At 46.0% G+C, this 71029-nt stretch overlaps 2 protein-coding genes and 1 long non-coding RNA gene across 3 annotated transcripts; 1 reads left to right on the forward strand and 2 right to left on the reverse strand.

Moving 5' to 3' along the window:
- Positions 1-622: 622 nt before the first annotated feature.
- C5H1orf52 (chromosome 5 C1orf52 homolog) lies at positions 623-8221 on the reverse strand. The gene is made up of 3 exons (XM_062191642.1): positions 7901-8221; positions 7120-7318; positions 623-1600 (listed from the first exon to the last, which is right to left on the reverse strand). The coding sequence occupies exons 1-3, from the start codon at positions 8174-8176 to the stop codon at positions 1527-1529; spliced, it is 549 nt and encodes a 182-aa protein (XP_062047626.1). The 5' UTR covers positions 8177-8221; the 3' UTR covers positions 623-1526.
- A 1702-nt stretch (positions 8222-9923) lies between these two features.
- BCL10 (BCL10 immune signaling adaptor) lies at positions 9924-30953 on the reverse strand. Its single transcript, XM_062191643.1, has 3 exons — positions 30639-30953; positions 16288-16576; positions 9924-13681 (listed from the first exon to the last, which is right to left on the reverse strand). Exons 1-3 carry the CDS (start codon positions 30693-30695, stop codon positions 13326-13328), a joined length of 702 nt encoding a protein of 233 aa, XP_062047627.1. The 5' UTR covers positions 30696-30953; the 3' UTR covers positions 9924-13325.
- A 2749-nt stretch (positions 30954-33702) lies between these two features.
- LOC133759908 (uncharacterized) lies at positions 33703-43590 on the forward strand. Its single transcript, XR_009865931.1, has 3 exons — positions 33703-33807; positions 34009-34090; positions 43558-43590. It is a non-coding gene; the product is annotated as an uncharacterized LOC133759908 (long non-coding RNA).
- The last annotated feature ends 27439 nt before the right edge of the window (positions 43591-71029 follow it).

The raw sequence follows: 71029 nt of genomic DNA on the forward strand, positions 1-71029 counted from the left end.
AAAAATCACATACAGATCCAGCCATTATGTAACTTTATCACCCAAAATGCTACAAATAATTGCACTGTACTTTGCTCTGCAGAACTGGAAGCGAAGATCACGTCTTCTCAGCTACCCCCTATTCATTTTGTTGAGTATTACTATATGAGAAGTATTAAGATGTGAGCTGGGGGTGGGCTCTGGTGTAGTCATTAAGATGCTGCTGGGAACATGCCTCACATTGGAGTGCTTGGGTTGGAGTCCCGGCTTCCTGCTCATGTGCACCCTGGGAAGCAGCCGATGATGGCTCAGGTAGCTGACTCCTGTCACTCATGTGGGAGATGTAAACAGAGTTCCTGTCTTTGGCCTGGCCGAGTCCGGGCTGTTGCAGGCATCTGAGATGTGAACTAGCAGATGGGAGCTGTTTGCCTCTCAAATAAATAATTTAAAATGGAGAATAAAAATAGCTCAGTAGAGAAAACATGACCAAGTAGGGCTACATAGAATGACAGCTGTTCAAAAAGTCCACAAAAAAGTGGAATTAAAAGATAACATTGTTTTGGCACCCAAAAAAATTCAAACCCATGCCTGTAAGGAGTCTTCAGAAGTTCATGCAAAGTATATATTATGAAGAAACTATGGATTTCACAATTCTTCTCTTTAGTAAACTTACTTTTTAATGGGGAAATTAACAAAAAATAATATTAGGCATATAGAGTCATACAAATAACCAGGAACACAGGATTTCCACTAACTACAACAGAAGATATAGGGCAGAGATGGTAATTCATGTAGTCTCTATTCAATAACTAAATTTTGATTGGTGGACAGGTGGTTTACTGTGATGGTTTTAGGGTTCAAGTATCCTGAGTTTCAAATTCCAAACTCACTGGTCACTGGCTGTGTAATCTCATACAAGTTACTGAAGATCTCTTTATTATAAAGTATGGATACTAATACCTACTTTATTAGGTTAAGGATCAGATAATACATGCACAAAGCATCTGGCACACAAGAGGCACTCCCTAAATGGTAATACTAATTACAACTTAAAACATGACATGGCAGAGTACTTGTCACAGATGTATATTCAAATGTTAATGTTATACAGTAATAGCAATATTGAATAAGCAATTTTATTTTCATGATCTATTTACACTGTACAAACACTGTTGAAAAGCACCCTACAGGTTCACAGTACAATATATTTACTTTAAAAATATATTCCTTTATAAAAGGTTCATATAGAACATTGGCATGTTAACATGTGACAAAACTCTGAAAGCATGTCACCAAATCTGTGTTAGCAAGAATGCTTCCCAATGTTGTCAGTTTCACAATCACAGGTCAAATGGTGATTTTAAATACATATAAGTTTTAAATAAAAAAAAATGAATTCTACAGTGGAAAGTTCTTGAGGCAATATGTATTAGTTCATTAATATATAGAGATGTTGTGACATTATAATCCACAATATCAACTTAATTGGCCCAAAGACACATTTCAACAAGTTTAGCAGTCCAGAAATTCTTGTCATTTGTTGTTTTCTATTTTTTCTTCTTTGCTGGTTCTCCTGGTTCTACTTTGCGCTTTTTAGAAGTATGCTCATCTTTTTCATCATCTTTAAATGGGAAAGGAAGAATTTTGATAAGTAATTAAAAAAACATAGCAAGCACTCAAGTTTTATTGGCTTTATACCAAAACAATCACCTTTATCAACTGTTTCTTTCAAAGTTTCCCATAAAAACCAAAAAATTAACTTTTAGAACTCTGATTTTAAGTGCAAGGGAAAATTAGCAAATTTTTTTTTCAATTGCAATGATACAAAATTCAAAGCGACCCTGTAGTGCTATGTTTAGGTAGCTTAAAACAAGTGATTTTATTTCCATAAAAATTAGAATTATTCTGAAAAGGCTAATCCCACATATTCTACAGTATATACATTGTGGGTATTTAAATATAACCTATACTTTGCAAGAATGGAGCATACTGCTTTGTTTCTACAGAGAACATCAATCTAACCACGACATAATTCAAGTGGATATCGCTGTTCCTTTCCTTGCACTCTTTCCATCCCCCAAGACAACTTACCTTCCTCATTCATTGCACACCACCCCAGTCTCTATTCTGACGTTACAAAGCACTCACAGGTAGAGGTTTCACCGAACCTTCTCCATTTTCAGTGTGGTTAGCTCCCCCCAACTCTAAGGAGGATCAGAACATTCAAAAGGCAACAGAAAAACAAGCCTTCTTTCCTTTAAATTCCAGAAAAACTGGAGAGAAGAGGAAGGCTAGAGAAGACCTTTTCATTAAAAGTGTCCTTTACAACTTTCAAAAATTATTAGTGTCTACAGTCCCAGAAAATATCCAATTAATAAAAATGTTATCAAGCTGGAAAAGGTGGACCTTTTGGTTCTATTTAACAAATACAACTACATGGTTCAATAAAAACACATACTGGTCACTAAATCCCATATCCTTAAACACACGTAGGGTATTATTTCTAAAAACTCCTTAGTAATTAATATGTAGAAGATGTTATGGTGTGTAAAATAAAAATTTAGTTTGACTATGTTACTGTATTCATTGTTGCTTTTGAATTTGTTTTCTTAACCAACAGGTACTCAAAAGTTCAACAGGTATCATGTAGCAATCTACAAAATATTCTCATGTTTGAAAATGGCCTTCATATTAAAAACTGGAGAACTACTCTTATCAAATTATAAATTATTTGAAGAAAATATATTTAAGATCGTCAGTCTTTAATTCCCTTCAGCTGATTTTATCTAACTCAAAACATCTCATTTGTTGATGTGGGCAATAATTACCAACAGGGGTTCTTCTTCATCTTCAAACACAAAATGGCGACATTACTCTGTATCACAGAGCACTATGTATTTATGTAGGCAGTGCAATGATCACAATTCAGATCACTGACTCACACAAGAATTTATAAACCAAAGTTTTACCATTAATTTATCAGAGAGACACAAAAAGACTAGCTCTATAAACTAACTGACATTGTATATAGCTCAAGCAAGTCAAGGCCTTTTATTTTAAGTTCAAAGCATAGCCTTTGAGGTTATTTTCAGTAATAGAAAAATTGGAAATATTTTCTAAGTCTACCATAAAATCCATTATTAATAAATTTAAACATGATCCTAAGACACTTCTGCTTTTATTCTGCCCCTTACAAGTAAATTTACTAAGTAACAGACAAAACCACAAACTACTAAGGCTGAAAAAATAACTTCCCATCAGCAATTTAAGAAGAGCTAATGCCATCTAGTGTCACAACAAGGTACTGTTCCAAAAACCCAGCAGGAAAACACACAAGAAATCTGGAAATGTTCAGGCACCAACATCACCGAGCTTTCTCATTCTGCACAATATAGTACAGATGCACTGATGTGGAAATGATTTTTCTGCTATGGAACTGAAGTCACACAGCTACGTAAGTTTAGCTTGCCTATATAAGCTACCTTTGTAAATTCTCAAAAAAGTAAAAGTAAACAGATGGAAATCCTTTAATTTTTACACGTTAATAAGGCTACAATTAATCTTTCAGTTTTACTTATTTACATTGTACAACCATTAAACAAGCAGCAAGATCCAGTGATGAGTTTTTAACATTTCCCAGCTTCTCAAGTATCTGGAAGAACTTAGCTGGCGAAAAGGCCAAAGGTCAGAAATGGGAAGGCAAAATAGAAACAAGGTAAATCATAACCCCAAACTTAGATAATTTAACAGTGTAGACTTTCTGATTAACAATATTTTATGAATTTCAAAAGGAGGTTAAAAATGTCATAGAAACTGGAAGGTACTTATTACACAAAGAATCATGTTCATTGACCAGCACTACAGACAACATTAAAGATTTCACAACTATCTTTTCAATATTATGATCCAGCCTTAAAGCAGTTAAGCCTTGGGTTGTTTGGGTTTTTGATAGTGCCTGTTTGCCTTCTGATGGAGAACTACCAAGTGATCAAAAGGAAAGACATTATCTATGCACACAGCACTACTATTTGTTAAATTTGGAATCCTTTCTAAAGTCAAAAGGCAACCTAGGAAAAAGACTATCCATTCTTGCTTGCTTACCCTGGCATATTTACCTGGCACTTTTCTGTATAGTGACAAAGATATGAGCACACTAGCTTATGGCAAGCCACTCTGAATACCAATTCTAGTGCCCTTATTGCCATTCTTTCCATAGAAGGATAGCTATCGCAAATATTCCAGTTTGAACAAATCAAGAAAACAAACTCTAGCTTAATAAGGCACAATTTTCAAGGAAGGCTTGAATTTCAATCCTCACTCTACCTCTTGGCTGTGTAAAGAGGCAAAATCTTTAATCTCAGATCACTTTCTCATTTGTAAAATAATGAATTATACTATTTTTATAATAAGCTGCAAAGAGTAATACATTAGAAAACTTCTGTAAAAAATATCTACTTCAGGGGCCAGCACTGTGGCGCAGCGGGTTAAAACCCTGGCCCGAAGCGCCGGCTTCCCATATGGACACCGGTTCTAGTCCCGGCTGCTCCTCTTCCGATCCAGCTCTCTGCTATGGCCTGGGATAGCAGTAGAACGTGGCCCAAGTGCTTGGGCCCCTGCACCCATGTGGGAGACATGGAAGAAGCTCCTGGCTTCGGATCGGTGCAGCTCCAGCCGTTGGGGTCAACTGGGGAGTGAACCAGCAGATATACCTCTCTCTCTGTCTCTAGCTCTCTCTGTAACTCTTTCAAATAAAATAATAAATCTTTAAAAAAATATATCTACTTCAGAACTTGCAATTTGTATAATTTGTGCCACTGAACAATTCACATACTCATTTCCATATTCTTCCTATCTGGTTTCAAAATGTTGTAAATGTTAAATATTATGATGTTCAAGTATTTCTATTATATAAAATACCATAAAATGATGAGGTATTATAAATGTCCATTTCACTTAAAGTCTCAAAAAAGATGCTATTTACTGATGATTTGCTTTTATTAGTGTCTTCTAAGATAGGTACGGAAGTTAGGGAATGAAATGGAAAAGTGAGGTAGAATCAAAATTGGAATAAAAGCTGTAAGTTATTTATTTATTGGAAAGAGTTACAGAGAGAGCTAGAGAGAGCGCACGTGCACAGGCGTGAGTGAGAGCACTTCCATCTATTGTTTACTCCCCAAATGGTCACAATGGCCAGGGATGGGCAAGCCTGAAGCCAGGAGCCTGGAACTCCATCCTGGTCTCCCTCATGGGTACAGAGGCCACAACTGGCCTCATCTTTTTCTTAAAACATAACTCCCTATAGCTGTATAAAGGGCTAAACAAGCAGCTTTTGTAATGTGGAAGATCAGAAACCTGTTTCACAAAAATGGTCTGTGGATACTTCCTGCCGTGTTCTTGAGCAAGACCCTGTGTATTCAGCCTTAAGTCAGGGATACCTCAAACAGAAGCACTTGCCGTGCTTTCATGAAAGAACGCAAGTTAGCCAGGTGTTGAACAAGAATCTCTGCTATCTCCACCAGTAGTCTAGGTGACTGATGGAAAGCACAAAATTCATCTTAAACATGACAGTCTAAAACATTTAGATCTACAGTTAGCCACTAAACACAATGTACCAGTGACGTTACAAACATAAAAAAGCTCTGGGGGCTGGTTCGAGTCACAGCTGCTCCACTTCTGATCCAGCTCCCTGCTTATATGCCTGGGAAAGCGGCAGGAGATGGCCAAGTCTTTGGACCCCTGATACCCAAGTGGAAGACCCAGAATAAGCTCCTGGCTTCTGGCTTCCAACTGGCTCAGCTCTGGCTGTTGCAGCCATTTGGGGAGCTAACCAGCGGATGGAAGACTTCTCCTACTGTCTCTCCCTCTCTGTGTGTAACTCTGCCTTTCAAGTAAATAAATCTTTTTTTTTTTTTTTTTTTTTTTTGCCAGGCAGAGTGGACAGTGAGAGAGAGAGAGACAGAGAGAAAGGTCTTCCTTTGCCGTTGGTTCACCCTCCAATGGCCGCCACGGCTGGCGCGCTGCGCTGAACCGAAGGCAGGAGCCAGGTGTTTATCCTGGTCTCCCATGGGGTGCAGGGCCCAAGCACGTGGGCCACAGCAGAGACTGGCCTGGAAGAGGGGCAACTGGGACAGAAGCCGGCGCCCTGACCGGGACTAGAACCCGGTGTGCCGGCGCCGCAAGGCCGAGGATTAGCCTATTGAGCCACGGTGCCGGCCTCAAGTAAACAAACCTTAAAAAACAAAACAAACAAACAAAAAAAACAACTGCATCCTGTTGTTAGCAGAGACTTTTGGGAAAAGGAATCACATCCATGTGGCAAGTGCAACCAACAGCAGCAGCATACATAAGGTACAGAGGAGCAAGTGATATCTAAGAGGTCTTCCTCTTTGAGGTGGATTTCAAAGGGTGAGTGAGTTTATCAGACAGAGGAGGAGGAAAGAACATTCCAGACTGAGGTGGCACACTTAGTGGAAAGCAGGGAAACAAAAGGGCAGCATCTACTCAGTGCTGAATTTCAAGACCTCAAAGTGCTAGCAAGGGCGCAGCCCACCAGGCAGGTGAACAGGTTTAAGCGGGGAGTTACGCAGCCAGATGTGACTTTCAGAAAGATGTAACTGAGGATGTGTGGGAAGGATGCATTTAAGGGGCTAAGAGTGTGGAGGCAAAGGTTACCGTGAGGGTCCAAGGAAGAGATGAGATTATGAACAAAGACAAAGCAGCCCTGTCGTTACTCTCCTATCACTGGGCCGTAATGCCCAGTTAAATTCACTTTTGCCACACTAATTTTGGCTGTAAAGCACAACTGCTTTCCTACGAAATAAAGCCTTGGGCACCATGCAGTCACGATCCTAAGCATCCAGGAACGAATTTCGTGCTGTCCATCTAGACTACCGGCGGAGATAGCAGATTCTACTTCAACACCGGGGTAACTTAGTTCTTTCATGAAAACAGGGCGAACACTACTGTTTGAGATATCTCTGACTTAAGGCTAAATACACAGGATCTTTCTCAAAAACACAGCAGGAAGTACCCACAGACCATCACAGCTGGCTGGCCAACTGGCTAAACGGAAACGTGGCTCAGGGGCGATCTCATCCCAGGGATCCAAAGATGCTGAGCACGGAGCCTGCCCCTCCTTACCGGACTCCAGCGTCTCCTCCCCTTCCGGTAGAAGCCTGGCTTTCTTAGCATTCTGTGGGGCATCATCGCCATTGTCCTCGTATATGTTAGACCACTTTATAGCCATGTCCAGCTCTGGAGGCGGGGCTTTCTTCTCCACGGTGTAGTTCTCCGGCGGGGGCACATAGTTTGACTTCCAGATTTTGAACTCCTTTGGAGGCTGTTAAGGAAGCACAGGAAGACGCCCTGTGACGAACCGAGGTCCCTATGATCCACACAGGCACATGCACCTGCCTGCCCTTCGCTTATCGTCCAGGCTGGCTGTTTTTTTTTTTTTTTTTAAAGGTTTTAAGCAACATTTTTCCATCAAAATCACAAATACGGTTACGTGAAAAGCCAAAGGGTTCCCTATACGAATAAAGCTCATAACTTTTAGTTACCAAAGAAGAATCCAGTCTCAGGGACACTACGCCAAGGCTGACCCCTCCAGGAGGCTGCAGCAGACACTGTCTTGGAGGCAGCACCGCAGGCACTTCGGCGTCAAAGGGAAGGGGTCTCGGGGAGAAGCTGCAGCGGGGGGGCGGGGAGTCACCACCGTTAGTCCTCGCCGCGCGGGGTCGGGGCACCGAGCGCGGAGGTGGGGGGTCTCCTCGCGGGGGGGCGGGGCTGCGGGGCAGGGGCCCGGGCTCCCCGGGGCTGGAGCGGCATCCCGCGGGGGGCTGACTGCGAGCGGGGGGCGGAGAGCGGTGCTCGGGGGTCGGGGCGAGGGGGCGGAGGCCGGGACACGGGGCGGGCACCTCACCTCCTCCGGCGCCTTCACGACGTGCCTCTCCCAGTCTATCTGCTTGTTGAGCGGGTTGTAGAGAAAGGCCGGGCGAGTCACGCTCCGGAACAGCTCGTCGGGTCCCGGCAGCCGCTTCTCCGCCTTGTTCCCGCAGCCGCCCGCCGACTTGGCCGCATCCGAGGCCCTGCGACCCGTCTCCTCCGGCTCGCTGTTATCCTCCTCGCCCGAGGAGCCCGAACTGCTGCTCCCATAAGCTGCGAAATAGCTCAGAGGGTCCTTCTCCTCCGCTGCCATGACGGCTGCGCGCAACCACTCAGGACCTCACCGGAAGCCGGAAGCGGCTCCAGGTCCCGCCCCACTATTGGCCCCGCCCTAAGCCTGGCAGATGGACTGTGTGCGCCCCCTGGCGGCGGCGCTGCGCTACTGCTCCCTGGCAGAGGGGCTCAGGCAGGACGCAGGTTGAACAAGTTCCCAAGGGAGGGTTGCTTTGGCTCCTTTCAGGGTGAGCCCAGAGAGATGAAGTCCTGAGCCAGTGTCTCCAACTAGTCTGCATTCAGTTAAGTAGAAGAACTAACAGTTTGTCTTTTGACTTGCACTCCACTTTAGCTCCTACCCCGGGAGATCAAAATTTCTTAGTGGTTCCACTGCATCTCGTCTAACAAATACCAATGACTCAGTGTGCTTCATTGGACTCCCCAGTCAAAAACCGAATCCTTTCCTGCTTCACCTAAGTCTTTTTTTTTTTTTAAAGATGTATTTATTTATTTGAAAGTCAGAGTTACACAGAGAGAGGAGAGGCAGAGAGACAGAGAGGTCTTCCATCTGTTTCACTCCCCAATTGGCCACAATGGCCAGAGCTGTGCTGATCCGAAGCCAGGAGCCAGGAGCTTCCTCTGGGTCTCCCACTCAGGTGCAGGGGCCCAAGGACTTGGGCCATCTTCTACTGTTTTTCCAGGCCATAGCAGAGAGCTGGATTGGAAGTGGAGCAGCCAGGTCTCGAACCAGCGCCCATATGGGATGCCAGTGCTTCAGGCCAGGGCATTAACCAGCTGCGCCACAGCGCCGGCCCCCTCCCCCCAAGTCTTTGACGAAACTCCTCCCGGTGGCATCCCATTTCACTTGGGGGGGGGGAGGCTCCTAAATTTTCCTTGGTCAGCCTCTTCTTGCTAGCCTGGCTCTCTTGGCAACCTATTACACTAACTCCCACAGATACTTACTGAGGCTTTGTGGAGCGTGTTACACAGTTGCAAGTCAGCCTAACCTCTTCTGCAACATTAGCTACCTAATGCTGTGCTTTCCAATGCGGGGTTTCCACCTCTACTCCTTCTCCCCAAGCTCTAGACACCATCTGCTGGTCTCTCCAACACCCACTTACATGAATAGCAACTTGTCTGTCTGAATTCCTTGTCTACCTTTGTGTTCCCTCTCTCAGTAGGGAAGTGGTATAACCACCAGCCTAGCCACCTGACTCCTCTGGGGAACCAAGAGGGGGAATGACACCCAAATGAAGGTGCTATCAGTGTCCATGTCTGGACGCTACTTAGAGATACCTGCTGAGACATGGTCCTGTGCCCCAGCCTGTCTCAGGTGCAGGCCCTGTGTGGTGCAGCTGGCCAAGCCTTCTCCCTCCAGATTCAGCACTGCTTAGGCTGCCAGTGTGCAGGAGAGACCTGGGAAGCCATGGGCACTGTGGCCCAGCGGAGGCGACACGAGGCTGAAAGGCCCTGGATACCTAGAAATCAGATGTGACCCTGTGCCTAGCCAAGTGGGTCAGCACTTCCATTGGGTCTGTGGCCTGGGGCTCTGTCATCCAGACTGGCTTTACAAAACTGAATAGCTACATTCAAGGCAAAATAAATAGGAGAAGGAGTTGGCAATAAAGATGACAGCACCGGTGACAAGCTACTGGAGCCTGATTCAGGTCTTTTACTGAGTCTACCATCACTATTTTCCTGTATGGCCAGGCCTTCCAGTCGGACACCTTCATTGAAAGCTAATCTATAAATACAGGAACTATGAGATTATGATCTTTGAGTAAATTCTATTACAAATTTTTAATGCTCAAGAATGTCTTTTATTTTCATTTGAATGGCAGAGAGACAGAGAGAAACTTCCATCTGCTAGTTCACTCCCCAAATGTCTGCAACAGCTGGGGCTGCACCAGGATGAAGCTGGCAAACAGAAACTCCATCCAGATCTACCAAGTGGGTGGCACGGACCAAGTACTTGAGTCATCACCTGCTGCCTCCAAGGGCATTCATTCGAAAGAAGCTGGTGACAAGCAGAGGCAGGACTCAACTAGGCACTCCAACACAGGATGCGTGTGTACCAAGCTGCAGCTGACCTGCTGTGCCACAATGCCCACCCAACTAGTTATCTGGAAAGGAGAGAGAGAGAGAGAGAGAGAGAGAGAGAGAGAGAGAGAGACCGACCCATCTATTGACTCACTCCCCAAATGCTCTCAACAGCCAGGAACCAGTAACTTAGTCTGGGTCTCTTTAGTGATAGGAAACCAACTACTCTGAATCATCACCGGCTGCCTCCAGGGTGCACATTAGTAGGGAGCTGCAATTGAGAATAGAGTAGAAAACTGAACCCAGGAATTCTAATATGGGATGTTGGTATCCCAAATGGCGTCTTAACCAATATCAAATGCCTACCTTTGTCACTATTTTTTTAAAATAAAGATTTATTTATTTATTGGAAAGGCAGAGTTACAGAGACAGAGAGGGAGATCTTCCATTTGTTGGTTCACTCCCCAAATGGCTGCAATGGCAGGAGCTGGGCCAATCTGAAGCCAGGAATCAGGAGTTTCTTCCGGGTCTCCCATGCGGGTGCAGGGGCCCAAGGACTTAGGCCATTCTCCACTGCTTTCCCAGGTACATTAGCAGGGAGCTGGATAGGAAGTGGGGCAGCTAGAACTTGAACCAGGACTCACATGGGATGCCGGCATTGCATGAGGCAGCTTGACCTGCTACATGACAGTACTGGCCCCTTCACTATTTCTTATGCTGCAGGCAAAACTGATCCTCCTTAAATGTTAGAAAATGCTTATACTATAAAAAATTAGTCAAGTCTTTAAAAAAAATTTTAAAGCCAGTATGCCAAATTTCTTCACAATTGATAAATTAATTTCTCACAATTTTGTTATGTTTTCTATAAAAGTTGGTGCGCATAAAAAAGGTATATAATATTTCCTATTGAAAATCTAAAAAATCCAAACATAGCACTGAAATTTAAAAACTTTTCTTTTTAAAAGGTTTATTTATTTAAAAGGCAGAATGATAGGGAGGGAGAGAAAAATCTTCCAAGTACTGGTTCACTCCCCAAATTCCCACAACAGCCAGGTCTGGGCCAGGCTGAAGTTGTTAATCAGGAACTCCATCCAGATCTCCCCCATGGGTGGCAGGGACTCAAAATACTTGAGCCATCACCGGCTGCTTCCTGGCCACCAGGGAGCTGGATTGGAAGTGGGGAAGGCAGGACTTGATTGGGCATTCTGATATGGGATGCAAGTGTCCCAAGTGGCAATTTAACCTGCCCTAACTTTGTTAATAGCAAATTTGCATCTGATATTTTTCAATTAATGGACATCAGGAAGGAGTTATAATAAAAATTTTCAAAACCATAAAATCAGTCAAATTTTGTTAGACAGACACATCTAGCAAATGGCCCACTTTTTCCAAATAGTATTAAAAAAGCAGAGTTTTGGGGGCCGGCACCTTGGCATAGTGGGTAAAGTTGCTGCCTGCAGTGCTAGCATCCCATATGGGCCCTGGTTCAGGTCCCAGCTGTTCCACTTCTGATTCAGCTCTCTGCTATGGCCTGGGAAAGAAGTGGAAGATGGCCCAAGTCCTTGGGCCCCTGCACTCATGTGGGAGAGACTTGGAGGAAGCTCCAGGCTACTGGCTTTAGATTGCTCAGCTCTGGCTGTTGGAACCATTTGGAGAGTGAATCAGTGGATGGAAAACCTCTCTCTGCCTCTCTGTAACTCTGCCTTTCAAATTAAAAAAAAAAAAAAAAAAAAAAAGGAAGAGTTGCCATACACATACACAGACACACACACACCAAGCCAATTTGTTCTGCGTATTTCAATTGCACAGTGGTCCTCATTAAAAGAGAAATTATCTTTTATTATTTTATTTATTTTAAAACAGAAGCTTTTTTTTTAAGTTTTATTTATTTGAAAAGCAAAGTGATAGAGACAGAGATAGGCATCCTCAACTACTGGTTCACTTCCCAGATGTCCAGAACAGCCAGGACTGGACCAAGATGAAGACAGGAGGCAGGATCTCCATCTGGGTTTCCCATATGAGTGGCATGGACCCAAGCACTTGAACCATCACCCGCTGCCTTCCAGTGTGCTTATTAGCAGGAAGCTAGATCAGAAGTGCAGCTGGGACTCAAACCCAGGCACTCAGGTATGGGTTGCAGAGGTCTTTACCACTGTGTCAAATGCCCAACCTGAAAGCATCTTTTAAGTATCTCATTAAATTACATGGGGCTTATGCCAAGATATTTTCTGCAAGAATGAAAATGATAAAGGAGGCTGGCACCAAGGCTCAATAGGCTAATCCTCCACCTGCGGAGCGGGCACACTGGGTTCTAATCCTGGTTGGGGTGCTGGATTCTGTCCCGGTTGCCCCTCTTCCAATCCAGCTCTCTGCTGTGGCCAGGGAGTGCAGTGGAGGATGGCCCAAGTGCTTGGGCCCTGAACCCCATGGGAGACCAGGAGAAGCACCTGGCTCCTGGCTTCGGATCAGCGTGGTGCGCTGGCCGCAGCGGCCATTAGTGGGTGAACCAATGGTAAAGGAAGACCCTTCTCTCTGTGAACATCTTAAGAAAGTAGTATTAATTAGTAAGGCTAATATGAAATGAATTTAGGTAAACCGCTGAGGCTTTTGGTGGCTGAAACTTCACCACAAGTAATATAAGGAGACCTTGTACATGCGTGTAAGACCAACTGAGTGGAAAAGAGATTCTTTTCAGTATATTGGCGGTTTTTCCCTCAGTGATTGGCTTCATTTCCAGACAGGAACTGCTTAATGCTGAAAATTTACTGCTCAATGGTTAGAAAGGACCATTAGAAAAATCCTAGCAAAAAAATGCAAAGAAAAATTTGCAGCCTAAGAATCTATCTTCAAATAGAGAAATGGTCATTAAAATTAGGTTTAAACATGAAAAATCTGCAAACACTAAAGCACCTAAAAGGGAAAAGTACAGAAAATACTGAAAAGTACATGATCAACATGATTGACATTTAGCTATCCTGAAAGTATACTTCTTTTGCTCTAAAATATTCTATTTACAAAGTATGCTTAAAATTGCATTTTTGAAAGACACATATCAAATGTAAATAAATCACTGTAGAAGTTTTATAAAAAGATTCCTATCCTTTAAAACATTTTTTGTTGTTACTGAACAAACGAAAGGCAGTATGCTGTCATTGCCGTGAAAGAGCACGTGACCGTAAGGGAAGAAACATCTCGCTGGAGTTCCCGCAAGTTCCTTGTTCCTCTAATTGCAGCTCTGGTGGCAAAGGAGGAGCTCCAGGGTCCCCAGGTCTGGGAAGTGTGGTTGAAGAGAAGATGGTATTTTCAGTTCTGCCTACTTCTAGAATAGGCAAATTCAGAGAAGAATCAGTAGAAAAAAAGGGAGCCGTGCTGGATTCTCCTTCCGGATGGTACATGGCGGTGGACGCTCTCCGTTTCTCGGAGAAAGTACTCTCATCTGAATTGGATCTAGATAAGTTGTTCGTGGCTCCACCAGGGAAAGGCTCACAGCTGCTACATTTGAGTCCTATAATTAAATCATTCAAGTGTAAATAAGAAAGTCTCAAGAACGGGCATCTACCCCCACCTTTATAACTTTTTAAAGATTACCAGCCAGCTGCCACACAGTCAAATTTTCAACAGCAACTTATATATTCTGTCTTAATCCATTTCAGATCTAACAGTCATGAAGTGAACTATTATTTACATTTTCCCTAAAAGGAAATAGTCTTAAGGGAGCTAAAAGACATGAAATTCACATTTCATGTGTACTTACATACTCAACCACTGAAGGACCCATAAAAAATAAAGCAGCCTCCCCAAATTTTCCATAAAATAATAAGGTATCCATACCCCTCTGTTATGCTAAGCAAATAATCAGCCTAACTGTCCACAAAGCACAGAAACTTCTGAGTTGACAAATTTAGGTAAAACATGTAAAACCCATAAAGTACACTTACATGTATCTTTTACTACTTCACAACATTCACTATCTATTTTTTGTTTATTTTCATCTACTTGAAAGGCAGAGTGAGAAAGAGACAGAGAGAGAGACAGAGATAGGGAGACAGAATTCTTCTATTTGCTGGTTCATTGTCCAGATGCCTACAATAGTCAGACTTGAGCTAGGCCAAAGCCAGGAGCCTGGAATTCCATCCAGGTCCCCCACATGGGTGGCAGGGGCCCAAGCACTTGAGCCATCATTTGCTGCCTCCCAGGATGCATTAGCAAGAAGCTGGATTGGAAGCAGAGTAGCTAGGACATAAACCAGCACTGTGATATAGGATGCGTGTGTCCCAAGTGGTGGCTTAGTACGCTGTCCACGCCTGCCTTGCATTCATTATTTCTATCCCACACTACATAAATTATCTTTCTTGTATATAGCTCACAAGGGGTACCCTCCAATGTGTCCTATCCAGCAAGGACTTAGGTTAAGAGTTCCCTAAGGGCAGAACCCTAAATTGCTTATTTCTGTATCCCCAGTGCCAAGAATGCTGGAGCAAAGCTACATTACACATACATGTGCCCTAGAGAGAAACAGAAAGAGGAAGTGGGAGGGTGGGGATTTATATTGTGCAAGCGATTCTATTTAAACAGCATCCCAATGAGGGAGTGTGTGCTGTGGGTGAGGGTGACATGGGAGAGATGAATACGTTATTCCCGTAATTATCTCAGTTCCCATGCCTCTCCCTTCTTGCCAGGCTGAGTATGTTTCTAGTGGTTAAAGTCAGGTATATTTTATACAACACGATCCCTATAAACACGTGCCAACTACACTTGTGAACAATTGGAAGACAGAGCTGGACTTAACAAAATACTCTAGTTATATACAATGTTCTTTATGTGTAATATATAGTGTTCCCAGAGATCTTGAAAAGGTTAATTTTACATTCTGCTGACTTTTCAAAATAAAAACCCTTGTGGATCTTGGGATTTCATTATAGTAAATTTTTCATAAATGCTATTATTATATGAATACAAATACAGAATACTGGGTGATATTCTACTTTTGCAATGCAATGACACTAATCAAGTAAAAAATGCAGATCAGATATTAATTCTGAAGCTTAAACGTTTTGTGTTTTTAAAAAAATTTTTTCTTTTATTTGAAGGGCAGGGAGACAGAGAGATCTCCATCTGTTTGTTCACTCTCCAAAGACCTGCAACAGCCACACTGGACTGGGCTGAAGCCAGGATCCCAGAACTCAATGGAAGCAATGTCCCACACAGGAAGCAGGGACCCCGGGTACACATTAGCAGGAAGCTGGAATCAGAAGTGTAGCTGGCACAAAAACCAGGCATCCAACGTGGAATGCAGGTGTCCCAAGCAGCATCTTAAACTGCTGCAGTAAATGCCTATCCATGAAGCTTAAACTTTTAAAAGCAAAATACCACTTCTAATTTTTTTGCTTTGCTTTTTTTTTTCCCCCTAAAGATTTGCTTATTTTAAGGCAGAGTTAAGAGAGGAAGATCTTTCATCTGCTGGTTTATTCCCCAAATGGCCAGAAGGAAGCCAGGAGCCTGGAACTCCACCTAGAGTCTCCCACATGAGTGATGGGGGCCCAAGCACTTGGGTTATTCTCCACTGCAAAATTAGCAGGGAGCCAGATTTGAAGTGGAGCAGCCGGGACGCAAATCCAGCACCCCCATGGGATGCCAGTGTTGCAGGTGACAGCTTAACCCTTTGTACCAAAATGCAGGACCCTGCTTTTGCATTTTAGCAAAGCATTATTGTGGCCAGTGCTGTTGCACAGCAGGTTAAAGCCACGAGCTGCCCTGATGCACTGGCATCGCATAATGGGCACTGGTTCAAGTCGTGGCTGCTCCACTTCCAATCCAGCTCCCAGATAATGTGCCGGGGAAAGCAGTGGTCGATGGCAAGTCTTTGGGCCCCTGCACCTCACCGGGAGACCTGGAAGAAGATCCTGGCTTCGGCCTGATCCAGCCCTGGTCATTGCAGTCATCTGAGGAGTGAACCAGCAGATGGAACCTCTCTCTTGTTCTGTCTTTCCCTTCTCTCTCTCTCTAACTCTGCTTTTCAAATAAAGAGATTAAAAAAAAAAAAAAAAACCCCAAAACTCCACAAAGCATTATTACACTTGAGTTAATCCTGAGAAACTTAACATATCTTACCTTTCAGATGTTCTAGTTTGATATTTCTAAGTTTCAGCACTTCATCTGTGATCTTCTGTATCAGAAAGTTCTGTGTTTTTTCTCGTCGAATAGATTCAACGAGGGTGTCTAGTCCTTTGGGGTTTTCTTGTAAGTAGTCTAACAGTTTTCCAGCCCTCTTTCTACTTGATGTTCGACAAGAAATTTCTTCAGTGTCTTCTCTGCTGAGTATTTTTTTAGCACGTAGATGATCAAAATGTCTCTCAGCTATGATTTTCTCACACAGGTATACACGCAAATTTTCTAGAGCCTAAAAAGACATAATACAGGCTTCAGTGTTGTTTTCCCAAACCTAAGGAAATCACACAGGTGACTGATTGTTAGGAATCTTTTCTGATGGAAAGTGCTGTTCTGAAGTCGGGAGGCTCAGGCCCTCTGAAACACAAGCTAATTAAGCTGAAGGTTCAAGGTTATCCATGCAGGTCCCTGACATTCCTCCCTGGTTCAGCCCTGCTCTTTTATATACATGTAAGGCTTTTATTTAATAAATATAAATTTCGTAAGTACAACTTTTGGATTATAGTGGTTCTTCCCCCTTTACCTGCCCTCCCATCCCCACTCCCATCCCACCTCCTATTCCCTCTCCCATCCCATTCTTCATAAATATTCATTTTTAATTATCTTTATATACAGAAGATCAACTCTATACTAAGTAGATTTCAACAGTTTGCACCCACACAGACACACAAAGTATAAAGTACTGTTTGAAGACCAGTTTTACTGTTAATTCTCATAGTATAACACACTGAGGACAGATGTCCTACATGGGAAGCAAGTACACAGTGACTCCTGTTAACAATTGACACTCTTATTTATGATGTTAGTGATCACCCGAGGCTCTTGTCCTGAGTTGCCAGGGCTATGGAAGCCTCTTGAATCCACAAACTCGACATGACTTAGACAAGGCCATAATCAAAGTGGAAGTTTTCTCCTCCCTTCAGAGAAAGGTCCCTCCTTTCTTGATGGTCCCTTCTTTTTTTTTTTTTTTTTTCTTTTTTTTTCTTTTTTTTTGACAGACAGAGTGGATAGTGAGAGAGAGAGACAGAGAGAAAGGTCTTCCTTTTTGCTGTTGGTTCACCCTCCAATGGCCGCTGCGGCTGGCGTATCGCGCTGATCCGAAGCCAGGAGCCAGGTGCTTCTCCTGGTCTCCCATGCGGGTGCAGGGCCCAAGGACTTGGGCCATCCTCCACTGCCTTCCCAGGCCATAGCAGAGAGCTGGCCTGGAAGAGGGGCAACCGGGATAGGATCCGGCGCCCCAACCAGGACTAGAACCCAGTGTGCCAGAGCTGCAAGGTGGAGGATTAGCCTGTTAAGCCACGGCGCTGGCCATTGATGGTCCCTTCTTTCCACTGGGATCTCACTCACAGAGATCTTTCATGTAGGTCATTTTTTGCCACAGTGTCTTGGCTTTCCATGCCTGAAATGCTCTGATGGGCTTTTTAGCTAGATCCAAATGCCTTAAGGGCTGATTCTGAGGCCAGAGTGCTGTTTAGGGCATTTGTTATTCTATGAGTCTGCTGTGCGTCCTGATTCTCATGTTGGATCATTCTCTCCTTTTTAATTCTATTATTAGCAGACACTTGGTCTTATTTATGTGATCCCTTTGACATTAATTCTATCTTTATGATCAGTTATGAACTTAAACCGATCACTTTAACTAGTAAGATGGCATTGGTAACCTGCCAACTTCATTGGATTTGGAGTCCCATGTCAACCCTACTTTTGATTTTACCTTCGCAACTAAAAACCAAGACCATGTTACCGAGAAGAGGGGCCTGGGTCCTTGGCAGTAAGCAGGCCTGCTGATGGCTACCTTCAGGGGTTAAAGACGAGAGCAAAGAGGACTGTACACTGTAATTACCATTTATCAAAGAATTCAGAATTATGACCTGGGAGGATGTTCTCACAATTTATAACTTTCTCATGTTTGTACTTAATTATTCCAGTTTCCTATAGGAAAATTATTAACAACAAAACAAAAACAAAAATCTTAATTAAAAGAATCAAAACTGCATCTGTCTTTGGGGTCTGTAGGAGAGGCTAACCTCTAAGTCAGTGAGTCTGTCTTAGTGGAAGGGAGATGGAAGGGTGTATGGAGATAGAAACCTAGAGAAGTAACAGGTTTTGGAAAAACTGAAGAGTTCAAGAATACCACAGAAACCAAGTCTATGTATGGGAAGAGCCTAAGGGAGCTTAATTAGCAGAAAATACACGTTGGTCTCAATAAATTACATTAACAACTGATGTCAGCAATCCTGTTTTAGCACCTCCCTTTACTAGGCCTGTGATCTTGGGTAAGTTACTTCACGCCTCTGTGCCTGTTTCTTCATCTGATATGCAGAACACATAAATTAATATATGCAAAGTGCTTTGAAAAGTGTGGTATTTGGTAAGTATCAATATATGTCAGAGACTACGACCACGATAATTCATCTGACTCACATTTATGATGATTTCAGAGGCACCACAGTGTGTGGTGGCAAGAAGCTGGGCTAGATGAAGGGTTCCTGCAGTTCTTGGTTCACTGAGCTCCCACATTCATCTACTCACACACAGACATTTTATAATCTCAATTCCTAATATGCCAAGTGCTGAGCACTGACTATATCTAGATGACAAGATATGAATCCTGGATGCAAAGAGCCTTGGTCAAGTTGGCAAATGTGTATTACACAAAACCAGTAATTTTAAGACAATATGATACGGCCCAGGAAAAAAATAATTATAGTCAACTGGGGAAACACAGATTAAGCAACTCCATCACCAAGAACTGGGAAATTTACAGAGGCATGGAGGTGCACAGAATTCTGGGGTAGCATACACACGGCTACTGAGAAGGGAGGTAAGAAATGAAGTAGGGAAGGAAAACTAGCATGGATCATGGAAGATTTAAAAAACTTTTGTTTTAAACATGTTGTTATTTGGGGAAAAGAGGGGAGAGGGAAGGAGGTGGGGGGGGGGGGGGAGAAAGAGGGAGATGGACAGACACTGAGAGCTCCCAGTGGTCCTCTCTCTCAGATTCTTGCAATGGCCAGGGCAGGAACCAGGAGCCAGGACCTCAATACAGATCTCCCATGTGAGCTGCAGGAATCTAGTAACTTGAACTATCACTGCTGCCCGGCATTTGCATTAGTAGAAAGCTGGATTCAAGATCTGGAGCTGGGAACTGAACTCAGGTACTTTGCTATGGAAGGTGGGTGTCTTAACAGCTGAGCTAAATGCTTATTCATGAAAGACTTTTTTATAACAAACAGAGGAACATACATTCCCCACAGGCAAAAGAAAAGTTTTCAAAGATGTAGAAATAAGCAGCAGTAAGAAAACTGTTGCAGAAAACTGGAGGTAGCCAAAACTGAGGTCAAAGGAGACCAATTGAAGATTGCCTCAATTATCTTACATAAGAGACACTGAATGTATGAATTCATCTTTTCCATTTTACCACTTATACACTGATGTTTCTCAAATTTATGCCTGTGATCAAGACTTCTTCCACTTATACATCCCAAAGATACTCAAAATTCAACATGTTCTAAATTTATTGTACCCTTATCCTTTTCCTTTGATATTGTCAACTCACTTGGGAGTACCACTATCCATCCAACCATGCAATAAATCTAGAATTTATCTTCGATCCTTTTTCTTTCACTCACTTGCCACATCTGATCAACCATTCTCTAAGACCCACCAATCCACTTCATATATTGTGTCCCTGTGCTTCATCTCTATTATCATTGCCCTAGTTTAGGTCCTTATTTTTTTAAGGATTTATTTATTTATTTGAAAGGCAGAGTTAAACAGAGAGGCCTTCCATCTGCTGGTTCACTCCCCAAATGGCCACAATGGCCAGAGCTGGGCTGATCCAAACACAGGAGCTTTTTCCAGGTCTGCCACATAGATGCAGTGGCCCAAGGTCTTGGGCCATCTTCTACTGCTTTCCCAGGCTATAGGAGAGAATAGGATTGGAAGTGGAGCAGCTGGGTCTCGAACTGTTGCCCATATGGGATGCAGGAGCTGCAGGCCAGGGTTTTAATCTGCTGTGTCACAGCACTGACCTCCTAACTAGACTTATTTCCTTCTTCCTCCTCAAATTTCTCCTCCACACATCCTTTAGATCTTGTAATTTTTCTTCTCCTTTTAAAAAAATAACTTTTTTTTTTTTTTAAATTATTTATTTGGATGTCAGAATTAGAGAGAGGAAGAGACAAATAACCTTTATTTGCTGGTTCACTTCCCAGATGGCTGCAATGGCTGGGGCCAAGCCAGGCCAAAGCCAGGAGTCAGGAGCCAGGACCTTCATCCAGGTGTCCCACATGGGTGCCGGGGCCAAACACTTGGGCTATTTTCTGGTGCTTTCCCCAGGCCATTAGAAGGAAGCTGGATCAGAAGTGGAGCAGCTGGGACTCCAACTGGCGCCCACATGGGATGCAGGCGGCAGCTTTACCCACCATGCTACAACACTGGCCCCAAAATTTAATTCTTTATATAAGAAGCAGATAGAGAGCTTCCATCTGCTTATTCACTCTCACAAGCCCTCAATGGCTGAGACTTGGCATGGCCAAAGTCAGGATCCAGGAATTCAATCCACATCTCTCATGTGGGTGATAAGAACCCAATTACTTGAGCCATCTCCAATGCCTCTCAGAGTTCGCATTAGCAGGAATTTGGGTCAGGAGTAGGAGTGTAGTATTGAACTCGGGTTCTGGGATGCAGATACCTTACTTTTGTTTTTTTAAAGATTTATTTATTTGAAGGGCAGAGCAAGAGAGTGAGAGTGAAGTGGGGAGAGAGAGAGAGAGAGATCTCTGTTACATCCACTGGTTCACTTCTCAAATGCCCACATCTGGGTTCAGGCCAGACTGTAGCCAGGAGCCTGGAACTCCATCTAGGTCTTCCAAGTGGGGAGCAGGAACCTAAGTCCTTATACCATCACCTGTTGCTTTCCCAAGCACATTCACAGGAAGCTGGGTTGGAAGCAGAACAGCCAGGATTCCATCAGGCACTCTGATATGGGATGTAAGCATCCCAAGGAGCAGCTTAATCCACAGTGTCACAACATCTGTCCCTTAACTTGAATCTTTTTCATTTGTTTGTTATTTTTAAATATTTTATTTGAGAGGTAGAGTTACAGACAGAGAGAGAGAGAGAGTCAGAGAGAGAGGTCTTCCATCTACTTGGTTCACTCCCCAAATGGCCACAATGGCCAGAGAAGGGCTGATCTGAAGCCAGGAACCAGGAGCTTCTTCTGGGTCTCTCATGTGGGTGCAGGGGCCCAAGGACTTAGGCTATTCTCCGCTGCTTTCCCAGGTGCATTAGCAGGGAGCTGGATAGGAAGTGGAGCAGCCAGGACTCAAATCAGTGCCCACATGGGATGCCAGCACTTCAAGGCAAGGGCTTTATCCTGCTATGCCACAGCTCTGGCCCCCTAACTTGACTCTCGATCACTAACACCCACTCTTAGATCTTCCAGTTTTTCAAGAGTAAATGGAAATCTGGAGTGTCACATAAATTTGACTAAGACTGAATTGGTATCAAGTTTGTAAAAATTTAGAACACTGTGTTCTGCCCCCCCCCCCCCCCCCACACACACTTCAAGGATAAAGCACTTCAACCATGGCAGACCAATGGAGAACATGGTTCTGGAGTTAGGCCAAGCAGAGGTTAGATCTTGAATCTGCTACCTACTCCTGTGGCAGATGGGGCAAACTACTTAATCACATTAAGCTTCAGGTTCCTCATTCGAAAAATAATGATAAAAGCTTAACTTGCAGGACATCTAGGAGGAATAAATGAGGCAGTAAATGAAATTACTAAAAAAAATCCTTGGAAAAATGGAATGAAAAGATATTAAAAGATTTTAGTGCAAAAATTCTGAAATTCATGCAGTTTTTTCATAATACATATTTTCATGAACTTGTTAAAGATACTTTATATGCATGGGTTTCAAAATTGTTTTGCACTAAAATAAATATATTTTTTAAAAAAAGATTTATTTATTTGAAAGGCAGAGTTAGAGAAGAAAAGACAGAGAATGAGATCTTCCATTTGCTGGTTTACTCCCCAAATGGCTACAACGACCAGGGCTGGGCCAGGTCAAAGCCAGGAGACAGGAACTTCTTCTGGGTCTCCCACATGGGTACAAGAGCCTAAGTACCTGGGCCATTCTCTGCTGCTTTCCCAGGAGCTGGGAGCTGGATTGGAAGTGGAACAGCAGGGACTTGAACTGGCAACTGTATGGGATGCTGGTGCTGCAGGCCGTGGCTTAACCCGCTATGCCACAGAGACAGGCCCAAAATAAATATCTTCTAAGTCCATTTTCCATTAACCTTTTGAAGTGTGCTTGTATCTGAAAGCTTGGCACAGTCTCTGATATACAGTAAATGCTCAATAAATAATAGCTATTTGCCTATGGCAGCCAAGGTTCTTGATAATACGGCTCTTGTCTACTTCTCCAGCTTAATCTATCACTGCCTCTATCCTAAAACTGCTGTCACTCTATTTCTTCATGTTGTGAACTTTGTCTCATTCCCCACCCCTCCAATCCTCAGCCCCTCGTCATCCTTAAGAGTCAGGTCAGTGGTCATCTCCTTTGAAGAGCTTTACCTAAACTCGCTAGGATGAGTTAGGTACTCCTTTCCCTGTCCTTAGAGCATCCTGTGCAAGTATTTCATCTTTCTATATACCAGGACTCCACTGTTTTGTTTTGTTTTACCACAGTTCCCAGTTCATTCCCAGAAACCACCAGGGACAATACCACAACAGCTGGTTTGAGGCCAAACATCTGCCCAGCCCCAAACTATCATCTTTTTTTTTTTTTTTTAAGAATTATTGTATTTATTTGAAAGAGTTACAGAGAGAGGTCGAGACAGAGAGAGAGGTCTTCCATCCGATGGTTCACTCCCCAGATGGCTGTAATGGCCAGAAGTGCACCGATCTGGAGCCAGGAGCCAGAAGCTTCCTCCGGGTCTCCCACATGGTATAGGGGCCCAAGCTCTTGGGCCATCTTCCACTGCCTTCCCAGGCCACAGCAGAGAGCTGGATCGGAAGAGGAGCAGCCAGGACTCGAACCAGTGCCCATATGGGATGCCGGAGCTACAGGCCAGGTCTTTAACCCGCTGTGCCACAGCGCTGGCCCCCCCAAACTATTATCTTAACGAACTTTTCTACAGTAAGCGAATCCTTTTCCACTGTACTTCTGAAGCTAGGAAGCTATTCCTAATAAGAGTGCAGGTTTAGTGAAAGTCTTACACTTTCTACTTGCAGACTAATTTTATTTTTATGCTAAAGTCACTTGGTCATGAGAGCTGGTTTTCCATTCTTCTATTTGAACTACTTGATTAGACCGATCTGTTTGTAAATTTGCACAATTTCAGCACCTCCTTGAAATCCTCACAGAGAGGATGTCTGTGCACACTCCCCAAACTATTTTATCTCAGAAGAAAGAGCCAAACTGCTACTGCTTCACCAGCTGGGTACCCTGAGGCTCACGCTCCACTGAAGACCCAGCAATGCGCTTGACAGCAGAGCCTGCAGCCACAGCAGCCACAGCAGCTGCCATCTGGGCCATCAGGCCTGGCGGCCAGGGCAGCAGCAAGTTAGCCAACTGCAGATGGTGGGGCTGCTGCCGGCCTGTGGGCAGCTGGCCGGACAGCCCATGCAGGAGGTGTGGCTTCAGCTTTCCCGAATGCTTCCAATGCTAGCACTGGGAGCTCCTAGCGACTGAAGAGCACTGAGGACTTCTTTACTGCCAGTCTGATCTTTTTGGTTCTCTTAACTTCTCAGTGAAAGGCACAGTAGACAACTGCCTCCTTGAAACATTCCTTCCTCTCATTTCTGTGGCTGTAACTTCTCAACTTTTTTTTTTAAAGATTTATTTATTTGAAAGGTAGAGTTGGGGGGGGGGGGTGTCTTCTATCAGCCATTTTACTCCTCAGGTGGCCTCAATGGTTGGAGCTGGGCCTTTCTGAAGCCAGAGCCAGAAGCTTCTTTTGGGTCTCTGATGTGAGTACAGGGGCCCAAGCGTTTGAGCCGTCTTCTACTGCTTTCCCTAGTACATTAGCAGGGAGCTGCATTGGAAGTAGAGCAGCCGTGGCCGGCGCCGCGGCTCACTAGGCTAATCCTCCGCCTTGCGGCGCCGGCACACCGGGTTCTAGTCCCGGTCGGAGCACCGATCCTGTCCCAGTTGCCCCTCTTGCCAGGGAGTGCAGTGGAGGATGGCCCAAGTGCTTGGGCCCTGCAACCCATGGGAGACCAGGAAAAGTACCTGGCTCCTGCCATTGCCGCAGCGCGCTACCGCGGCGGCCATTAGAGGGTGAACCAACGGCAAAAGGAAGACCTTTCTCTCTGTCTCTCTCTCACTGTCCACTCTGCCTGTCAAAAAAAAAAAAAAAAAAGGAAGTAGAGCAGCCGTAACTCAAATCAGTGCCTATAAGGGATGCTGGCGCTGCAGACACTGGTTTACCCCACCATGCTACAGCGCAGTCTCCTACTATGTCTTTTTTTTTTTTGGGTGAAAGAGTTACAGAGAGAGGTAGAGACAGAGAGAGAGGTCTTCTATCTGCTGGTTCACTCCCCAGATGGCCGCAATGGCCAGAACTGCGCTGATCCAAAGCCTGGAGCCAGGAGTTTCCTCCTGGTCTCCCACATAGGTGCAGGGGCCCAAGGACTTGGGCCATCTTCTACTGCTTTCCCAGGCCACAGCAGAGAGCTGGATTGGAAGAGGAGCAGCCAGGACTAGAATCAGCGCTCATATGGGATGCCGGCGCTTCAGGCCAGGGCTTTAACCCACTGCGCCAGAGTGCTGGCCCCTATTTTTTTTTAATTATGTCTATTTTTCAAAGTGATTGAGGGGGCCAGTGCCATGGTGTAGTAGATAAAGCTGCCGCCTGTGGTGCCAACATCCCATACGGGTGCCAGTTTGAGTCCCGGCTGCTCTACTTTCATTCCAGCTCTTTGCTAATATGCTTGGGAAAGCAGCGAAGATGGCCCAAATGCTTGGGCCCCTGCACCCACATGGAAGACCCACATGAAGCACCTGGCTCTGGCTTGGCCCAGCCCTGGCGGTAGTAGCCAAATGGGGGAATGAAGCAGCAGATGAAATATCTCTGTTGCTGTCTCTCCCTCTCTCTCTGTAATTCTGACTTTCAAATAGATAAATATAAATATATCTTTAAAAATAAACACAGTAGTTCTTTTTTTATGGCATTACAAAGGAAGCTATTTTTTTTTTTTTAATTCCAAATCCCCCTTCCTTAGTCTCTAAAGCAGCAGGCACAACTTGACTGCTCCCAGGAACCCTTTTCCATTGGATCCTGTCTGAGTAGTTCTGCTACCTGGATTTCTTCACCTTCACTGCCGGAATCACATGTCCTATTGCCGGTCCAATCCTGGCACTGAGGGACCACCTCCTCCAGTGTATTCTCAGGGCGGGCGGGGAGGACAGAGTAACTCTCAGGACACTGCTGGTGCTTCTCATGAATCATGCAAGGAAACTGGCTTGATGTGGATACAGAACTAGAGTGTGTGGAAGAAGCTGGTTCTCCAGCCTGAACTGAGTTGCTGCTGGGCTGTCCCTGCAGAAAGAATCCTTCCTTTTTATCTAGACTTTTCCACAGCCAGTGAGTGACTCCAGAATGCAGACCATTTCTGGGTGTCAAGGATGTCGCCACTTCCAGGGAGTCCTGGCATCCTGAAGGCTCCTGCAGTCAGGGCAGATAACAGGGAGGTGGAGGCTGAGCCACCTGGGCCTGTCTCAACCGTGAGGGCCAGGGTGGTGGCCTCATTCATTCTTTAAAACTCTCCTTTCTAGAGGATTTTAAAACTCCTGTCTCTTCGAGCTCTCAACTTCCAAGGCCAATTCATTTGATCCAACACTTGCATGTCTAGCTCTGAGCTTCCTTCTGAACTTCAGGCTTGGTAGATCTAACTGCTGGTTTGAGATTTCCACTTACCAATCTGATCCCTTTCTCCAGCTCAACTCCCAAATCCATCATCAGATCCCATCGTTGCTTTTCAAAACTGCCTCTGCAATTCTGCTCCATGCTAACCACCACGATCTTCCCTCTGTACAAAATTCCAAGTCTCCCTACTGCTTTCCCTGCTTTCTCTCTTGCTATTCTCAACCCACAGAATAGACAGGAGGGATCTTTAAAAGTAGAACATAATTCTTCAATAAATCCCCATTAGGGAAAAAACACCCTTCATGAAGTGGCTCTCTCTACTTTCTGACCTTAACTCAGGCTAACCTGTTTTCCAATTTCCCCAAGTCACAAAGGTCTTGCCTATTTTATGGTACATGGCAAATTCTATTCTGTCTAGAATGTTCTTCCTCAGTTCTGTCATATTCTTCAGGAATCAGTTTAAATGTAACCTCCCCTGACCATCCTATCTCAAGAAGATTTCCTATTATTGCCTCAGCATATGTTTATCCCTGTCATAGCACTTATATTTATAATTAAACATTTATGTGTTTCCAAGTCTAATGACCTACATGTTTGCCTACCTGGCAAGAACCAGGCAAGCTTTTTTTTTTTTTTTTTTTAAAGATTTTATTTGTATTTATTTCAAAGGTAGAGTGACAGAGAGAGAGATAGATCTTCCATCTGCTGGTTCAGTCCCCAAATAGCCACAACAACCAGGACTGGGCCAGGCTGAAGCTAGGAGCCTGAACTACATCCAGGTCTTCCAGGGGCCCAAGTACTTCAGCCATCTGCTATTGCCTTCTCAAGTCATTAGTAGGGAGCCAGACTGGAAGCAGAACAGCCAGGACTCAGAGATGCATTCTGATATGGGATGCTGGTGTTGCAGGTGTTATACAGTTTAACCCACTGTACCATAACACCAGTCCCCAGAACCAGCCATGTTTTTGTTTTTTTGTTTTTTTTTAATTTTTGACAGGCAGAGTGGACAGTGAGAGAGAGAGACAGAGAGAAAGGTCTTCCTTTGCCGTTGGTTCACCCTCTAATGGCCGCCGCGGTAGCGCGCTGCGGCCGGCGCACCGCGCTGTTCCGATGGCAGGAGCCAGGTGCTTCTCCTGGTCTCCCATGGGGTGCAGGGCCCAAACACTTGGGCCATCCTCCACTGCACTCCCTGGCCACAGCAGAGAGCTGGCCTGGAAGAGGGGCAACCGGGACAGGATCGGTGCCCCGACCGGGACTAGAACCCGGTGTGCCGGCGCCGCAAGGCGGAGGATTAGCCTGTTGAGCCACGGCGCCGGCCTAGAACCAGCCATGTTTTGTTCAACACTCTGTATACACTATCCTCGCCACAGGGCCAACTATTTGGGGTGAATGCAAAATTCACTACACTCATTTTGTGAGTTAAAAGGATTATTTTAGGGGCAGAATCTGGTCCAGTGGTTAAGATACCAGTTAAGGTGCCCCCGTCCCTTATCAGAGTGACCGGGTTTGAGTCCCACCTCTGGCTCCTGGTTTCAGCTTCCTGCTGATGTAGAACGCAGACCCTGCAAGGCAGCAGCTGATGGCTCAAGAAGTTGGATTCCTGATACCACCAGGAGACCTGGACTGAGACCCAGTAGAGTGAACCAGCAGATGGTAGCTCTCTGTCTCTCTGATAAATACATTTTTAAGATCTATATCATTTTATATTTGTCTCCCTACCCCTAAGAAATCAAGCTCTTTTAAAATTAGGATTGTGTCTTAGTTTTAATTTTTGAACTGTTGGAAACAACTACAGCATCAGTCTTACAGTAGTATGCATTTTTCATTTATTAAACTGAATTAAAAGCAATCAAAAAGATGAGGTAAACAACCAGATGGAGAAGCAAAGGAAAAGGAAAGTGTGAGGGGGAGTGCCAGGAGGATGGGTGTTGGTGCACCTGTCCCACCTTATTTGAGGCAGTTATGACACTCCCACAGTTGCTGGTAACTGGGCTGACTACCAAGCAACTAAAGAGGGGGTACTGCATAGAGCAGACCATGTTGAAAATGTCATGGGAAAAAAAATCTACAAACCAAACCAAACACATGGTTTTTTTTTCACAAACCTCCTGAAACCCATTTAAGTTTTCCTCCAGGTTATACATTTACTTCTTTTTAAAGAAATGTTTATTAATTTTTATTTTTTTTTAAAGGCAGAGAGAGAGAGATAGAGAGAGATACCAATCTTCCATCCACTGGCTCACTCTTAAATACCAACAATAGCTCAGGCAAAAGCCAGAGCCAGGAACTCCACCAGGGTCTCCCAATTGTGTGGCAGGGATCCAAGTACTTGATTCATTATCTGCTTCCTCCCAAGTACATTAGCAGGAAGTCGGGACTCCATCCCAGACACTGTGATATGGGCTGCAGGTATCTGAGGTGATAGCTTACCCTGCTGTGCCACAACCCCTACTCCAAGGATACATATTTCTGATACAGGGATAAATTGAAATCACAGAAATGGATAACATCAATGAACCATCAGAGAAAAATAAAGGCCCAGAAGCCACTCTCCCATCTGTATGTGTGTACAGGTCTTACTTCCTCTCATTTGTAATCACACTGGCTTTATCATTTGTGAAGGGAGAATGGCTATTATCTCCTTTACAGGAAGTCATAAAGCTTAAGTAGGAACACTGTAAATCGTGTAACATCATAAATTGTGGAACATAATAGGCCTATCTCTTGAAATGCATGGTTTTAGTGGCAATCGTTTTGAATGAGACAATGCTTGTTTACTTTATATAGGTTGAACATTCCTAATCTGAATCTCTGAAATCTGAAATCCTCCAATATCTGCATTGCTGTGACACAAGTGGAAAATTCCATCCCTGACCTCATGTAATACTGGGGCAGCCAAAACAAAGGCATATAAAAAATAAGGTACAAAATTACCTTCGGGTTATGTGGATAAGATGGATACCAGAGAGGGGGGAGAGAGAAAGATTTTCCATTGCTTGATTCACTCCCCAAATGGCCACAACATCTGGGACTGGACTAGGCATAAGTCAGTAGCCAGCAGCTCCTTACAGGTCTCCTATGGGGTGTCAGGTGCCCATGTAGTTGGGCCACCTTCCACGGCCTTCCCAGGTCATTAGCAGAGATCTGGATTGGACAAAGAGCAGCAAGGACTCGACTTGGTGCTCCAATATGGGATGCTGGTACTGCAGGTCGCGGCTTAACCCACAACACCACAATGCCAGCCCCCATAAATGATTTTCAAGTTTCAACCTGAGTCCCTATCCCCAAGATTTCTCATTATGGATATGCAAATCCTGAAATCTGAAACAATTCTGGTCCTAATGATTTCAGATAAGGGGTACTCAACCTGTGGTAGTCCTCAACGTCCCAGTCCTATCTCAACTAGGAACCTATAGCAGGGGTCTGTAAGGACAGCACTCTACACACGCCAAGTGCTCTGGGGGGGGTCTCTGGTGAGGAAACTGAGGCACTGGTCCCAGCAGTACCATTCCCTTCTGCCAGGGAGTCCTACCAACTGCCAACTGTCAGCTCACAGTAATACACCCTCCGGGGAGGGCAGCGGACTGGAGGCAGACGAACATTTTAGAATTGTGTCCTGTCCACGAGTGATTCTGCAGAAGCCCTGTGGTGTGAGTTTGTTTTTAATTCGAATTAACATAAACTACCTTCGCAGTAGGGCTCACCCAGGCCTCACCTGGCAAAGGAAAACCAAACAAGTAATACCTCAACAAGGCCACTTTTTACAAATAAATATTAAGGTCTGCGCGGCTCTGCATCCTCCAGGCAGAAGCTCCTGGATATTTTCAACGCTGATTTGTAAAGGAACGGAGCGACGTGGGTTCACGCCTCTCCCCGTATTTAAATATGTGGGCGTTTGCTTACTAGGGGAATTCCAGGCTGTGCTTTCAGCTGTTGAGCTTCCCCCAGACCCCGCTGCAGAAGTTTCACCCGCTGGATCCTCCGACTGGTCCAGCTTGTGCTCTAGGTGAGATAGCGGCCCGGGCTGAGCCTGACCCGGGCTGAGCCCGAGCCGCCGATCTCTTAAGAACGCAGCTCCACGAGCCCGCGAGGCCGAGGGGATCACGCGGGGATGGGTGAGCAGCGGGCAAGAAGCGGGCTGCCGAGAAACGCCCCGCGGGACAAGATGTCAGGATCTCAAGCTCTGCGCGTGGCGATTTTGAACACACGGATGAACAGGTCCCCGGAGGCGGGGGTCACTTCCCCCGAGGCGCCGCGGCCGCCCTCCCCTGCCTGGACCTTCCGTTCCTCCGCCCTGGAGGTTCCTCCTAGTCCCCCGACACTGGGTTTCCGCTTTCCTCGCCGGCGGGACTGCGGCCCGCCCCCACCCCCCGGCCCAGAGCTTTCCGCGGCGCCCGGGCAACAGAGGCTACTCACGTCCTTCTTCACTTCGGTCAGGTCCTCCTCAGTGAGGGACGGCGCGGTGGGCTCCATGGCGGAGGCGCGACCCCGCGCTGCTTCCGGGTCTGAGAGCTCGGACGGCACCGCCCCGCCCCAACTGGGGACCGGTCTCGGGATATTGGGGGAGAAAGGAAGAGGGGCAGATTATGGGGGGGCGACTCGGCTACCCCTTGAAGAGCAGAGGGGATCGGGGTTCAAAGCCTAGCGCTTCCGGCTCCGTCTCCGGGCCCGACGGCGCTGCAGAAACCAGGCGCGACGACGCGGAGCTGGGAGTTCGGCCCGCCAGCCCTCGGGAAGGCGGTCCGTCGATAGGGCCCGCCCCGCTGTGCGGCGGCCAATGGGTGCCAGCCCCAGGCCACTACTGCCCCGCCCCCGGCTGGAGCCTTTCCTGGGTGGGGCCACCGTGGCTGACATCACCTCAAGCCACGCCTCCGGAGGTCGTCTGAGAGCAGCCGCGGGTGGACAGCTCCAAAAGGAATCGTTTCCGTGGGCGGGCCCGGGCCTTCACGGGTGCTCGCCTCGGTGACTCTCGGCTTCTCACTGCCGTCGGTTCCTCCCCTGTTCCCAGACAGTGCTCTACAATTTCCGGTTGCTGTGTTTGCCCATTCAAGGTTTTCAAGTATTCTTGGCCACGAACACACACCTACATTGAAGAAAGTTTGGAGAGAGAAAAGGAAACCACCCGCAACCCTACCGCTTTAATACCTGGTTTAATGTTTGCGTACATCTTGGTCACTGTTCATTGTACGCATGTTATTCGCGTTTATTGATCTGGTAAGGGACCTTCACTCACAGGGCTGCTGGGAGTAGATGGCACACAGCGTACAATGTATTATTTATTTTCTTTTATTATTCAAACATTTGTTGAGTCCTCATTGATATTTTTAGGCAGTGTAAGAGTTCTCTATTTTATGGGAGGAGGCTGATGACCAGCGAAAAATAACAAGAGAACCAAGGACACATTTGGGAAAGCCAATATTTAAGGGAAGGGACAGGAAAGAACAATGTTGCAAAAGCCAGGTCATTGAGGTTTGTTTTTTTTTTTTTATTTTTGACAGGCAGAGTGGACAGTGAGAGACAGAGACAGAGAGAAAGGTCTTCCTTTTTGCCGTTGGTTCACCCTCCAATGGCCGCCGCGGTAGCGCGCTGCGGCCGGCGCACCGCGCTGATCCGATGGCAGGAGCCAGGTGTTTATCCTGGTCTCCCATGGGGTGCAGGGCCCAAGGGCTTGGGCCATCCTCCACTGCACTCCCTGGCCACAGCAGAGAGCTGGCCTGGAAGAGGGGCAACCGGGACAGGATCGGTGCCCCGACCGGGACTAGAACCCGGTGTGCCGGCGCCGCTAGGCGGAGGATTAGCCTATTGAGCCGCGGCGCCGGCCGGTCATTGAGGTTTTGATAATAATACAGGACTCTGGTTTTCACATTAACCTTTTGTCATATAATGAGAATGTTTTTTTCCATGGTGATGCATAATGCAAGTAGTTTTTTCTGATTGCTTTATCTTCCATCATCTTGGTATAACTCAATTGACTTAACAATACATTCTTTCATTTAACAAACACTTATTGAATGTTGCTATGGTTTGGATGTGATTGCTGCCCCAAAGGTTCATGTGTGGGAAGCTTGAGCAGCCCCTGTGTGGTGATGTCAAGAGGTGGTGGGACCTGTAAGAGGTAGGGCTGCAGGCACATCCACACCCACATACCATATCAGAGGGCCTGGGTTCCTATCTCCAGCTCTGCTTCCTGGTCCAGCTTTTTGTTAATGTTCATGCTGGATGCTGCAGGTGATGGCTCAAGTACTTACTTGGGTCCCTGTCACTGACATGGGAGACCTGGACTGAGTTCCTTGCCCTGAGTAGCCCAGCCTTGGATGTTGAAGGCCTTTGGGGAGTGAACCAACAGATAGAAGATATTTCTCTGTCTCTGTCTCTATCTGCCTTGCAAATAAATGAAAATTATTTTTTTAAAAGGTGGTTGGGAGTTGTCATTGTTATAGCAGGTGAAGATATTGCCTGTGACACCAGTATCCCATATGGGTGCCAGTTTGTATCCTTGCTGCTCCACTTCAGATCCTCCTCCCTGCTGGTGGACTGGGAAAAGCAGCAGAGGATGGCCCAAGTCCTTGAGCCCCTGCCAGCATGTGGGAGACCTGGAAGATGCTCCTGGCTCTGGGCTTTGGCATGGCCCAGACCTGTCTATGGTATAGCCATTTGGAGAGTGAACCAGCAGATGATTCTGTCTTCTTCTCTCTTTAGAACTTTGACTTTCAAAAGGAGTTATAAGATAAAACTAAAATAATAAAAAAGCTGATGACTAGTGAGTAAGGTGCTAAGCCTCCGATATTAATACAGTGATGGAAAATGGACTAATACAAATGACTGCAATGTGTCAGACACCGTTCTAGGTGTCGGGGAAAGAATTGTGAGCCAAACAGGAGTCCCTTTCTGTGGGGAATTTCTGTTCAACGGTATGCTTGTTGGGGGCGGGGGCAGTAGGCATGTGACACATTTTATCCAAGTTATTTCATCTATTAGAAGATGATGAATGCTAAGAGGAGAAGATCAAACCAGGGAGATGAAGCTGTACGGAGTGGTAACCCGTGCTGCAGGGTGGTCAGTAAAGACCTCACTGAGAGAGGGATTTGATTGAGTGCTTAAAGGAAGGGAGTGAGCGGGAGGAGAAGGGGGAGCAGCCGACCACAAGCAGCTGATGCCCTGGGGAAGGAGATGAACCATTGTGTGCCAATGTACAGATTAACCCGGTTTGCTCTGAGTCATTTGGGTTTGCTCTGAGTCAGACGGGAAGCCACTGGAGGGTTCTGAGCAGCAGAGTGGCGTGATCCGATTTATGATTTGAGAAGGAGCACTTTCACTGTTGTGCCAAGAAAGGTGGCAGAGCGGAGACCACTGAGAGAGCGGTCGCTGCAATCCAGGCCCCAGGAGGTGGTGGTTCAGACCAGGGGGCCAGCAGTAAGGGTGCTGAGGACATTTTGGAGAGAAGCAGAGAAGCAATATTGCTTTGTTTTAAAAGGATCCCTCTGGCTGTTAACAAGAAGCCTGTAGGGGAGGCAGAGAGACCAGCTGGAGGCTATCAGCCCTGCCGGCAGAGATCAGGATGCTGTGACCAGGGCAGGAAGCAGTGGTGAGTACTCCTCATTGTCACCTCAACTTGTTCCCAAGTTTTCATTGTTATAGGAAAATTGTCACAAAATTTTTCATCTCTGCGTTACCCACCCTTAGTCCTTTCGCATTATCATTTCCTTTGTGTAATTTCCCAGGAGTGGGAGTACGAAGCGCAAGTCAATGAGTACCGTGTGGTTGGTTCCTTTGTGTGTACTTCCAGGTTCTCTTCAAAGCGGTTGCACTGGGAATGAGCCGTCTCAGCTCTGCTGCAGAACGAGAGGACTCAGCTGCCACCGAAGCAGGTGATGTGGATGCTGCCAGTCTGGTGCACCTGTTTCAATGCTGCCATTTTGAGTTTGCTGCCGTGCTGTTCTTTAAAAATGAAACATTCTAAAGCCACCAAGCTATAAGGGAGACTATCACAAACACCCTGTGCTCACTATTAGGGTTGAACAGATATTGAAAAATTATCACCTTGGCTTCTGTCCCAATTTTTGATTATCAAACGCTGGTAGCAGACATCTCTGATTCTCATGCCTTTCATGTCCCTTGCCGTCTGTCTCTTTCCCTGCCCTTGACATCATTGCATTTCTAACACCTTCAGTCTTCTTCCATTCTCTGTATTCATTCCCTAATTTGTGTAGTCAACTAAAAAGGCAAGTGTCTGCTCTACGTCAGGGGTAGGACTTGTGGAATGAGGATCAGGGAGTGGCCGAGACTAAGTAAGGATCTTGGGAATTTTTTACACATGACTGGTTAATATTTTGATTTTTAATCGAATTATCAATGTTCCCAAGGCCTTTCGCATGGATCAAGGCAGGCACATCTGAATGCTGTGTGCATAATCGCAGAGCCATGCCGTGGCCAGCCTGCTTTTCCAAGCCTTCTTGCTTTCTTCTTGCATCTTGCATCCTGTTTCATTCATTGGTAAACTTGTTTTCCTTTCTCTGCAAAATCACAGAGTCAGCCTGTCATGAAGGTTGTGCATATTTTCAAACAAACAGCTGTGCCAATTCTTCTCTTCCTTGTGATAATTCTTCCTCTTACCTCTTTCTTGACTTTTCACCAAATGCTGCCTACTATGAAATATGAAGATATTTCAAAAAAATTTATGGAAAAATGGAACTCAAAGCTAAATTTATTCTAGTGCAAAAATTTGAAGTCTATCCATAAGGTTTTTTTTTTTTTTTAAAGATTTATGTATTTACTTGAAAGGTAGGGTTACAGAGAGGTAGAGGGAGAGAGAGGTCTTCCGTCTGCTGGTTCACTCCCCAGTTGGCCACAACGGCCAGAGCTGCACTGATCCAAAGCCAGGAGCCAGGAGCTTCTTCCAGATCTCCCATGTGAGTGCAGAGGCCCAAAGACTTGGGCCATCTTCTCCTGCTTTCCCAGGCCATAGCAGAGAGCTGGATCGGAAGTGAAGCAACTGGAACTTGAACTGGCACCCATATGGGATTCTGGCACTGTAGGCGGTGGCTTTACCCACTATGCCACAGAAGTGGCCCAGGTTTTTCCATTATGCATATTTTCCATGAATTTTTAAAGTATCCTTGCACAAGGTATCTGATAAATGTTCTGATAAATGCACAAGGCATCCAATAAATAAGGTTGCTTATCATAGTGCTTAGGAATGAGCATTCTCAGGGGCTGGCATTATGGTATAGTGGGTTAGGCTCCCAGCTGTGACACCAGCATCCCATATGGGTTCCAGTTTGAGTCCTGAATGCTCCACTTCCCATCCAGCTCTCTACTAATGTGCCTGGGTAGGCAGCAGAAGATGGCCCAAGTGCTTGGGCCCCTGCCCTCCTACTTGGGAGACCTGGCTCCAGTTGGTGCAGCCATTTGGGGAGTGAATCAGAGGATGGAAGTTCTCTCTGTCTCTTCTCTCTCTCTAACTCTTCCTTTCAAATAAATAAAATAGAATAAAAGAATGAGCACACTAGGCATCTGACAGACCTAGGCTGTTGTCAATTTCTTATGGCTGCCTTCACGAATTGCCACAAATGAGATGACTTGAAACAACAAATATACTTTCTAATAATTCTGGAGACTAGAAATCCTAAATGGGCAGAACCATCCATTTCTGAAAGTTGTAGAGGAGGATTTTCTTTGGCTTTTCCTAGCTTTTCATGGCTGCCGGGAGTCCTGGGCATGTGGCTATGAACACCAGTCCCCATCTCCATCCTCACTTAGCCTTCTCCCCATGTTTGCTCCCATGTTTTTGTGTCCAAATTTTGTTCTTCTTATAAAGACACCAGGCATTGGATTTAAGGCCCTCCCCAAACCCCTATTATCTCATATAACTTGATTGTGTTTGTTAAGACATTCTTTTCAAATTAGGCCATATTCTGGGCCTTGGGCCTCTAGTGGATGTGAATTTTGGGGAGGTGCTATCCAATACAACTAGATTTTGGATTTGCTAATTATTAGCTTGTGATCTTAGAACAATTAATAAGCAATCAATTGGGGTATGCATTGGTGTATCAGCTTAAGTCACTGCTTGGGATGTCCACATCCCATATTGAAGTGTCTGATTTGAGTCCTGGCAACTCCACTGCCAATCCAGCTTCCTGCTAATATGCATAATATGTATCTTGGGAGGCAGCAGACGAAGCTCAGGTAATTGAGTTCTTGCCGCCCGTGTGAGAGACCCAGTTGGAGTTCCAGGCTCCTGGTTATGGCCTAGTCTAGTCCTGGCTGTTGCTGGGAACTAAACCAGCAGATCTTAGAGCAGGTCTGATAAATCCTGTAGTTGGTTCTATGTCAATGTTTGAATAAAGAGAATTTAAAACATAAGAATTTTTTTATGACAGTAGGATCAAAGAATTACATGCATTTTTGCTAAGTAGTCATTTTACACTGAATTATAAATGTTTCTACAGTGGATTTTTTAAAAATAGAATGCTTCATCTTAAATTGGAAAACTAATAATATTTGACTTTAAAATTTTTATACTAAGGCACTTATTGCAGTTATTTTTGAAAAAGAAACTTGATGAAAGTCTCTGAAAAAAAAAAAAAAAAGTAAACCAGCAGTTGGAAGATATTTTTCTTTGCCTCTCTGCCTTTCAAATAAAAGGAAAATTAAACAATAAAAAATGTAAAAAGCTTTCAATAAAGATAGCTATTATAGGAATGTGGAAGGAGGGTAGAAGAAACCATTTCTAACTGATAAGATAATATACAAGGAGGATTTAATCCAGGTAGGAGGATTTCAATAGGTGGAGCTTTAATTGCTGCTTAATGATTTATTCCAAACTTCCTGCCAGATACCAGATGCTGTGTTGAGCAAGAAATTCTATTCCAAGTGATGCTAAATGATAAATTTGCTATAAATAGTTGGAAGAAAAATGTAGCCCGTTCTGAGACAGGCATTCCTGAGTTTATTGGCAACAAAACATGTGGTGAAATTCAGGTATTTCAACACTTTGTGAAGAGTCTAGTAAATCCTATCTCCAGGAGTGGCTCCCAGATTTAGGAGAGAGGGATCAGGAGGGGGCAGGGCAGTGGGTATGGGCCTGGGCAAAAGCTCTAAGAACATTTGCAAGTGCACCCCAAAACTAGGACATTGCTGACGCTGGTGCGGGAGACTGTGAGGAGGGGTCCCTCCCTCTGCATGCCCTTAGAGAACTTTTCTTTTGGGGGGCTGCAGACAAGTGCCCAGGGTTGGAAGGTTTGAAGGTAATATGCCCGTGTGCCAGGAAGAGGCTGCTGGAGGAGGGGCTAGATATCCCAGTCTAACAACTGCCTAGGAAGAACATCTATTTCTTTTTTTTTTTTTTAAGATTTATTTATTTGCAAGTTAGAGTTACACAGAGAGAGGAGAGGCAGAGAGAGAGAGAGAGGGAGAGAGGTCTTCCATCCACTGGTTCACTCCCCAGATGGCCGCAATGGCTGGAACTGTACCGATCTGAAGCCAGGAACCAGGAGCTTCCTCCGGGTCTCCCATGCAGGTGCAGGGGCCCAAGGACTTGGACCATCTTCTACTGCCTTTCCAGGCCACAGCACAGAGCTGGATTGGAAGTGGAGCAGCTGGGTCTCAAACCACCGCCCATGTGGGTTGCCAGCGCTTCAGGCCAGGGCGTTAACCTGCTGCACCACAGCGCCGGCCCCAGAACATCTATTTCACACACAGTCTGAGCCAAGTGCTTTCTGTCTGCTGTGGCAATTGAATTCTCAAATAGTCCTTTGAAGTGGGCTTTATTATCTTCACTTTATAGACGGCAAAGCTAAAGCTTAGGCAACATGATTTGCCCAAAGCCAATCTTCTACCAAGTGGCAGAATCACTATTCCATTGCAACCCCACCTGATAACCAGGCCAGTGTTCTTAATTATTAGCTGTAGACTGACCTTGCTGCTTCAGAATTTAAAGATTCTGAGAATTAGGATACTGGAACATTCCCTGGGGAAGGGCTGAAGGTTTTGTGCATTTAACTCTTCTCTGTGCAAGAGGTAGGAAAAAGAAAAGCCAGGAAATTTATCCTGGGGTTTTCCCACTCTTTATATGGGAAAATGAGCACTCCAGAATAGGCAAGCAAGAGACCCCCTCAGGCTCTTGATGGACACTGAACTGTAGCCTAATAAGAGCACTCTGCGGCCAACTGAGGCAGAGGAGGCCAGCCACGGGCCCGCTGCACAGGGCCTAGGCCTGCACTTGGTGGAGCAGGACTCCGAGAGATGGCATCCACATGATGACATGATAAAGCGGAAGCCAATGTTCAGGAATGTAGGGAGGGCCTCACAGTCTATGGTGAGTTTTCCCAGGGGTGCTCTCCTCAGGCGAGTGAAGAGTGAAGGGTGGTGGCTAGCAGCCTGCACCTGAGTGGAGCTCTTCATGGGTCTATCATGTTCAGAAAGAACCTTGCAAATGAGAGTGCCGGTTCCTGCTGAGTCCCCCTGGGCAACAGTGAGGGTGTCTGGAAACCGGAAGGGTAACCAATGCGAGTCTCAGAAAGAGGAAGAGGTGTTCTTGCTAACTGTGGGCCAGGCAGAATTCCAGGAAGGAGTAGTTAAAGGAGCAGCTGCTGAGTGCCCAGAGAGGGAAAGCGTGGTAAGCCAGACTTTCTGTGTGGCTTCCCTCAAAATCAGTCATTTCCCTTCCTCCGGAGCCAAGCTCAGACTCAGTGGTTCTCAGTCTGGGCTATATCTGAGGATGACTTGGGAGCAGATGTCCCACTTCTCTGGAAGTCTCAGCAGTGGTGATTTTTAAAAAAATTAAACTGTAGTGATTGTTTAGCAGAATTATGTCTTTTATTAAGATAGAATACACATATCATATACTTTATACATTTAAAGTGTTTAATTCAAGGATAAGTGTTTGGCATAGCAGTTAAAATGCCAGTTAAGACACTAGCATCCAATATTGGAATGCCTGGGTTCAAGTCCTGGCTCAATCCCAAATGCAGCTTCCTCCTTACGCAGCCCTTGGGAGACAGCAAGGGATGGGTCAAGTAATTGAGTCCCTGCTATCCACGTGAGATACTCAGATTTAGTTCCAGGCTCCCAGCTGTCAGTTTTGGATTGGCCTAGTCATTTGGGGATTAAATCAGTGGATGAGAGAACCCAGTTTCTCTCTGCATTTCAAATAAGTAAAACTTTAAAGTATACAATTTGGGCCTAGCATTGTGGCTCAGCAGGTTAAGCTGCCACCTATGATGCTGGCATCCCATATGAGCACCCATTCGAGTCCACCAGCTGCTCTACTTCCAATCCATCTCCCTGCTAATGCACTTGGGGAAGCATTGGAAGATGGCCCAAGTGCCTGGGGTCCCTGCACCCCCATGGGATACTCAAATGGAGCTCCAGGCTCCTGGCTTTGATCTGGCCCATCCCAGGCTGTTGCAACCATTTGGGAGATGAACCAACAGATGAAAGCTGTCCCTCTCTGTCTGTCTCTCTGTAACTTTGCCTTTCAAATAAATACTAAAAAAATTAAAGTATACACTTAAATGGATTTTATTGTATTCATAGAGTTGTACAGCCATCACTGCAGTACCTTTTCATCACCACCACAATCTTCACCTTTCCATCCTGAGGCATCTGTTAGTCTCCTTTCTGTCTCTGTGGAGCTGTGTAAACCCCACATTCACCATAAATGGAATGATACAATCTGTGGCCCTTGTGCCTAGATTCTTTCACTTAGCATACTTTTTTTTTTAAATTTACTTATTTATCTGAAAGGCAGACTTAGAGGGAGAGAGGTCTTCCATCTGCTGGTTCACTCCCCAAATGGCTGCAATGGCTGGAGCTGGGCCAGTCTGAAGCCAGGAGCTAGGACAGGAGCTTCTTCCAGGTCTCCCAAACAGGTGCAGGGGCCATTTTCTACTGCTTTCCTAGGCCATAGCAGAGAGCTGGATCAGAAGTGGAGCAGCCGGGACACAAGCCAGCGCCCATATGGGATGAGATGCCAGCACTGCAGGTGGCATCTTCACCCAGTATGCCACAGCACTGGCCCCAGAATGTCATTCTTAACCCCTTTGCATCAGCATGCTTTTTCCATTACCTGTGTGGTTCCTCTCAATGATCATTCTTACTTCTAGGACACACCAGGAAACAGCTAAGGGAGAATTCAGTGTTGTGTAACTCCCCTGACCTTAGTTTTAATCCACTTGAAGCAACCCATCCTTGCCCCGTTTCCCATCCTGACCTCCCTCTTTGTGGTTTCTCTGGTTTTCAGCCTTACTTTTACCTGGGCTTGAGTCACTCCTTTACACTTGATGTTCAGGTTCAGGAAAGTTGTTCTACCATGTACTCCTGGTTCCTCATCTGCCCAGCAAAAAAACTAAGAAGTAAAGATGGGGTATTGGGAAACACAACATTTAAAGAAAAAGAAATAACAACCTCTTATCTCTGAGACTAATTGATGAAAAGGATGCAGAGTGCTTAGTGTCTTGCATAAACCATGCAGGCAATAGGTGTTAACACTGACCACTGTCTCGCTCTTCTTGAGACTTGCTCTTGTTAGGAACTTAGCCTTCAGATCTCGTGCTTTTCTGCACCATCTGCTTGATGATGACCTCAAGTCCCCAAAGCCACAATGCAGCTTCTTCCTTCAGCCCCGCTGCCTGGAAGAAACCCAGCCTCAGGGTGTCTCCCAAGGAGCCAGTCTCTTCTGGGCTGTGCACACAGCCCCTTGTCCTACCCGTAGGGCAGAAATGAAAGTCACTATGGTGAAGGAATAGGAGTTGATTCTGTGCTTCTAATTGGGCAGATGTACACCTCGATCGCTTTTCTCCATGTCAGGCTGCTGAATGTAGGGATTAATTTGTAGCACCTCAGTTTCCAGGCTATGGGTGCCCTTCATGTGAGGTAACCTGCTTGATGTCAGCTCTGCAATCCCAGAACCAACCACTTGGGATTATCTGGGTTGCTGTTCAATTCAGTTGAGCTCTATCAAACACCCATAGTTTCTTAGTGGCTTTGCTGTTTATTTCAACTTCTGGTAAAAAGTGTGTCAATTCTCTTGTAATAGGGATAGCATTTTGCTCTTGTTTCAAGAAAAAAAAAAAACAGCTTCATTGCACTTTTTCCAGGTATGATTCTATTAACAAGTGAGCCAGTCTCTCTGTATATACTACCAGTTAGGATGCCTAGTTTATAAAAAAGGTAGAGATAGCATTTGATTTGTAGGGGGCGAGCCCCCAAGGGGCAATATGGGGGCCCAGATGGAGGATAGTCAGACTGGAGTGGCAAGAGGCAGAGCAGACTGAAGGCTGAGTGGTCCTCCAGGCAGAACTCATCATGTGGGGATGCCAGTGAGAGAGAGGGAGAGAGAGAGAAAGAGAGGTTGGCTTTGAGGGAATCAATGGAACCTGCCAGTCCTCGATGTTAAGCAGTTCTCCGACTGTATCCGATGGGAGAGCCAATCACGTTTGGCATTCGGTGATGTTTAGGCATTTACAGACTCTTTGGGGACACTCACATGAAAATCTCACGTCGTCCCACAGCTTTCTGTCCGTCATCCTCTAGCCTCTGAGTCACACTTCCCTGCTGACAAAAGGTAAGGCCTTTCCTTGCTGCCCCTCAAGGGAAGTTTGGTCTTGTCTTAGTGTGTTTTCTGGTGCTATAACAGATACCATGGACTGGGTAATTCATGGAGAACGCTCACAGTTCTGTAAGCTGGGGAAGCCCAGCAGCACGATGCTAACACCTGCTCGGTCTCTGGCAAGGCTCTTGTTGCATCAAACCATGATGGAGGGCATCTCAGGGCGAGGCAGAGGAGTGTGCCACGTAGAGCTCCTTTCTGTAACAAAGCCACTCCCATTATGACCATTCATCTATCAATCCCTTTATGAGGGCAGAGCCTTATGACCCAGTACCTCCCAGAGGTCCCTAATTTCAATACTGATGCACTGGGGACTACGTTCCAACACTTGAAACTTGGGGGATACATTCAGACCATAGCAGGTCTCCATCTACTAACATTGCCAATCATTTCCTTAGGCCTCCGGTTTATGTCAGCTCCTGCTATAATGTACACTCCATAAGGGCAGAGGCCATTGTCGTCTTTTCTGATACATTCAAGTTATTTACAATAATGTTTGGTTATAGTAAGTACTAAGCAAACATTTGTTGAAATATGATGAACAAAGCAAAGGTTGTGTATCATGGACTACTGAGGAAAAATCAAGCAGGAAGAGAACTGAGTGAAGACTCCTGGTTTTGGTGTGGAAAGTCATTTGTGACCTAGGGTAGAGCATTTTCAGTAGAGTGTGTTGTGCAAGGCAAAATGAAGCATAGTGGTTGTTATTTGAAATTTGCTTTTTGGAAAAGGTAATGAAGGCCTCTGGTTTGGGGAGGCCAGGAAACCGGGTTGCAATGTTAGACTAGTTTGCTCTGTATGTTGTCTGTTATGTCTCATGGAGTTTGAAAATATGGGGAGTCTTCAAAGAGTTCATGGTAAATGTGTATTTTAAAAAAGTGAATTTCCAATTTTTATATCAAAGCCAACTAATCATTTAAAATATTCATTATTTGAGAAAGATGGATAGCAAGAGTGAAAGGGAGAGAGAGAGAGAAAGTGAGAGAGAGAGAGAGAGAGAGAGCACTCTCATCACTCTACAAATACCTGCAATGACCAAGACAGGGCCAAGTGCCAAAGTTGGGAGCTGGGAACTCAATCAGGTCTCCCATGTGGGTGGGAGGGACCCAAGTACCTAAGCCATTACACCTGCTGTCGAGAGTCTGCATGAGCAGGAAGCTGGAGTCAGGAGCAGCGCCAAGCCTCAATCCTGGGCACTGTGATATGGGATGTGAGTGTCTTATCCTGTATAATAACCACAAGGCCAAATGCCTGCCCCAACTTATCTTTCAATTCCATTTTTCCACAGACTTTTTGAGGTGCCCTCATATTAGCCTTTATTTGATGAGATGATGGCTTGAGAAAATATGTACTTGAAAATGTTCAGCTAGGTTCTCAGGGACTGTTCCATTTTGCATAAGAGAATTGGAGACAGAATATAAGAATATAAATATGCAGGAAGGAAGTTTCTGTTTTCATTAGAGAAAGAGTGACAGGGTATTTTGTTAATGTAGTTAGACATTTGGTGTCAGGCTTCATCCAGGGACATCTTAGTGTTCACCGACATGACGCTGCTTTCTCCTGTTTGCTGCACACCCCTCCTGTGTCGTGTGGGTTCAGCATTATTTGACATCACTGGAAGTCACCCTCTGACACCATAGAAAGGACCTCTTCTAGAGGAGTTCATGAACAATGCCAGAGTTGAACTGCATCCCCGCTGAACGTTATTCTTCTTTATCGTTCTCTCAGGCATCCGTGGAAGGTGTTGCTATCCTGACAGAGACAGTGGATTGAAACTTAATTCACCTGAAATTCAAGTGTTCTGACTTTATCACCCCATGCCTATAAAAATTGAAATTTCCTTTTAAATGTAAAATTGTGGTGGCTGGGAGCCTCTCTCCCTGGTTTGGTCACTGGAAGCTGTCTTCCGGCCTGATGGCCTGGGAGCCATTTTGTGTGGAAGCAAGGTGGGTCCCTGGTGGTCTTTTGCCTCAGTCCCTTTTCACCTGGCCACCTGAGGTGACCCTCATGAGATTGTACAGGGGACAGCTATCTATGTGGGTGCTGCCACTACTACTGCTACCATCACTTTGGCCTCAGGAGAGGGGACACTGTTCTCCCCTTTGCTATTTGCACTCAAGAATGGACAGATCTTTCCTCCAGGTGATCACAGTACACCATACACCTTGCTCTAACTTTCAGCAAGTATTTACTCCATGAAAAATTAACAGAAGGAAAGTTCAACATGGACAGTAACTTAAGAACTAAGAGAGGATGTAGCAACCTTAGAGCTTACAGGCTTGGGGCCATGATGTCTTAGGCTGAGTTTCCAGAAGCTGACTTGGAGACAAGCATTTGAGAGCAAGTGGTTCGTTTGGTGGATGATCTCGGGAAGCATTGGTAGGGAACTGGAGAAGTCAGTCTGGGAAGGGAAGGAATCTAGGTAGGGTGCATCACTCAGAAGATTATCACTGAGGACGTTGGGGCTCTATCCAATTAGGAACCTTTGAGAGATGGAATAGAATGTCTTGGACCAATGTGGTGATCGCCAGACACGTGGCCATTGAACATTTTTTTTTTTTTTATTGTTGGTTATCTTTTTTTTTTTTTTTTTTTTTTTTATTTATTTTTGACAGGCAGAGTGGACAGTAGAGAGAGAGACAGAGAGAAAGGTCTTCCTTTGCCGTTGGTTCACCCTCCAATGGCCGCCGCGGTAGTGCGCTGCGGCCGGCGCACCGCGCTGTTCCGATGGCAGGAGCCAGGTGCTTCTCCTGGTCTCCCATGGGGTGCAGAGCCCAAACACTTGGGCCATCCTCCACTGCACTCCCTGGCCACAGCAGAGAGCTGGCCTGGAAGAGGGGCAACCGGGATAGGATCGGTGCCCCGACCGGGACTAGAACCCGGTGTGCCGGCGCCGCAAGGCGGAGGATTAGCCTGTTGAGCCACAGCGCCGGCCGGCCATTGAACATTTAAAATGCAGATAATCAGAACTGAGTTGTGCTCCAAATGTATAATGCACATTGGATTTCTCACAGTACCAAAAAATGTAAAAGATTTCTTTGATTTTTAATATTGATTCTATGTTTACATTCTTTGAGATACATGGGTTAAATAAAAATATGTTAAAATTAATTTTACCTATTTAATTTTATCTCTTTTTTAAAAAGAATTATTTTATTTATTTGAAAGACAGAGTTACAGAGAGAGGTAGAGCCAGAGAGAGAGAGAGGTCTTCCATTCCGCTGGTTCACTCCCCAAATGACTACAACAGCTAGAGCTGAGCTGATCTGAAGCCAGGAGCCAGGAGCTTCTTCCGGGTCTCCCATGCAGGTACAAGGGCCTAAAGCCCTTCTACGGTTTTCCCAGGCTGTAGCAGAAAACTGGATCAGAAGAGGAACAGCCTCTTCTGTGCCCATATGGGATGCCGGTGCTGCAGGCTGGGGTTTTAACCTACTGCGCCATAGCACCGGCCCCTAATTTTATCTTTTTAAATGTGGCTGCTAGGAATGTAAAATTACATATGTGACTCAGGTCATATTTCTGTTGGACAATACTGGTGTAGGACAAGCTGCAAATTTTCCCATCAGAGTGTGTTTCCCAAAATCTGGGTCTCTTGGTCAAGTTTGTAGCAGGATATTTGTAGTTCAGCCTGGATTGCACAGAACTACACCAAGTTTAGCTATTTTTTCTGCTTTCTTCTCCACGTGAAGGCCACACAGCTCACCTACAGCCCTGCAAAAAACCATGTGAACAAGAACACATAACCCCACAGTAACAAACCTTACCCTGTAAGTGGGGCAGGATAGTTTATTTTATTTTAAGTCAAGTTTAACCATGTATTGACTGATAGAGAACTGCTACACTTTTTTTTTTAAAGACTTATTTATTTATTTGAAAGTCAGAGTTACACAGAGAGAAGGAGAGGCAGAGAGAGAGAAAGAGAGAGAGAGAGAGAGAGAGAGAGGTCTTCCATCTTTTGGTTCACTCCCCAGTTGGCCACAATGGCCGGAGCTATGTGGATCTGAAGCCAGGAGCCAGGAGCTTCTTCTGGGTCTCCCATGTGGGTGCAGGGGCCCAAGGACTTGGGCCATCTTCTACTGCTTTCCCAGGCCCTACCAGAGAGCTGGATCGGAAATGGAGCAGCTGGGACTCGAACTGGTGCCCATATGGGATGCTGGCACTGCAGGCGGTGGCTTTACCCACTACGCCACAGCGCTGGCCCCTGCCACACTTTCTTTATCACTGCCATCATGCTTTTCTTGAATTTAATTTGGCAAAGCAAACAGACCCCAAAAAGAGTTATTAAGGTACTTAAAATTTAAAGAAATAGGAAAAAGTGCTTACAATTAGAAAACAAAACTTGTCTCTCAGCAGTGGGTATTTGGTGTAGTGGTTAAGACAGCACAGGGGATGCCTGCTTTTCATGCTGGAGTGCCTTGGCTCCAGTCCCAGATCCACTCCTGATTCCAGCTTCTTGCTAATGTATACTCTGGTTGGCAGCAGGTGATGGCTTAAGTGGTTGGGTCCTTGCCACTCATGCGGGAGACCCAGTTTGCATACCTGGTTTTGGCATTATCCAGTCCCTGCTCTTGTGGGCATTTGGGAAGTGAACCAGAGAATGGGTGATGTCTGTCTCTCTCTGCCTTTCAAATAAATAAGATAAATAAATCAAAACCAACAATCTGGTTCTCAATCTAGAGAAAATTTTTCTTTGTACATTTTTTTCAGTGTATATAAAATGCTTATTATTATTTCTGGAAGAAAGAAGGCAAAATGTATAGTGTATATGCATGAGTTATCTTTGGAAATAACATTGATTGGTTCCACCAAGGGGAAACAGGGCTAACAGAGGAGGGAATATGGAAAGGGAATCTTTACTATGTACCTTTTTATACCTGTTGAATTTTGTACTTTGTCAATGTTTTACCTATTTAACTCTTCTTAGTAAGAAAAATAATATAAGTACAGAAATATTAAATGGTAGGTTAAGATCCCAAGTAATATATTTTAAGCTTAAGATGTGTTATGGAGGGGCTGGCGCTGTGGCCACCTGCAGCAACGGCATCCCATATGGGCATCAGTTCTAGTCCTGGCTGCTCCTTTTCAGACCCAGCTCTCTGCTATGGCCTGGGAAAGCAATAGAAAACGGCCCACCTATTTAGGCCCCTGCACCCGGGTGGGGGACCTGGAAGAAGCTTCTGGCTTCTAGCTCTGGCCATTGTGGCTATTTGAGGAGTGAACCAGTGGATGGAAGACTTCTGTGTTCCTCCCTCTCACTGTTTGTATCTCCACCTCTCAAATAATTAAATAAAATCTCACACATACAAAAAAAAAAAAAGATATGGCACTATTTGGCAGTAGAACCAGTATATTAAGGGGAATAAGATTTCATCCAAATATTAAAGGATACCTGACCAACAAGTAAGACATTCTAAGGTGGAGATGGACAGCTCTGGATCACACATGGATTTTAGCACAGTTAGTCTTGTACATTTAATTCCTGCATTAAATTAGTAGGAACAAGTCATACAATCTCTAAATACCAACCAACATGGTGTAGCAACATGGTGTAGTCATGTGCTGTCGCCTTTGAAAACGTCAGATGAAAGTTCAGGTTCTCTGAACTTGGTAGTTTTTGGTTTCTTAATGCACATAATGGGATTACCTCCACCTACCTACAGACTTGTCTCAAGGATTAGCAATCGTTTTATGATGTCTAGAGACCTAGTCCACTATATCAATTCTTAAGCCATATCACATTTGACTTTATTTAAATTTTAAAATTTTATTTGTTATACAAGTTTCATGTATTTCATATATACAGATTTAGGAACATAGTGACACTTCCCTCCCCCCACATTCGTCCTGCTCACACTCCAACCCCTCCTCCTCCTCCCTCTCACACTCCCACTCTTAATTTTTACAAAGATCTATTTTTAGTTTACTTAATGATTATGTAGTTAACCTGCACTAAGTAAAAAGAGTTAAACAAATAGTATGAAGAGAAAAAAAGACACTGTTCCTCAGTGGAAGAGATAAGGACTGTAAACAGTTTTCGGATTGCAAAATGTCTATTTCACTCCAATGCATAACATTTCAGGTACTTTATTCGTTATATTAGATCACAGAAAATATATGATATCTGTCTTTTTGGGCTGGCTTATTTCACTAAGTATAATGGTTTCCAGTTGTGTCCATCTTGTTGTAAAAGACAGAATTTTTTTTTTTTTTTTTTTTTTTTTTTTTTTTTACAGCTGAGCAGTACTCCATAGTGTAAATATAGCATAATTTCTTTATCTAGTCAATAGTTGGTAGACAGCTGAGTTGATTCCATATCTTAGCTACTGTGAATTGTGCTGCAATGAACATGGGAGTACAGATAACCTTTTCATATACTGATTTCTTTTGGTTTGCGTAAATTCCCAGGAGTGGGATGGCTGGATCATGTAGTAGGTCTATATTCAGATTTCTGGAGTATCTCCATACTGTCTTCCACAGTGGCTGCATCAGTTTATATCCCCACCGACAGTGGACCAGGGTACCTTTTTCTGTATTTTAAAATGCAGTTTTGTTTTCCATTTAGAAACTGTGGAAAACATCTATTTATAATGTCTTTGGATGGATACCCCATTTTGCAGTGTGTGGGCTTCCAGATTATTTTGAGCAGCACATGTTTAGACATATACCATGGTGTATATTTCCTATAAATCATTGTCTGACAGAAGCTTCTATTCAGGTTACTGACATCAAGAATTAGGGGCAGGCATTAGGCACAGTGCTTAGGACACTGCCGGGGACGCTTGCAGCCAATATTAGAGTGCCCAGGTTCATGTTTCTGCTGTGCTTTCAATCCCAGTTTCCTGCTAATGGAAACTCTGGGCAGTAACAGAGGATGACTCAAGTGCTTGGATCCCTGCCACCCACATGGGAGACCAGGATTGGGTTCCACGTTCCTGGCTTTGGCCTGGCTCAGCCCCAGATGTTGGAGGCATTTTGGCAGTGAATCAGTGGATATAAAATGTGTCTTTATGTGTCTGTCTGCCTCACTCTCTTTCAAGTAAAATTAAAATAAATGAATATCAAATAAACAGTAATTTAAAAAAAATGGTAGAGGGACAAGAATTCTTGCCTGGCTAGTTTCTACCATGCACCCTTTTAACACCATCTCATCCAAAATAATGGATACTTTACTTAAATTAAATATTATATTTAACTTACTTGTTGGCTGAAGTACTCAGCTAAAACTTTGGCAAAATTATAGATGAATTCATAAGTAGCCATCTCTTTTTCAGTTTCTTTAACTTCATATTGAAGAGATCTGCATATTGCCAATATTTCAGCTTAAAAAACTTCTATTTGATGAAAGAGCCTTTTTCCTTGGATCAAGAGAGAGACAGCTTTCATACTTCTGTTTTCAGAAGTATATACTTCTTTAAAAATGTATTGACTTATTTAAGAAGCAAAGAGACAGAAAGAAATGGAGAGCACTCCTTAAATGCCCACAATGGCTGGGGCTGGGCTAGGGCAAAGCTGGGAGCAGGGAACACAATCCTGGCCTCTCATGTAAACGGCAGGAACCCAACTACTTGACCTAGCAGCTGCTGCCCTCCAGATACTGCATTAGCAGGAAGCTGGAGTCAGGAGACAGAGCCAAAATGTGATTCTAGGCCCTCCAGAGAGGGATGTGGGGTTCTTAACCAGCGTCTTCACTGCTGTACTAGATGCTACCTCCCAGAAATGGACGCTTATTGGTCTCTACCTGTCGATAGTACTTAGAATGTCGGGTCTGCCCTGTTGATTCACCATGAAGGAAAATTGTATTACATGTTTCCTGGTCAGTATTTTTCTAAGCATCATTCAAAATTTAAGGCAAGGACTGGTTGTAGCTAGAGCCTGCGCTTCTTGTGTGTGTGTGTGGGGTGGGGGGCGGGCAGGGGCAGGGTTAGGTAGCAACGATCCCGATGACACCTCTTCCTAGAGTCCCATGCCTCTTTCTCTTTCTCTCTCTCTTTTTTTAAACTTATTTGACAGAGTTAGACAGTGAGAGAGAGAGAGAGACACAGAAAGAGAGGTCTTCCATCCACTGGTTCACTCCCCAGATGGCCACAATGGCTGGAACTGTGCTGATCTGAAGCCAGGAGCCAGGAGCTTTTCCCGGGTCTCCCACACAGGTGCAGGGCCCAAGGACATGGACCATCCTCCACTGCCCTCCCGGGCCACAGAAGAGAGCTGGACTGGAAGAGGAGCAGCCGGGACTAGAACTGGCGCCCATATGGGTTGCTGGCGCCGAAGGCAGAGGATTAGCCAAGTGAGCCACGGCAATGGCCCATGCCTTTCTTGAAGAAGTGTGTTCCCGCGCTAGCTGTGTGGTACAGCTTCCTTGGGACAGCAGTTTTGCTTTTTATCAGGATATTGTAATTGCATCTGTTCTCACAATCCCTCCCCCACCCCCACACACCACTTTCAGCTTTGTGCTCTCTGCTTCTCTTCAGTTGCACCCTGAGGATCTTCCTCCCAGACCAGAACACTCTGTATGAGTCATCCGCTGCTGTAGGGGAAGGATGTCACTCTTGAAGCAGAGACTACAAGACAAATGTGTAGTGTTCAAGTTCAAAAGTCCCAGGGGCAGGTGTAAGACAGAAAGAGCCAGAAGCATGAACTACATAATTGCACAGAGAGCTCTGCCCTGCAGAGGAAAGATTCCATGGGCTGGAGTTACCAAAGGGGCAAGACCCCAAGGATAGGAAGAGAGGCAGCTGTTCTCCGTTGGTACGGAGACCACAACTCATCAGCTCCCCATGCCTGTTCACCTCCACATGTCACTGAGCACCTAGATTGGATGTCCTGCTTGCCTGTGGTGAGCAGCACTTGTTGGCTGTAGTCACAATGATGTTTAGCCAGGCCCAAAGACATCCACCTGTGCCATAGGACTATGTTCAGCCGTCTGTACTACTCATGATATGTGGGAAGCCCCCTTCCCACATGTGGTCACCTAAGGGCCTTCATTATACTACTCATGCACGATGGGGCCAGACAGAGCTGGCGCCAGTCCTCTCTTCAAGCCAGGCGAGCGGTGGACACATACTTTTTTAAAAAAATTTATTTATTTATTTGAAAGAGTTACACAGAGAGAAGAGGGAGAGAGAGAGAGAGAGAGAGAGAGAGAGAGAGAGGTCTTCCATCCACTGGTTCACTCCCCAATTGGCCACAACAGCCAGAGCTGCGCGGATCCGAAGCCAGGAGCGAGGAGCTTCTTCCTGGTCTCCCATGTGGGTGTAGGGGCCCAAGGACTTGGGCCATCTTCTACTGCTTTCCCAGGCCACAGCAGAGAGCTGGATCAGAAGTGGAGCAGCCGGGTCTCAAACTGGTGCATGTGAGGGATGCCGGCGCTTCAGGCCAGGGCGTTAACCCGCGGTGCCACAGAACCGGCCCCAGGATGCTTACCTTTGTTTTACTTCTTAGGTTAGAATATTTCTCCAAAGGAAAACTCATTTCTGAAAATGCGTCTGTCCACGGTGATGACAGCTTCTTACCTGATGGGAGCACAGCGTCTCTCCTGGAAGCCCCCTTGTTTTGTGCCTCCCTCCCTGCCAGTGCATTGACTATGCCTTCTGTAGAGGAGTAGTTTGTTTAAAGAGAAATTCAATTGGAAAGTACCAAGTGTTCAACAGAACTTGGGGGTGATCTCATTTAGTATCATCTTGTAACATACACTTGTGGGCTAAAAAAGCCAGAAAACCGATTGAGTGAGTCAGAAGTAGTCAAGAGGAGAGCGCCGGGGAAGGCTGTGTGAGCTGCCCTCACCAATGCCCCCGAGAGGTGTGTCGGAGGTGCGCTCAGAATGCCCTGTCTCTGGCTTTGTTGAGGTCATATGGGTGGATTCCGGCCGTTGTTTTCTCAGGCCCTGAAATTGATGAAAGAGGAAGGTGGAAGGCTGCCCACAGGATTTCTGTAGCGTTTGGCTTCCTCGGGCCAATCGAGGCTTAAACATTTCTCTGTCATTGACCCTTGATCTCAGCACTGGCTTCGCGAACACTGGAAACAAGTGTTTAATGGCCTCAGTGACCCAGCCAGCATTTCAAAGGGCAGCCTCTTACATTTTACCCAGTGTTAGGTGACGGTTAATGACTGAGAAGACGAATGGAAAACATGTGGACGTTGGAAAGGAAACCACAATACACTGCTCCTCTGATATGGAGCCTGGGGCGTGCCATCTGTTGATTGGGGTAAAAATGGTCTGCGGAGGCCAACCCCTAGCCCTTCTCTGAACCCTGCTGCAGCTGTCTCTCCCATTCAGTGGCTCTGCTCACCTCAGGGCTGATTGGACAGAGTGTGTACATGACCCAACAAGACTCATCCAACTCTGCCCCCTGGGATTGGGAAATGGGTCGCCTGGCCTCTTGAGCAGCCGTGTTTGGCTCCTGTGCATAGATCCTCTCTGTGCAGTGAGGGAAGGCAGCAGAGGCGCAGGGAGGACCACAAGGCCACGGGCGCTGTAGCGTTGCAGCCCCTTGCCCCTGGCTTTCCAGATCTGGCTCCAGGAACTCCAAAGATCTCATGATGTTCACAGGGGCCATAACCTGTCTAAGGGAAATGCTTCTCCCTGCTAAAGTGCCTGTGGTATCTGCAAATCGTATTCCCCATTGTCCCAGCAGAAGCCCAGCCCGTCCTTCCCCAAACAGCTTGAGATCTCCGTTCCTCACGATGTTCTTTGCACCTGAAGGATACATAGTTTGAGGCATTTTTCACTTCCCTCACCTCTTCTCTCCCTGTGGATGTCTTCTGGGCCCTGCAGTCCACATTAAAGTGCCAGGTGGAGATATCAGCAAAAGACTTCCTTTCCCATGACTCCATGTTTTTAAAATTCTTAATTCATTTTTGTTTTAGTTGAAAGGCACACACACACAATGACAGATAGGGAAAGAGAGAGAGAGAGAGAGAGAGAGAGAGAGAGAGAGAGAATCTTCCATCTGCTGATTTATTCCCCAAATACCCACAACAGCTGGGGCTGAACCAGGCCAAAATCAGGAACCAGGTACTCCATCCAAGTCTCCCACTTGAGGTATCACCTTCTGCCTCCCAAAGTGTGCCAGGACCTGGACCCAGGTACTCAGATATGGGATATGGGTCTGCCTACCACTACTTTTTTTTTTTTTTTAAGATTGATTGATTTATTTGATAGGCAGAGTTACAGACAGAGAGAAGGAGAGACAGAGAAAGAGAGAGAGAGAGAGAGAGGACTTCTACTCGCTGGTTCACTCCCTAAATGGCTACAATGGCTGGAGCTGGGCTGATCCGAACCAGGAACTTCGTCTGGATCTCTCAAGTGGGTGCAGAGGCCCATGGACTTGAGCCATCTTCTACTGCTTTCCCAGGCCATATCGGAGAGCTGGTTTAGTGGAGCAGCTGAGATTAGAACTGGCACCCATATGGGATGTCAGTGCCACTGGCGGATGCTTAACCCATTATGCCACAACACTGGCCCCACCACTACATTTGTAAAGTGCTGATTAAATAGAACAAAAAGGAAAGGGGAGACTGCCATCCTCTCTCTTTTTCTTTACTTATTCATTCAACTGATACTTGTTGGGTGCTTACCACATCCCAGGCATTATTTAAGATCCTGAAGCTGTAGTGTTGACACTATAATGGAGGGAAGCAGACAGATACTGTTACATAAGTAAGCACACAGTTAAGATAACTTCAGATTGCTGAGAGTTGTGAAGAAGATAAAACAGGGAAGTAAGGTACAGGGCGCCTGTGTGTATGTAGTCATGTGCTCCTTGTGGCTGCTTTGGGAAGAATGTCAGGACAGGAAGTTCTGGGTGGGTGGAATGGGTTGGGAATAGGAGTGAGAAGGAGCTGGCCATAGGAGAATGTATAGGAGCAGCTTTCTCGAGTGAGGGGCCAGCACATTCAAGGAAGCTAGGGTCTCCCACCATTCCTCCCATTTACCCTTCCCCAGATAATAGCTGATCTCCTATTAGCAGACAAGAGCTGGCAGAAAGAGATCAAAAGAGTAGCACAGAGCTTTTACCTTGGAGGAATTCAGAGCCCAGGAAAGGCAAAAAAACAGAGAAGCAAGTCATTAAAATCAGAGTGGTTTGGGCTTTATGAAGTGTGGGTGGGAAGATGATGTGAGCAGCCTACCTGCCATGTTCTCTTAAGCACCTGCCCAGCAGCTGGGTCTTCAAGGGGGAGGCTGAGTCTCTGACGAGTCGCCAAGTGTTTTCTCTCCAGTGTAATGATGCCTATCCTAGGTGCCCCTGAACATTTCAGAGCTGGAAGCTTTTTTGAGCAATCCAGCTAAGCATGCACACCAAACACTAATAAGGAGCCCAGTGGAAAACTGGAATTGATTCAAGTTACTGAGAAAACAGGAAAGGTGACTTTTATTTGCAGGACCAGAGTGCCAATGTAACTCTCTCTCTCTGTCTCTCTCTATCTCTCTCTGTCACACACACACACACACACACACACTCCCCTCTCGGAGGACCAAGGGCAAAGAAAGGGGTTGGCAGTCATCCCTGGAAATGTGTAATCCAAGAACGACAGTTTTACAGAACAAGGAAAAAACCTTAACATAACACAGGGTACAAGTGAGCCCTTTGGTATATATGTAACTGATTCAGGGTTTAGAGTGAAACGATGTATTGATTTAATGGTATGAATCATTTAAATGGCAGAGACTTTTACAAACACAGATACAGACGATCATTAGGATTTCATTATTGTTGTGGAGTCATGGGACACTGAATGACATTGAAGTCCCAAAATATGGAAGCTGCCAGCGGAATGAATCCATGCAAGGACAAGAGAGGGGTAGGTTGTGTCCTTGAAACAGTTGCCAAGGAAATGAGAGACTCCAGCGCTGTCCCCTGCGTGCCCTCAGGCTACAGCTGGGGTGGGTAGGTGTCGGGTGTTAGGTAAATGGAAGAACTGACTGCAGTGGTGGGAGGTGTGAATGCCAGAACACAGCTTTGGTTTGTGGTAAACACCAGAAAGGGCATGGAAGGGAGGTGTTTTACTTATGCTGGCCAAAGAGATTGTAGGGTGACCAGATGGTCCTCTTACAGGAAACTGTCACTCTATAAACATTTGCCCCAAGAAGACTTTGAGAGAAAAGGACAGGCCTTGGCTAGGATGGGTCCATGGCAGTGTTCCTTTTCTGCTTGGTGAATTGGGCAGAAACACTGGGAAATGTGGCTGTGCCTCACTTTCTTCTCTTGGGAGAAGGCTCAGCTGCCTCAAGCACATGTTCTGCGCAGCTCCTCCAGCGCAGCCTTGGCCCAGCACTGCCTTGGGAAGGTTGTGTCTGAACCCAAGGTTCCATTTGTCCAGAGGTGTAAGCTCTGTCTTCCAAACTAAACTTTACCAGTAACGAATGTGATACATTGGTCTCCGATGACTTGGTTTTTTGTCTTATTTCTCAATTAGTTCAGAACTCAGGGATGGTGGAAAGTAAAACAGCATTATGCAGACTCCAGCAGGGTCCTGGGTGGTACCTCAAATAGTTTTCCAGAGCTATTAAAACTGAGATTCAGGAGGCCATGCACCTGCCAATCTGGACAGACCAGTCTTACTTTAGGACAGAGAAGACACAATCTGACTTCTGATAAGAGTCCCCATCTCAAAAACCCCCAGGGCAGTAAAGTGTTAATTTGTCGATGAGGCATTTCTCACCTGAGCAAGTCTAGGTAGGCTGGGCCAGAGTGAGAATCACCACCTCTCTATCATGTGGGAGGTCAGCCAGGCTCTTAAATATCACTACTCCCCTCACGGGTTGGGATGTGTGTAGCCACCAGAACCAACCAACCAACTAAAAAACCCCGAATAAATAAACCTGGCACCTTAACTGATGGTATGCAACATGTTGGGATAGTTCTTGTTCCTGAAAATAAGACATTGAAAGATAAGTTAGCACTTTGCAGTCAACAAAGTACTTCAGACACACATACTTTGACCGATGTCACAGCCTTCTTGGATTCTTATGGTTTCCACTTACGTTAAAGGATGAAAAGAAGGATAAAAGAAAGTATAAAGGGGGCCAGAAAGAGGGAGGTAGAAAGTGAGATAAGACCATGGGGGCAGGGCCGGCGCCGCGGCTCACTAGGCTAATCCTCCGCCTTGCGGCGCTGGCACACCGGGTTCTAGTCCCGGTTGGGGCGCCGGATTCTGTCCCGGTTGCCCCTCTTCCAGGCCAGCTCTCTGCTGTGGCCAGGAATGCAGTGGAGGATGGCCCAGGTGCTTGGGCCCTGCACCCCATGGGAGACCAGGAGAAGCACCTGGCTCCTGCCTTCGGATCAGCGCGGTGCGCCAGCCGCGGCGGCCATTGGAGGGTGAACCAACGGCAAAAGGAAGACCTTTCTCTGTGTCTCTCTCTCACTGTCCACTCTGCCTGCCAAAAAAAAAAAAAAAAAAAAAAAAAAAAAACCCACAACCACAACAACAACAAAAAACCACGGGGGCAGAGGCCTGGGGCCACCATGTGCAGATGCTCATGGCTTGCACTGCAGAATCATCTATGGTGGGCCGGAGGGTTGTGCTAAGCCACAAAGGGCATAGGATCCTGGGGTGGGTGCTTAGTGCACTGTGAGAGAGCCTCGTTTTAATCCTGGCTCCTCTGCTTCCAATCCAACTTCCTTCTAATGTGCACCCTGGAAGGCAGCAGATGATGGCTCAAGTACTTGGATCCCAGCCACCCATGTGGGAGATCTGGATAGAGTTCCAGATTCCTGGCTTCAGCCTGGTCCAGTCCTGACTCTTAGGGACATTTGGAGGAGTAAACTGGTAGATGGGAGATCTCTCTTCATCTGTCTGTCTCTGTCTCTCTGCCTTGAAAATAAAAAAATGAAACTTAAAAAAAGGGTGCAGAATTATGAGACTATTGTCATTTATGTCTCTAATTATAGGAGATTTCTTTTCTTTTTTTTTTTTTTTTTGACAGGAAGAGTGGACAGTGAGAGAGAGAGAGAGACAGAGAGAAAGGTCTTCCTTTTCCATTGGTTCACCCCCCAATGGCCGCTGCGGCTGGCACACTGCGCTGATCTGAAGCCAGGAGCCAGGTGCTTCTCCTGGTCTCCCATGCGGGTGCAGGGCCCAAGCACTTGGGCCATCCTTCACTGCACTCCCGGGCCACAGCAGAGAGCTGGACAGAAAGAGGAGCAAATGGGACAGAATCTGGACTAGAACACGGTGTGCCTCCGCCACAGACGGAAGATTAGCTTATTGAGCTGCGGCGCTGGCCTAATTATAGGAGATTTCAAAATCAACTTACACAACCAACTTAGGCAACAGTTCTGCCACTCAGAAAGTCACATTGTCCAAGTCTCATGTCCAAGTTCTGGGCCATGAAAATCCTACTGTGTTAGCATTGGGGCTTCTTCTGGGGCTTTTGGTGGGTAGGAATGACCAGGGTAGAAGAAAAGATCTGTTTCTCAAATACTTCCAGCGTACCACCCATGCACAGAACAGCAACGTGCCTGTTGTCCTCTGAAATTCTCTCGGTGACCTGTGTGGCAGATGTCTGCTGTCGTCATTTCATGGAGGAAGCATTTAAGCTTCGAAGAGCCTAACTGACTTAACCAGTCCAACCCTGGGGCCAGATGGCATCTGAACTCTCTAGGAGGGACAGATCATCGAGATGAATGAAAGCAAATACTTAAGACAGGCATGAAATGGGTAGCAAGGAAGGTATAGACTGCGGAGTATGAGGTTGGACTTTGTAATACCAGGAAATACATGTGAATACATATCAACAGATTTATTGAGGTTCTAGCAATTCAGTGAAGAGTTTGCCCAAGAAGAGAACTGCTCAAGTAGGAAGTGGTGCTGAGAAAAAGCCACTGAGAGGCAGCAGCATCCACACTGAGAGCAACTACCCACATAATGAGGAGATAATCTTTTGCTTTGCATGTACTATGAGAAATGACCAATTTCCATGGAATGCAAAATACAATTACAGTTCTATGGATGTGTGGTATTTTGTGAAGCAGATTGAGATAAACAAGTAGATTTTTATTGCTTTCATTTTGAGGATTTACACATATTCAGAATTATAAAAAATGTAATAGAATTACACATTCCCATCATCTGCTTTTTTTTTTTTTTTTTGGAAGGCAGAGTGGACAGTGAGAGAGACAGAGAGAAAGGTCTTCCTTTTGCCATTGGTTCACCCTCCAATGGCCACCACGGCCGGCGTGCTGCGGCCGGCGCACCGTGCTGATCCGATGGCAGGAGCCAGGTGCTTCTCCTGGTCTCCCATGGGGTGCAGGGCCCAAGCACTTGGGCCATCCTCCACTGCACTCCCGGGCCATAGCAGAGAGCTGGCCTGGAAGAGGGGCAACCGGGACAGAATCTGGCGCCCCAACCGGGACTAGAACCCGGTGTGCCGGCGCCGCAAGGTGGAGGATTAGCCTGTTGAGCCACGGCGCCGGCCTACCTGCTTTTTTAAAAAAATATTTATTTATTTGTTTGAAAGGCAGAGTTACAGAGAAAGAGAGAGGGGGAGAGACAGAGAGATCTTTCATCCATTGGTTCACTCCCCAAATGGCTGCAACAACAGGAGCTGGGTCAATCCAAAGCAAGGAGCCAAGAGCTTCTGAGTCTCCCACACAGGTACAGGGGCTCAAGCACTTGGGCCATCTTCCACTGCTTTCCCAGGTGCATTAGCAGGGAGCTGGATTGGAAGTGGAGCAGCCAGGACTGGGAATGGTGCCCATTTGGGATGCCAGCGCTGCAGGCAGTGGCTTTACTAGCTACACCAAGGCACTGGACCCCATCTGCTTTTATGATTAAATTTACCATTCATTTTTAAAATTTTTATTTATTTATTAACTTGAAAGGCAAAGAAACACACAGAGAAAGAGTCATAGAGAGCTGTACATTCCCCAAATGCCTGCAATAATGAGGGCTGATCCAGGCTAGAGCCAGGAGCCTGGAACTCAATCTAGATCTTCCATGTGGGTTGCAGGGACTCAAGTACTTGAGTCAACACCTACTGCCTCACAGCAGGAAGCTGGACTCAGGAGGGGAGTTGGGTCAGGCTCCCTGCTATGGGATGCAGTCATCCCAAGGGGTTCTTAACTTCTGTGCCAAACACCCACCCTAACAGTTGCTATTCTTTCATTTTTTTTTTAAAGATTTGTTTATTTATTTGAAAGAGCTACACACAGAGAGAAGGAGAGGCAGAGAGAGAGAAAAAGAGAGAGAAGTCTTCCATCCACAGGTTCACTCCCCAGTTGGAGCTGGGCCATCCCCCACTGTTTTCCCAGGACACAGCAGAGAGCTGAATTGGAAGTGGAGCAGCTGGGACTTGAACTGGCGCCCATATGGGATGCCAGCACTGCAGGCAGAGGCTTTACCCATTATGCGACAGCGCCAGCCCCAAGGTATTTTTCAAAGGATGAAATACAAATGGCCAACAGACACATAGAAAGATGCTCAGGATCACTGGTCATCAGGGAAGTGCAAATCAAGACCACAATGTTTTACCCCACCCCAGTCAGTGTGGCTATCATCCAAAAATCAAATAACAAATGCTGGTGAGGTTATGGGGGAAAAGTACCCTAATACACTGTTGGTGGGAATATAAACTACAGCTATTATGGAAGACAGTATGGAGATTCCTCAGAAATCTAAAAATAAATATACTGTAAGACCCAGACATTCCACTTCTAGGAATTTAACCGAAGGAAATTAAATCAGCATATGAGTTATCTGTACTCTGAGGTTTATAGCAGTTTAACTCACAATAGTTAAATTATGGGATCAACCCAAACCCAGATGTCTATCAACTGATGACAAGTTAAAGAAATTGTTGTGTGTGTATACACACACACACACACACACTCTTATGGAATACTACTCAGCCATAAAAAAGGAATGAAATTCTATTATTTGCAGAAAAATGGATGCAACTGGAGATGATTATGCTTAGAGAAATAAGCCAGTCATAAAATGACAAATATCATGATTTGTGGTAACTAATATATAGAAAACAAAATAATGTGTAATGTATATGAACAAAATTGGCATTTTGAGATTTCATTATTGTTTGTAGTCCTTGTCCATACTCTTGAAGAACAGTGGCTTTTCTACTCACTACTTGTTGAATCCTTTCTTTGGTGGTGAGTTAAGCTTGTGATTATAAAGAAAACTGAAGATGCTGGTGCTGTGGCATAGTAGGTTAAGCTGCTGCCTGCAATGCTGGCACCCTATGTGGGCACTGTTTCAAGTCCCAGCTGCTCCACTTCTGATCCAGATCCCTGCTAACATGCCTGGGAAAGCAGCAGAAAATGGCCCAAGCGCTTGGGACCCTGCACCCACAAGACAGACCTGGAAGAAGCTTCTGGCTCCTGGCTTCTGTCTAGCCCAGCTCAAGTTGTTGTGGCCATTTGGGGAGTGAACCAGCAGATGGAAGATCTCTCTCTCTCTGTATACCCCTCACAACCCGGTAACTCTTTCAAAGAAAATAAATAAATCTTTAAAAAAAAAACATTGAAAGTATGTCATTGTAAAAATTAAAAGAAAAATGAGAAAAGAGAGAGGCAAATTAAAAAATTAAAAACAAATTTTTTTAGTTGCTTTATGTGCCAGGCCATACAATGGCGAAGAGGGCAGGACACTGGGTGAGGAAGTCGGGTCTTGCTTTTCCCCAGGAGCAAGCTGTTGCCCAGCCACAGCTACCGCCCTGATCCTATGGAAAATATCAGGTGCACTGGCCCAGCGGGGGTGATGGGCTCCCTACTTGTGTGATGGCAGCGGCTCCCCTCCCTCGCACCCCAGCTATGTTTACTTTGAGTCCTGGAAGTGCATGTTTTTTCCTCTGAATCCCTGAACACCAGCCCATGTCCCCTCAGAGAATCCCCAGGGGAACTCTCAAGATTTTTTTGAATTTGGTGGCCTGCTGCTTGGGATTCTAGCCACCGTGCTTCCCTTCTTGGACCTGGATATTGGGCCTATTTTGGACATAAGTGGGTGGGGATAGGCTATGCTGCATTAACCAAGAGAACAAACAGTTATTGTAGATATTGATAAAATTGTCACAGAAAACCCCAGAGATGGGTGCATGGCCCAGAGTGGGGTTCCAGGGGCAGCCAGGCTCTTTCTTGCTACTTCTGCCACTCCAGGAGTTGCCTTTGTCTTTAAGGCTGCGGCTGGCTCACCAGAACCGGGCCTGGGTTTCTGCACAGCATGGGGGAAGACAGAAAAGGAACAGAAGTGCATCTGGATTCTGCTTCAGGGCTGTGACTTGTAAACCACTCCCGTCCCCTCTAGTCACATCCACCGGCCTGCACTTCGTCCTATGATATAATTAGTTGTGAGGGAGACTGGGAAATGGAGTCATGCGCTGGGCAAACTTTCAAGGGCCTGTTACTGAAAGGAAGTGGGGAGAAGGAACCCAGCTGGGCAAACATCAGCTTCCATCACACACTCTGCTAGCCTGCCTCCCACCGTGCATGCTGCCCTGGCACCCTCGGACTCCTCCTCCACTCCCAAGCACCCTAACATTGTGCCTCTTTTTCTAAAGAGATTTATTTTTTATGTATTTACTTGAAAGGCAGAGTAAGACAGACGGGGGTGGGGGGAGGAGAGAGAGAGACAGACGAGGGAGGGGGGATATCTTTCATCCACTGGCTCACTCCCAAATGGCTGGAACAGCTGGTCCAGGTTGAAATCAGGAGCTAGGGACTGCATCGAGGTCTCCATGTGACTGGCAGGGGCCCAAGTACTCAGGTCATCGTCCATTGTCCTCCCAGGCACATTAGCAGGGAGCTGGATGGCACTTGAACCAGTGCTCTTATGGGGTACCAGGGTGGCAGACAGCAACTTAACCTGCTGTGCCACATGGCCGGTCCCAAGGCAGCCAGCCCCTCTTGAACTGAGTGGGACGAATGAAACCACGTGTGGACCATTGTGGAAATCTTTCAGGTCCCATGGCTGGGAAGGAAAGTAGCTGTGAACAAGTGCTTGGTGGAGTCCAAGTGTGGCAGAGCCTCCGCCAGGGAGGGGCCATGGGTTCATCGTCCTCACCTTTGTCTGCTTCCTCCTCTACTTCCTCATCTTCATCCTCTCCAGCAGCTTTAGCATTGTTTTATGGCCGTCCTTATTGTTTCTGCCAAGGGTCAGAGTGGCGGGCTGACGCTACACTGTTGTAAGGATTCCATGAGCCACTTCGCACCAGAACATCTAGCTTGGCGCCTGGCATTCAACAACTACTTTTACTGCTTTAGTAGAGGAGGCGGCTGAGGCTTAGGGAGAGCTAGCAGTTTGCCAGTGTTGGCTCCACAATTTCCATGCAAGGGTACTTTTGTGAAAAAATGGAATTAAAACATAAGTTTATTTTGGTGCAAAATTTAATAAACAACTCACGTATGCTTTTCTCAGAATGTGCGTTTTGCATGAACTTTTTGAAGACCCCCTGTTCCTATAAGAGGGGCTCAGGGTGGTGATGGGGTAGTCACTTGTCACTTCAGAATGCATCTTGAAGCTGTGTTGACATAAAACGCACACCGTGACAACTTAGATTGTGTATAATAAAAAATGCTGAAATTTTCTGATATGGTTCTATTCATAGAACAGGCCCCCCATATTGTGGGTTCTGCATTTGAAGAATCAACCAACAGCAGATAGGAAATATTCGAGAAAAGAAACATTCCAGAAAGTTCTAAAAAGCAAAGCTTGAATTTGCTGCACTCTGAGTGCTGAATTCATAGCAATGATGGGACGCGCAGTCCCTCCCAGCTGCGGCCTCCCACTATGTCACAGGTTCTCGGTCTCTCTCCAGGCTTCTCTGCCTCCCAGCTCATTTGGGTACTTTGTAGTTAGGTCTACAATGGTTGCATCTGTACTGAACCTGTACAGCTTTTTTTCCCCACTTGTATTATTCGCTAAACAATACAGTGTAGCAGCTACTCACGCAGCGTTTCCATTGTTTTAGGCATTAGAAGTAAAAGATGATTAAAAGTCTCTGGGAGGCTGGGCATAGGTTACATGCAAATACTACCCAGCTGCAGATTTTGGTGTGTACAGGAGTCCTGGATCCACTCCCCCATGGCTCCTGAGAGGTGACTGTGTCTTACATAAGATCAAGGCCATTTCAGGGTCCCTCACAATGGCGATTATTGCAGCTGTTTGGGATACGCTGGGAGCCCGAGGGGGTCATGGGTGTGGGATAGCCCTCTAAGCTCCCCTGTCATGGCTCAAGCTAGACAATGACTGAGTCAGGCTCTGGGAGCTGTTCTGAGTCACGGAGCCCGTGTCTGTGAGTTGGCAGAAGACATGAGTGCCCTGAGCGATGGTGTTCCCTGAGCAGCAGAGGGCTGCCGAGTGCCCCCTACCTCTGGGAGGCTTCCCGCCCCTCCCCTGCCTCTCCCCGGGCCACTGGCGCTGGCGCTGGTGTTCAGCCACAGGTAGATGTGCCTTTTTAGCTTCTCCTGAGCAGCAGCGACTAAGGAAGTTGGGCTGGGTCTCTCACCTTTTTCTAAATTGTCTGGAAACCTTTCTCAGAGCATCACAGCAAATCTCCCGTCAGGCTCAGGGTTTCGGGCTGGGACAGTCTTCATTTGATAAGAACCTCCATCCTGCCCCGGAAGGGCCTCAGGTGCTGACACAGGTTCCTCCCGGCAGACTGCTGGCTGTTGCCGCAGGGGTCCTATCTGTTTTGACAGTTTCTGGGTAACTATGGTGACAACAGAGGCAAAGCTGGGGTTTTACAAAGGTCTCTGACATTGGTCCGAAGAGCATGTCAGACACTGGTTTGTAAACTGAACAAACAGTGCTGTTGAGTTAGCTCCTGGGCACATGGCCAGCGGGTCCCTCAGTGATGGCCCCATTCAGCCCTCACGGAGCACCTGCTTGGGCTCAGACCTCACACAGCTCTGGGCAGGCAAGGACCTGCGTGGCTCTTGCTCGAGGAGCTCCGTGCCCTAGCAGAGGACTCAGGTGTATAATGAGACGACTACTTCATGTTGGGCCAAATCTCTGTCTGTTTCCTCATTTCTCACATGTCCTGAGCACTCAGTACTTACTGCACGAAGTCTTGCTCTAGGTACTGGGGATCTGGTGTAAGGACAGGCCATTCAGTTGGGCCTAAGATAAGAGCAGTCTGGAGGAGTATGGCTGACAGAGCAATATGGCTGACAGGTGCTATGGCCACACGTGATGGCTGATTTTTTGCGTCAACTTGACTGGGTCACGGGTGGCCAGATAGTTGCAAAACACTATTTCTGGGTGTAGCTGTGAGGATGTTTCTGGATGGGATCACAGGGGGTCACCCCGGTGAGTAAAAGGAGACTGCCCCTCCTCCACTGTCCCCTCCTCTCCTCCCTCCCCAGTCTTCCCCTCCTTTCCCCTCATCCTCCCCCACCCTCCCCATCTCCACTTCTCTTCCCCACCCGCTGCTGGCTTTCTTTCTTTCTTTTTTAAAGATTTATTTATTTAGTCATTTGAAAGTCAGAGTTACACACACACAGAGAGAGAGAGAGAGAGAGAGAGAGAAAGAGCTTCCATCCGATGGTTCACTCCCCAATTGGCCTCAATAGCCAGAGCTATGCCGATCTGAAGCCAGGAGCCAGGAGCTTCTTTCGGGTCTCCCACGCGGGTGCAGGGGCCCAAGGACTTGGGCCATCTTCTACGGCTTTTCCAGGCCACAGCAGAGAGCTGGATTGGAAGTGGAGCAGCCGGGTCTCAAACCGGCGCCCATATGGGATGCCGGCACTTGAGGCCAGGGCATTAATCCGCTGCGCCACAGCGCCGGCCCCTTGCTGGCTTTCATTATCCTTAGGCTCTCTCCTTGCTCTTAAAACACCTGTTACCAGGTGAGGGGCACCTGTGATGGGAACACTGGTCTTTTCCGCTGAATAAGTGAGAAGTAGTTTGGCTGCCCCCGCCCTGGTCCAGGTTTAGGTGATTCCTTTTTCCTCAAAAGAGAACAAATCCTTGGCTAAAACGCCGGAACTCTGCAGAAGGAAATGTGGGAGTGGGCCTCCGCGGCAGCCCCTGGCCATGAAGGCTGCGGACCCCGCCAGCTCCCAGGCCTGTGGCTCCGAAGCCCCTACGGGACTCCCGCTCTGCTTTCAGTCGAGGGCAGAGGCCAGGCCTCCGGAGCCGCTCAGGCCGGGCCCGGGAATGGGTTTCTGAGGCGACCCGGCTGCTCCCCGACCAGGTCCTGGGTGGGCTCCGTTTACCAAGAGCGTAAAAATGGCTCCAGGTGTCGCCACAGCCCATCCACGGGGCGGGGAGTCTTTCCCTAGGCCAAGAGGCCGGCTGGGAAAACGCGAATTGACCACCTGAGGGCGCTGTCACCCCACAATTTCTCTGCGAAACCGGGGCCTGCAAATGGGGATGTCCAGGTTTCCTTTGTTTTTGAGGTCAAATCAAAGGATGCCTCAGGGGGAGAGGGGCCACACACACAGACACACACAGACACACACACACACACGCACGGGCGCGCACGCGCACGCGCACGCGCCTGCACTAGTATAGAAAAGCAGAAGCAAGAAAACACTACACATTCTGAAATGCTTGATGCGCTGTGTGTTTGAAATTTCAATAGGGCACCTGTTTCCAAGGTGCAGCATAGACTCACGCTGGAGTGCAGACTGTGCTGTGGAGCAGCATGGGGACAGAATCAGGGCTGATCCCAGGGCCACACTCACTGGCCCTGGGACTTTGCCCAGTGGCCGAGCCTGCCTGGGCCTCAGTTTTGTCACTGGCTTCTTGGAGCACTTGTGAGGTTAAAGGTACTTAACACTGTTGTCCTGGCACCCCAGAGCTATAAAAGGGGGTGGCGGCAGAGTGATTTATGAAATTAAAAATCAAAAAGACCAAGAAGGCAACAACTTTTTGCAGTCTGTAACAACTGCAGATGGAGGCTGGTCTGGGAGGGAAAGCTGGGCACTTGGATGAAACCAGGCCAGCCCACCAGAAAGGCTAATTTGACTTCTCCCTCCTTTTTCTCTGTTCAAGGACAACCTTAGTGTTCTGCTCCTGGGCTCACCTGGCCAAGAACCAGGGTCTGTCGGTTCTGCTCTCAAACTTGCCGCCGGGAGCAAATAAGACTCTCATCTCCTTCTGCTTCCCCTCTCCAGCTCAGAGGGACTTAGCAAGGGCCACGTGGGCCCTGGGGTTGCCAGTAGAAGGGACTTGGTGTGCGTGGCAGTTACACACACTTGAGTTTTGGGAGAACAGATAAAGGAAATGTTTTCTTCTTTTTCCAAAAGGCTATTATGGGAAGAAGCATTCCATCAGCAATTATCACATAGCCCTCCTTGGAGCGCTGAGCTCTGCCAATGCATTTTAACCACTGAAGAAGAGCAGTTCCAACGGAGGGCTAAGGTAGTTTCGGGAATGGCAGTTTCTGAGTTGTGTACTGACAGGTGCCGGTGAAAAGCTGATTTATCCCATTCAATAACACAATCGGCCACATTTGTATGGCGCTGCACGGAGTGCCAAGTCCTTTTATACACATCCTCTCTTTGATGCCCCAACCTGCCTTTGAGATAAGAAAGAGAGAAAGAGTGTTATTACTGTAAAAACAACCTTATTGAGGAGTGTGCATATTCCAAACCATTCGCCCATTTAATGTGTGCAATTCAGTGGTTTGAGGCATATTCACAGATAAACGCTGCCATCACCACGCAATTTGCAAACATTTTCATCACTTCAGAAAGAAACCCCTGTCTTTTTGCTATTATCTCCTTTATCCCTGCCTCCTCCCCCACACGTTCTAAGCAACCATGCATCCGCTGTCTCTACAGATCCACCTGTTCTGGACATTTCACATGACTGGAATCATCCATAAGCGATCTTCTGTGACTGCTTCTTTCATTTAGCATACGATTTTTAAGGTTTATTCATGGGGTAGCATGTTCAGTATTTTGTTCCTTTCTATAGCTGAATAATTTCTCCTTGTGTAGATTTTTTTATTTACCCATCCATTAGTTGGGATACATTTGGGTTGTTCACATCTGGTGGTTATTTTGAGTGCTGCTGTAAACATCCATGTATATGTTTTTGGTGGAGTTACGCTTTAAGTTTTTCTTGGGTGTCAGACACATAGGAGTGGAATTGCTGGCTCTGATGGTAACTCAATGTTGAAATGGTTGAGGAACTGCCAGACTCTTTTCCAAAGTGGCTGCATTGTGCGTTCCTAATGGCATAAGTAAGGGTCCTGATTTCTCCACATCTCTGCCAATACTTGTCATTCTCTGAGGATCTGATGCTGGCCGTTCTAGTGATGTGAATCAGCAACTCAGTGTGACTTTGACTTGCACATCCCTGATGACTGACGATGTCACACATCTTTCCTTGTGGTTATTGGCTGCTAGTGCATCTCCTCTGGAGAAATGTATCTTCAGGTCTCTTGTCCATTTTCAAAGCTTGTCTTTTTTGTTACTGAGTTGTAAGATTCTTTACATATTTTAGATGTAGCCTCTTTGTCAGATGTATGATTTGCAAATATATCCTCCCATTCAGTGCTTGTCTTTCTACTTCCTCTCTGGCATAACAGTTTTCAAGTTAGCTGACTTCCAACTTAAATTTTTTTGTCTTGCTCGTATTTTTTGTTGTCATATCTAAGAATCCACTGCCAAATGTGAGGTCATAAAGGCTTACCAGTAAGTTTTCTTCTAGAAGTTTTATATTTTAATTTTAACATTTAGGTCTTTGATCCATTTTGAGTTAATTTTGCCTATGAAGTCCCAGAAAGATCCAAATTCATTTTGTGTGTGTGGGGGAACCCAGTTGTCCCAGCAGCATTTGGTGAGGTGACCATTCTTTCCCCCACTAGATAGTCTTGGGCTTTGGACACACAGATTTATTTATGGACTTCCAGTTATATTCCATTCAGCTATAGTAAGGTACTTCTGAAAGCTTATGGAAAGATAGGATTAAATAAGCTTATTTTGTGGGCAGGAGTTTGGTATGGCGGTTAAGATGCCGGTTGGTATGCCCACATCCTATGTCGGAGTGCCTGGGTTGGAGTTCTGGCTTTGCTCTCGCTTTCAGCTTTCTGCTAACACATACTCTAGGAGGCAGCGGTGATATTTCTAGTAGTTGAGTCTCTGTCACACACATAGGAAGCCTGGATTGAATTCTTGGGTCCCAGCTGCAGCCCAGTCCAGTCATGGTTATTGTGGGCATTGGGGGAGTAAACCAGAAGATGGGAGCTCTCTCTGTCTCTCTGCCTTTCAAATAAATAAAATAAATAACAATTTAAAAAATATTTAAAAAGTTAAGTTTATTTTTGTGCAAACATTTTGAAATCCATGCCCATAACACATAATACATAGGGATCTTAACTGGGGTCTTAACTGCTAGGCTAAATGCCCATTCTTATCATTGCTTTTGAATTTCTGATTTCTTCAATTTTGTTCTTCTTTTTGAATATTGTTTTTGCTCTTTGGGGCCCCTTGTAACTCTCTGTGAATATTAGAATCAGTTTGTCAATCTTTAAAAAAGATTTATTTATTTGAAAAGTAGAGCTACAGAGAGAGAGGGAGAGACAGAGAGAGCTATCTTTCATCTACTCCCCATCATCACTCCCCAAATGGCTGCAATGGCCAGGGCTGGGCCAGTTTGAAGCCAGGAGGCTGGGACTCAATCTGGGTCTCTCACATGGGTGACAGGAGCCCAAGTACTTGGGCCATCTTCCACTGCTTTCTCAGGTGCATTAGCAGGGAGCTGGATCAGAAGTGGAGCAGCTGGGATTCGCACCTGAGCTCATATGGGATGCTGAGGTCACAGGCCACCAGCTTAACTCTTTGCATCACAATACCAGCCCAAGTTTGTCAATTTCTACAAAGAAGCCAGCTGGGATTCTAATAGAGATGATGATGGATCTGAATACCTATTTGGGGAATGTTGGCATCTTAATGATGTTAAGTCTTCTAACCCATGAGTGACTTCCATTTCTTTTTCTTTTTTCTTTCTTTCTTTTTTTTTTTTTTTAAGATTTATCTATTTATTTTGAAAGGCAGAGTTACAGACAGGCAGAAGCAGAGAGAGAGAGGTCTTCCATCCACTAGTTCACTCCCCAGATGGCCTCAATGGCTGGAGCTGTGCCAATCCAAAGCCAGGAGCCAGGAGCTTTTTCCAGGACTCCCATGTGGGTGCAGGAGCCCAAGCACTTGGGCCATCTTCCACTGCTTTCCCAGGTCAAAGAAGAGAGCTGGATCAGAAGTGGAGCAGCCAGGACTCGAATCAGTGCCCATATGGGATGCCAGCACTGTAGGTGGTGGCTTTACCTGATGCCACAGTGCCAGTTCCTGTTCCATTTCTTTAGAGCTTTAATTTCTTTCAACAATGTTTTGTAATTTGCAGAGAATAAGTTTTGCATTGCTTTTGTTAAATTGGTTCCTAAGTGAGAATATTTTTTCTTTCTGATATTATTGTAAGTGGAATTGTATTCTTAATTTCATTTTGGATTGTTCATTTGTAAGTGTATAGAAGCACAATTTATTTTTTAAAATATTGATCTTATATTCTAAAACCTTGCTGAGCTCATTTATTAGTTTTAATGATTTTGTTAGCGGGTTCTTTAGGATTTTTTTTCCATATACAAGATTCTGTCATCTGCAAATACAAGTAGAGGTAGTTTTACTTTTTCCTTTCTGATCTAGAAGACTACCTTTTAGCCTGTTTCTCCAAGGAGTCTACCCTTCTCCTCCCAGTTGCCTTTTGCCACAACCTCCCTGTTTTTGAGGGCACCCTTACACTTGAACTTTATACTCCAGTGCAAACGAAGCCAGCTCTCTGGGGAAGGTTTGGGAGCTCTTTGTTCTACAGCCATCTCTCTGAAGCCATCCCTATAGAGCTGGGGCAGAGAGCATGGCCCACTTCTCTCTGAGAGACACATTCGTTTTAGTTGCTGGGTGCTAGGTGGAAGGAAGGCAGTACATTCTTTTTGGCTTGTGTCTCCAGGCTGGAATCCCACCCCAGGAGCCAAGGCAAGGGCATGCAGGATCCATGCATTCTTGTTGATGCCATGCCATCAAGGTAGACACTGCATCCATTAGAGGAGGGCAGGAGAAAAAGAGAACAGCCACCTGCTGACCACATGCATGCTTGTCCAGCAACACATAGGCACCGGCAGGGGTGGGAGCGGGCAGGGTGAGCAATGCTGACGTCCTGCCCCTGACCGGGAGGGCGGATTCTCATTGGGATCTGCAAGGAGAGGGAGCCTTGTGTTCTTAGCTCACGAGTCTGGAGTGGAGTTTCTGTTCTACTGAACTGGGAGTGGGGAGGAAGGATGTGAGTCTTAGTTCAAATGCCATAGACTCTCAGTGATCTTACAGAGTTTATAGATTTTCTTGTATACATATCTTCATTTACTATATACATGCGTGACCATTTGCAGAGATTTTTAAATGTTTATTTTCTAGAAATAATTCCCAGCAGTTTCACTCGGGAGGGGAGCTGCAGGACTCCTCCCACTGCCACGCGGGAGGTGGAAGCCTTGGTACTGCCATTTGCTAGGTGACCACAGTGTTCTGTCCTCACCTCACCCAGCAAATGAGGACATCCGTTTGGGAGACTGGGGCTGGTGCAGGGAAAAGGAAAGTCACTTAGGAGCAGAACAGTACGAAGACCTCATCATAGCCTCGCAGTGCGGTGAAGGCATTCCTGTAGCACCGATGTTATCCACAGTAGATGTACCAGACAGAGCAATCTCTCTAGCCAAGCCTGCCCACGGCCGTCAGTTTCCACTGGAACACCCCCAGGAAAGGGCGGCTCACGGCTGTCAGTGTATCCTGGTTGTTATCCCCATGAGCCACTTGAGTGCCTAACACCGAGGCAGCCCATGCCTGGTGAGGTGGGTCGGATGGACAGAGAAAAGGGGGACACAGACAATAGGTTCTTCAGAATCCTAAACCACTTTATGTCAGCAGAAGGTCACAGGAGTGCTGCAAAAAAGCAACTCACTGCTTTTGGATGCCAGGTGCCCAAGAGACGGCTCTAATTTTAGAACGAACATAGTGCTTACTAAAGAGGTCCAAGACTCACGGGTTTGGAATGCAGCAATCTTTCACCCGCAGGCCACGCGTGCTCACGTTCTCTTGTTGGTTCTCTTCCAATCATTTTCTATATTGAGAGAGGGAGGGTCAGAGCATGGAATGACCACGTGCTGGAGGAATCTGCCGAGAGTTATGATTTAAATGCCAGTTTTGTGAGATACTTGGTGATGGCGCCCATCTGATGGTCGGAGAGCTCGTTTTCA

The sequence above is a fragment of the Lepus europaeus genome, chromosome 5 (assembly GCF_033115175.1).
Source record: "Lepus europaeus isolate LE1 chromosome 5, mLepTim1.pri, whole genome shotgun sequence".
NCBI classification, from domain to species: Eukaryota; Metazoa; Chordata; class Mammalia; order Lagomorpha; family Leporidae; genus Lepus; species Lepus europaeus.

Excerpts from the sequence above, each read along its gene's own strand:
- C5H1orf52 (XM_062191642.1), bottom strand. The coding sequence starts at position 8,176 with ATGGCAGCGGAGGAGAAGGACCCTCTGAGCTATTTCGCAGCTTATGGG. Across the intron at positions 7,319-7,900 it reads TCGTGAAGGCGCCGGAGGAG|CCTCCAAAGGAGTTCAAAAT; the intron begins GTGAGGTGCCCG and ends CTTCCTTAACAG. Across the intron at positions 1,601-7,119 it reads GGAGGAGACGCTGGAGTCCG|ATGATGAAAAAGATGAGCAT; the intron begins GTAAGGAGGGGC and ends TCCCATTTAAAG.
- BCL10 (XM_062191643.1), bottom strand. The coding sequence starts at position 30,695 with ATGGAGCCCACCGCGCCGTCCCTCACTGAGGAGGACCTGACCGAAGTG. Across the intron at positions 16,577-30,638 it reads TGACCGAAGTGAAGAAGGAC|GCTCTAGAAAATTTGCGTGT; the intron begins GTGAGTAGCCTC and ends ATGTCTTTTTAG. Across the intron at positions 13,682-16,287 it reads CAAACTAGAACATCTGAAAG|GACTCAAATGTAGCAGCTGT; the intron begins GTAAGATATGTT and ends ATTTAATTATAG.